This window comes from Lathyrus oleraceus, chromosome 1 (assembly GCF_024323335.1).
Source record: "Lathyrus oleraceus cultivar Zhongwan6 chromosome 1, CAAS_Psat_ZW6_1.0, whole genome shotgun sequence".
NCBI classification, from domain to species: Eukaryota; Viridiplantae; Streptophyta; class Magnoliopsida; order Fabales; family Fabaceae; genus Lathyrus; species Lathyrus oleraceus.
In genome coordinates this window covers 116,275,489-116,347,577 of record NC_066579.1, presented here as the reverse complement: position 1 = coordinate 116,347,577, position 72,089 = coordinate 116,275,489, and the positions used below count along the sequence as shown (strand labels likewise).

The window sequence follows — 72,089 nt, the reverse complement described above, 5'->3', positions numbered from 1 at the left end:
AACCAGTTGTAACTAGTATCCTTTTAAAGTCTGGTTGTCACCAGTATCCGTCAAGTCCAGTTGTAACTGGCGTCCTGTTTCTAAATTTAGTTGTGACTGGTTTCTTTTAAAGTCTGGTTGTAACCAGCATTGTTTACAAGTCCAATCATTATTGGCATTACTTGTTAAGTCCAGTTGTAACTGGCACTCACATGATAAAATCCAGTTGTAACTGGTATCTCTTTAAAGTCTGGTTGTCACTAGCATCTTGTCTCAAATCCAATCATAATTGGTACCTCAAGCACAGTTGTAACTGGAACTTTGATAAAATCCATTTGTCAATGGTATGATAAGTCTGGATGTAACCAACATTTGTGTTAACTCCAACTGTTATTGGCATTATATGTTAAGTCCAATTGCAAATGGCGCACAAATTTTGAAATCCAGTTGTAACTGGTATCCTTTTAAAGTCCGGTTATCACGAGCATATGTCAAATCCAGTTGTAACTGATATCCTTTTAAAGTCTGGTTGTCACCAGCATCTGTCAAATCCAGTTGTAACTGATATCCTTTTAAAGTCTGGTTGTCACCAGCATCTGTCAAATCCAGTTGTAACTAGTATCCTTTTAAAGTCTGGTTGTCACCAGCATCCGTCAAATCCATCTGTAAATGGTATCTTTAAGTTTGGTCGTCACCAGCACCCTTTAAGTCCAGGTGTAACTGGCACTAATCCGTTGGAGGTTGGTTGTGATATATGTTTATGGTATAAGCCCATTTGTTGTTGGCACCTACAAAGGGTTTTCTATCCTTTTGGCCTTGGTGCTTCCTAGAAAGTTATCGTTTTGACTTTTTCAGTGACAGTATTTTCCAAAAATTTTGATCGGATGTTTTCTTGTGAGAAATCTCCGAATTTGTCAAGAATGTTCAAATTGTCATCAGGTTATGTATGAACCTGTTGATATACTCTCTGATTTTTCCAATATTGACAAGTCATGTATGAACCTGCTGTCAAAACTCTTTTAATATTCCCCAACATTGTCAGGTCATGTATTGGACCTGTCGCTGAACCATTTATTCTAGTATTATCGGGTCATGTCTGAACTTATATTTTTGAATAACCTTTTTCTTTGATTATTCCAGTGTTGTCAAGTCATGTATGAACTTGTTGTGGGAATTTTCGTAGAAAATATTCAAATTATCCTCAGGTCGTGTCTGGACCCGCTGTCGAAATCTCTTGTACTCCAAGTGTCGTTTGTCAATTTTTCGCTTTGAGTACTCCCCAGTGTGTGTCTGACTCTCCAGCAAGATTGTTATCCCCAGCGGTTTGTTATACCCTATTTTCTCTGTGGGCCATCAGTATTCCCCACAGATTGGTCTGTTTGGTAACATCTCCTATTAAGGGTCACCATATCCTGACAGACAAATTCAGGAATAAAAGAGTCTTTCACCCATGCATATCGTCATATCATAGGATCCGCATTTTTCAGGATTAAAATTTGGGTCTCCATGATATTTAACCATCCCCCATTGCGATCAATGAAGAGGTGCCGCTTCATATCATCTGGTTGAGGATGTTTAAATAGGGGCAACTGTCATACCCTGATTTTGGTCCTGAAATTTTTCCCAATCGATCACTTAATTGCATTCTTTTTTATCATGACCATTTCATCTGGTCATGATGTTATCCACTCAAACCTTATTTGTTAGGCTTGCTACCATGGTCATTCCATTTTATTTTTGGGGTTTCCTTTTGTTTTGATGCAAGATAGTTAATATAGTTAAGCAAGCTTGGGAACATGTCTTCAATTGGTGGAATCAGGTGGAACCTCATGACTTTATTTCTTGTGCCCCATTTCAACCCATTAAAAATCTTCTATTTGGCTTGCATCAATCTCAAGTCTCTGACACAGGGTAAACAGGTTCATATTATCTCAATGGGTACTGATGAAAATCCTATCTTGGTTTCTAAGCTTATTCATTTCTATGCAAGTTTTAATTTACTTGTTGATGCTCAAATTGTTACTGAGAGTTCAAATAATTTGGATCCTTTGCATTGGAATATGGTTATCTCTTTGTATGTTAGAAATATTTTCTTTGAGGAGGCCATTCCTGTTTATAAGGAAATGTTGAGTAAGAATGTTCAACCAGCTGATTTTACCTATCCATCTGTTATCAAGGCTTGTGGGGAGTTATTAGATTGTGATACCGGGGTGGAGGTTCATAAGTCTATTCGAGATAGTTCCATTAAGTGGAGTTTGGTTTGTTGCATAATGCGTTGGTATTTACATATGGTGGCTTTGGGAAGCTTGATGTTGCTCGTCACTTGTTTGATAATATGTCTGTCAGAGATGATGTTTCTTGGAACACTATAATAAGTCGTTATGCCGCTAGGGGTATATGGGAGGAAACATTTCGGCTTGGATGCATTCCTTCCTAAGGCATTGGAATCAAAAGTGGTTCTAGATGTTCATAGTATAGCTTGTGGCTATAAACATGTTGTTCTAGTTACCAAACAGGGATGAAAGTTCTAGAACACAAAGAAATATTTTTGTCTCGCTACAAAATACCATTTTCTTTTTCATTCACATCACATATACGAGTTTGGAAATGTTACAATGGATGTGAAAGTTGAATACTTTCTCTAATGTGTCTACGAGCGACTTTGAACGATGTTTCCCATAAAAACAAAAAACAGCTTTGAGCTTCAATATATTAGATCACAAGCAGGAAAATCAGATGTACGGTATCTTCATCCTCATGCAGCAATTGATCCCAGTTTTGGCCTGAACCCAACCCCACAATTAGAGCTTTCAGTTGCGGTTAAAATGCAAGGGTGTTTCTATGTGTGCCGATGTTGGATTCAATACGGACTCTGCTTCATTCTCAAAATACTATTGGGATTACTTTCAACAAAGCAGATTTCTCTGCAACACTTATTCTGGCAGATAGAGGAGAGGCAAATGTTGAGGGATGAAAATAGAGGGCTTTAGGCTCAATTGAAATATACTGCAGAAGCAGTGCAAGCTCCAGGTGAACTGCTTTTCAGGCTTAAAGAAGACGAAGAATTTGTTATTAATGCGCAGAAATGGGTTGTGGGGGCAGATCAGGAAGCTGCCAAGGCCTACGAACAAATTGATAAGTTGAAGAAGAAACATGAGAAAGAGATTGGCTCACTCAACGAGCTTGTTGCAGAAGCACATTTGTTGTAGAAGGAATCAGTATCAGTTGTGCATTCTTCTATAAGCAACAGAAGAGTTATGCAGATACCGTACCTTGCCACCAGTTTAATCCTCCGTATTGATCCGATGGGATGGGCTTATAAGCAAAAGGTTACGCCTGCAAGAGGATTGGAGGAGTTAGTGACACACTACCAGATTGGATATGATAAACTGTCATGCCAAGGTTAAACTGAAACAACAACAAGTAAGGTCAAACTTCTGCACAATCTCACATCAAAGCCAGCTTAATGCATAAACGGGCCATACTCCTTGCAAGCATCACCCCCAAACTCATAACTATACAATGTATTTCCCTGTAAAAATGTTTCATTTCAAGTTAGCAAAAGCAACACAATCACAAGAAAACACATATTTTGCTTGGTTCAAATAAATTTATGATGGTAAATAACCAGTTTCTAACAGTAAAAGTTTAAGCTGGGAGTGGAAGAGGGACCACAAGGCAGACAAAGACAAAAAATTCCAAAGATTCCCGTACACACTCTCACCACCACTAAAAATAGGATTCTTTGAATCAGGGCTTGAGGACAAACCACTATCAGGAGATTGATTTAAAAAACCCACTCACATTTTCTTTTGAACCTGTTATCCTCACTTTTCACATATATAAAAGGACACCAACCCTAATTGTAAAAGGGTGAACGTTACTATTCACTAACAAAAAAGGAAGAATTCTACAAAATGAAAGGGCCGACACAACACATCATTCAGATTGATTCTTTGAGAACCTGAGTGAAGCTATAAACGAGCGGTGAGTCCAAAGGAGAAGGAAGAGAAGTGGTCACACACCTGTTCATCCGCTCCAAAGTACCCCGATCCGGTAAATTTCTTGCCTCTTCGGCGTTTTATTCCCAGATTCATGAGTGTATGCGTAGTCTCCTTTCTACGCTTGATTCATTTCTCTGTAAATGTTTGTTCTTCTTCGTTCGTTGGTGTTTAGGGTGGATTGTTGTTGTTTAGGTTTCATGAAATTGGTAATATCGATTGTTGTTGTGTTTCCTAAATGCTAAAGTTTGGATTGTGTTAGAAGAAATGGTTTGGGTATCTCTGTGAGCAATTTTGGGTGTTTTGAGTGAGAGAAAAGGGATTGAACGTTTCAAGCAGAGAGAGGAAGAGTTTGAGGCGGAGGTGAATGCCTTGGTTCCACCACTTTGCTGTTGTTTAGCTTGTTCTTGTCTTAAGTAGGGTTTTAAGGCCATTAATGATAACACGTTTTCCACTGAACAAGGCTAGCCACCAAGTTGGTTTGTCCCTATGCGCTGTTAGTATTTTCCTCGGTTACTTTGAGATCGTTGGAATTGGGGAGTCCCGTTTTCCCACCTGCCTTCTTGCGGAAGGTGAAGGTTTTGCTGGACCCGACCGCTGGATCCGGATAATCCGGTTTGGGTAGTCCAACAATGTGCCCTCTTCTTCCAGCTTGCTACGCCATAATGGGCCTTGTGGGTCTTCAGGGCCCATCCCTTTGTGAAGCCCCTTTTTCTTCTTTTTTTGTTTATTATTATTTATTTATTTTGTTGTTTATTGTTTGCTGATTGATTTTTCTTCTTTCTTTTTTTAAAAAAATCAAAAAAATCAAATCACAATTCTATTTGATTTAGGTGAAGCTTATTTATCAAATAAATCTTTATTATCATTATTACTACTAACTTGTATTTAATTATGTAGTTTTACCATTTAATTAATTAATATGTTTCTCTTGTCATTTATTTTCTTTTATAACTTAGTCAATTATTCATTTTTTTGGATTTTATGTGGATTATTATATTTGGGCATGTTTATTCATTTGTACAAATTATTGATTTTATGTAAGGTATGTTACAATCATGATGAATCATTTTAATTGCATTGATAAAAAAGACCATTCAAATAAAAAAATAATAATAAATCGCCTAATTCTCGATTGGACGTTGAGTCCCCATCTCCACACCCTTGTAAGTCGATTGCCTTTAAGCATCGTCGTCAACCTCACATAGCTTACTCTTGGGCCTTCTTACAATGAGACCGTTCTCTTGCACCTACACTCATGCATTGTTTATTCGTTGATTGAGCCCGAGTTAATTATTTCAATATCTTGAGTCCCCATTCGACAAAATATACCCCCACTCCCATGACGTGTAATAATATTACTGTTTTATTTCTTTATTTTCTTGACTGTTTAGCTAGTTACTAACACAAGAATAAAATCAACTTCTTTTTTGAAAGATATCAAAAATAATGACTCGATCCAACGTCGAGTATTTTTTCTCAATAAATAAACCCATCCATTTCTATTTATCCATTTCTACCCATTCCCTTTCTTTCAAACCTTCATTTGAATCTCTCTTAAAACGTCCATCAAATGCTTGATCCAACGTCAAGTCATTTTCATAATAAAACTCAAAATACTTAATTCCTATTTAACACTTTTTCAATAAAGATGGAAATGGAACATGGTGGATACCATGCACTCCTGAGATTAAGATTCGAGGTGGATGCCTCGCTTATTTTAGCTCTCGCCGTCATCCAAAATTGTCAACGCGGTTTCTTCAAACCCTTTCTCAATTAAATTCGAAAAACACTTAATTCTTATTAAATACTTTCGCAAATAAGATGGAAATGGAACGTGGTGGATACCACGCACTCCTGAGACTAGGATTCGAGATGGATATCTCGCCTATCCAATTTGTCGCCATTACTCAAAACACATTCAAACCAATCAAATCTTTTCTCGCCGATGTGCGATTGACCCTTCTAACCCTTTCTCAAACGAAAAGTACTTTGTTTCAAGATGATGCAAAGCAATGTTTCTCCACCTATTTTGGGTAGTCCAACAATGTTTTCGTCTATTTGACACAAAGTAGCTTTCGCTAAAATCGACGAACAAACAAACATTTTTCTACCCAGAACTACGTAAGCCTTGATTTCTCTATTGAGATACGTAGGAGCAGGATTTGTAAATCTTGTCAGGCCCACTAATAAAAAACTTAGGTTTAGTCCTTCGTTGAAAACCCAAAAACATTCTTCTCTCTTCTATTCCTTCTTTCTCACCTAACAACTCGAGAAGCCTAACATTTTAAACTAACACTAACACGCACAACTAACCTAACGGTTCCTGTTGAGTATAATGGATGTGAGGGGTGCTAATACCTTCCCCTTACGTAATCGACTCCCAAACCCTGATTTGGTTGCGACGACCATAATCATTGTCGTTCTTTCTTGGGTTTTATCGATATTTTCCCTTTCCTTTTTAGGAATAAATAAAGTTCGATGGCGACTCTGTTCAGTCCATCATTGCGAGTGTGCGATTGCACTTCACTAGGTCGTATCTCTCATTTCTTTTCCGAGGTACGACACTTACGGAATGCATTACGCTCCTTTGGACTTTCAGTCTCTCCAGATTCTTTTCCTTTGTGCCAATATATTCCCCATAAAAATGATTTTAACATTCATATCATATGCATCAAGAGGTCTCTTAGGGACCAAAATTTGTTTCTTAATGTTGTTATTTAAGTCCATTCTACTGAGTTGATACGAAGATTTTAACCTTCATATCCTCAGTTAGAATGTCCTTAAATATGGGCAGCTGTAAGACCCCAACTTTGACCCTAAGATCCCCCATGTTATCTCATCATTTGCATTGGCTTTGGGATTACACATTGGCATCCTCCTTACCCCTCATTCATTGGGTTTGCATTGGGAGAGATCACCAAGCACATTTTATTGTATTATACTTTCTTTTTCTTTGTTTACTAACCAAAATACCAAAAATATGTCCATGTATAACTTTGTTTCTTTTGTAGGTAGTGTGTGCATCCACATGTGCCCTATCAAGCTCACAACTAGGGTTTGAGACCTTTATGACAAGAGACTAATCAAGTAATGGTTCACAATGGTTCTAAGCATCATATATGGATCCCAATTATCTTTATTTATCATTTTGATCAAGAATTCAGCAAGAGTTTGAAGCTTATTTGCCTTGGAAGCCTTAATTCATCTAGCTATCTTGTGTGACTTCCTCAGCGAGTTTCTTCAACATTTGGTCAAATATATCAAGGGATAATTCATCATACATAACATTATGCATATATGATCCTCCATGAGTCCAAAATATAAAGAGAACTTCAAGTTTGCAAGTTGGTTCAAGGTGGTTGACAAGAGAAAGTCAATTGGTCAAAATTGGGGTTCCATAGACCCTATCTCCTACAATTATTGTCATATGAAAATTATTCCAATATAAAAGTTACTACTTATGACATTCCAAACAAATTTCATGTTTACATCAAGAGCTATTTTTTCTTGGAAAGACACTTTTTATGGTGAAACATTAAAGGTCATTTTGTTTGTGCCCTAGTTAGGAGGTCAACTTCCATGGATCATAACTTGTTAAATTTTTATGATATGAAGTTCATCCAAGTTTAATGATCAATTTCAATATGTCCTCTAAAACTTTGATTCTTTGAAAAATGTCAAATTCAACTTTTAAGGACATGTGCCAAGAGGAAACATTATAGATCATTTTGGGCCATTACCATTGAACAAGCAATTTTCCTCAATTTCTAAAATGCATAACTCCATCATGCCAGATCCAAATAAGGTCACATTTGTGACCAAATTTAAGAGGTATGAAATATATACGACTTTGGTAAAGAAACCATTTCCATTTGAAGCTCATAGAAAAATTTATTCAAGATAGAAGAAGTGGTCATTTGACTTGGTACTTAGAAAATTTTCAATTAGGTTTGATTTCTCAAACTCCCACCTCAAACTTCATCGTGATCCAAGCCTCAAATGGAAACGTCTTCAACATAAAATTTGTTCCCCTTGATGTCACCTTTCTAAAAAGTCCAAGATCACTTCATTTGGACAAGATTTGAGGGACTTGTGCATGGTTCCTTTCATAGGTTTATTTTGGCAAGATTTGAATTTAATTGACCATTTACTTTTGCATGCTTACATGTTACTACTTCAGGATCCATTGTGCATGAATTGGAGTGAGATCACATCATGAATTGGGCCCAAATTATTGCCCATGCATCCATGCACCAAAAATGCTAAAATTGGCAAAATTCCAAAGTGTGTGAAAAGCAACTTGCTATGCTATATATACATGACCATTGTGATCAGAATGAGGATCCCTTTTTTCCCAAGCTTTGAACCCTTGCATCCCTAGCCTCCATTAAAGGATAAATTTGAAGATTTCACTTGAAATCGAGTTTCAATTCTCCTTCTGTTTTGAGATTGAAACTCCAAGAATCCAAGCCTCTCATTGATCCATTTCACTTCCTGCAAGCTTCTAGAGTCGAGCCAAGGAAAATTGGAAGCAAGATCAAGCTGAATTGAAGCTACCCGAAGGTCATTTTTCTCAAACTTCTCTTCTTCAATTCTCCTTCATTTCTAAACTATTTTGGTTGATTATTGGTTGTCTGAAGTCCTACCAATGTAGACAACAAGATTGAGTTGCTTTTAGGTCAAATTGAAGCAACTCAGATCATGAACCTCAAATTTAAAATCCATGTATCTTTCAATATACTTGGAATTGGATGAAATGGAGGTCAGATTCTAGCTCCTGAGCATTTTTCCTTTAAAATCATGTCCACATTTTTTATTTTGGTGAAGGTTGGTGGTGGACCAGTCCGGTGAGGTCCATTAGCTCCGGTGGTACGTTGACACTCTCTCAACCTTCTGATTCATTTAAAATGTTTTAATCTTGATTGATCCTTATTATTGTCATCCATATGACGCGTTGACTGAGGTGTATGGTGTGAAGCGCGCACTTGGCCATCAGATCTTCCACCTCAATTAATGAGGGAGATCTAATGACCCTTGTTTTTTTGTATTTTCTGAATTTTCATTTAATTCACTTATTTTATTTAATTCATAGAAATTTCATTTTTAATCCAAAAAATATGGGACTTTCACCAAAAATCTTTAAATATTTTTCCCTTCCAAATTTTGAATTAAAATTATTTTTTGGATTATTTTTGGTAGTTTTCATGAATTAAATGTTTTTGTGCATATTTTTAATTATTTTGAAATACTTATGACTTTCTAAAAATTGTGAAATTTTTTGTCTAAGGTCCTTTGACCTTGTTTGACCTAGGATAAATCCCTTGGCCATTTATTTGGTGTTTTGCAAGGGATTTGAGGTTTTGTCCAAATTAAAACACATTTTAATTCATTTTTAATGTGATTTTTAATTGATTAGATGTTTAAAAATTATGTTGAGCCATTTTTACGGTCTTGTGATGTTTGACTTTCTGTGTGGGCATTGGTCATGGTTGATTTGACTTTTGTTTGATCAAAACCATTGGATTTAAGGGATTGATGAAATGTACATTTCATCTCCCAAAATGAATGGATGGTATTGATCAGATGAAATTCCTCTCATGATCAATTTGTGTTTCTATTTCCCCTTCCCTCTTTATATTCATCAATGACCTTGTGTTAAATGAATCAATACAAGTCTGACTGAGATAGGTCATTTCCATTTTCTTTTAGTGTGTGGTATGTTTTAGGAGTTTGGTTCATTGTATTAAATCTCTAACATGAATTAACACCTCAGATAGTTGTGACTTCTACATAAGTCCAATTATGATTGCTTAACATAGAGCTAAATTTGATCAAGAAGGCATATCATTCTAGTAAGTGAGATTGTAAGTCTCCCATTCTTCATGGAATTATGTGGAAACTTGACCTTTTTCCTTTCATGAGAGCTAGTGTCATACTTGTTGAATTATCCAAGTTGGAGCCCTTCTCATGGAAGATGTCTTGGTTTAAGGATTCATACTTGTGAATGAATGATTGAGTGTTCTCCAAAGAATGACTTAATCAATTAAAACTATCCACAAACATTTGACTAACACTTAACTAACTCTTATTCATTATGCTTTTACTTTTAAGTCATTTACTTTATACAATTTGAATTTCAGTCATTTACCATTCATTTGCCATTTACATTTCATGCAAATTGTTTATGTTTCAAGTCATTTTCACTTTGCTCACTTGAGCCATATCTTGTGATTGTATATATATTTATTTGTGTGTTTTGATTTTGTTTGTGGTCTTAGGACCCTAAAATACATAATAACAACAAAAACCCTAAAAAACATGTTGGTGGACTGTTGGGACTTGATCTGAACTTTTGGACTTAGAACTAGGGAACACTCCATATGCTAAAGGACTTGGCCAATGCCAACATCTGAGAATGAACTATCTTTGACAGTGACTTTCATATGATGCAAGACCTTGATCTCTTTGATTCATCTGCTACTTTGTCTTTGTATTTATTTATTTATTTATTTTGTTATTATTGTCTATGTCTGATGTTTTGTTTTGAGTTGATCAAGGAATGTTTCATCTGTTACATGGGAAGACACTGAAAACTGCTAGCTATTGGAGTGCTTGCTTGGATATGGATATCTTTATTTAATGTCCTGGTCTTCATATGATGCTTCGATATTGCTCATTGCTTATTGCTTGTTGCTTGCTAAAGTCCAAAGGAAAATGGGTTTCTATATGACATTCTTGTCTGTTGGAATGCATCCCATTGGTAAGATCTTTTCAACTCTTAACTTTTAAACTTTGCTTAAGATAGTCCCTTCATCTCCTCCCACTTCTTAAATTTTAAGATCACTTGATCGCGTGACCTAGTAAGTCTATGGGATTCGTGACTGCAAATGCACAGTCTTATCGCGTAGTTTTAAAGATTATCGAACCCAAAGGACTAATAATCGAACGTATCGTTATCTAATGTTACTATGTAAATCTAAGGTTGAGGATCTTTCTAAGAGTGGAGGGACCAAGAGAAATAACTATAACGAGAACAAAATATTAATAAAGATATTTAATATCCGGATATTGGTATGTAACACATCAAACTTCGAGGATTCGATAGATAGTTGGTGTAATATTAAAGATCAAAATATTCTTCAATAGAAATTATTTATTTAATAGACTTTGTCTCACACTCTCGTTTTTATTGACTCTGACCATACTCTTAAACCAGAATACTTGGCTCTCGCGGTCTCATTTGAATTTAAAAGTAATTTTTGAAAATAGATAAAGTCTAATTAATCCTAAATCCCTCTCGTTGTGTTTAGGATTAACGCCTAGTTTCAGCTATCCGATTAAAATCTCAAACTCTTGTTCTTATTGACTGTAACCTTTGTGTGCTTTGTACTCTAGTACGAAAAATAGTTTTGAATTTAAAATAAGAAACTAAAACCGGAAGATAATATTTTATAAAAGCCAACACCAATTATTTACGAATCTCGTCGTTTCGAAGGTCTTTACATACCCATACCTATTGGTTTAGCCAAACATGGATCCGGGAATAGACATGATATTCATATACTCAAGCATACGATAAGGCATAAGCAATAAAAAATGCAATAAAAATAAAACTTGGAATATAAACCGAGAACTTAGAATGAATACTGATTCTTTAAATTAAACAATGCTAGCATGTTTTGGCAATCGGGTACAGCGTTACAATCAAATTCAGTTGCTTAAACAATAATTGCAATAGTCCCTGATGTGGAGAATCTATTGCTTTTACAAGGTAGGAATGTGCCTAAGAAAATATAACAACAAGAATCTGACTGGAAAAATGCACACCCGTCCGTGAAGACTCACTTCTCCTTATATACTCCCCATTTTCCTTAAAAGTAGCCTTGGATATCTACTAGTAGGGAGTGGTTGGTTGAAAAAGTAAGAAACGGTCGTGGCGAAAAGTGTGGAGAAAAAAAGGAGGATCAGGTTGGTGGCGGCTGCCGCAACCCTAATCTGGTCCTCGTGGCTGGCGCCACTTCATGTGAGGTGGGCGCCACCTTCATGTAGTGTGGTGGGCGCCACCTAAATGTAGTGTGGTGGGATCCACTACTTCCTAAAACCTTGTGGTGGGCTCCACTCTTCCAATTGTGGTGGGCGCCACCCTTCCAAGTGTGGTGGGTGCCACTATTCCTATTTTGCTCCATTTTCTTCTCTTTTTTCTTTCCTTTTTGTTATTTTCCTCTTCGCTTGTCTAGACATCTCTTATTCGATAAATACCTGAAATAAACATAAAATACGGTGTAATACTATGGAAAATCAAGTAAAAAGCAATACATGTTACGTCAAATATACGATATGTTTTTGCATTATCAAACTCCCCCATACTTAAACCTTTGCTTGTCCTCAAGCAAATGCTGCGTACATGAATAAAAGAGTTTTGTAAAATTCTGCAGCATACAGTATCAAGACTAGTGAAAAACACAGTTGCATTCGGATACTCATTCTAGCCTACAAATTCTACTTCGGTTAGGAATTGCGTCAACAGGTACTAACATCCACACTAAGGGTATCGTTGGAACACATAGTCGCAATCGTACAATCATAAGTCTCCCTCTTATACAAACCAATCTGAATCATGTCATCATGCTTAAGCCTACCTTACTAATCCTTCTTTTTATCCTTTTTCATTATAGTGCAATCACATTAAGCCCGTTATCCTTTCACATTCATAGCAAGATAATTAGTTAGTGATTATGATCTCATCATTATTTATTTATCTCTTTTTCTCACTTTGGCTCAAATAACAGTTAAAGATGGTTATATCGTTGGGTTAAATGACCGGGTGAAGGTCACCTAACATAGAAGGAACAACATTTTTCATACATTTTGTCAATCTTTTTCTCTTTTAAGCCTGAGATCACACACTTATTTGCATCGACTTCTTGCGTAGTGTTTGCTTAGGATGGTGTTGACTACTAGATAAACTACTTAAGTAATGTTAAGGGATAGAATTTAGGGCTATGGCATGACAAGTACTCAAATCAATCTTATACTTGGGAGATTTAAGGTGTTAAAACGGTACCGATCTTGTAAAGTTTTTTTAAATCTCTACAATTCAACCTAAGTTTTATTTATAGTTTAAAATTTTCAAAAGATGTACTATGTTTCTAAGTCAAGATTTTTGCAAAAAATTGGTATGGCTTAAGCAAATGGGAGAATCAGTAAACAACGGAAACCACGCATAAAGACACGACAGTGCAATGATATTTGACGTAACTAACACTTAACAATTTAATAAATAAAATAACAAAAGGAAATAATTTAAATCTACCTAGAAAGCGATAAATAAAAGCGGTAAAGCTTCCTCCCCCATACTTAAACCGAGCATTATCCCCAATACAACGACATAATATAGGAAAGAAAGGTAGAACCTGGGTAGCCTGCTACTGGCGCCGTCTGCCCCGTGTTTGTCCATGTCCACCATTTCCAGGTTGGTGAGGTGGTGTACCCACATAATAGGCATATTCTTGTAGATCCTCCACACGCACTGTCAATGCTGCCATTTCATCAATCAGACCAGACATGTTTTGTTCAGTCCTGAAAGCATAATCATGTTGGTCATGCTGCACCTGGCGAAACATTTGCATCATTTTTGTTTGCTGAGCTTCCATGTTTTGAAATTGTTGGTCGCGTTGAGCGTCTAATTCGCTACGCCGCAACAGTTTAGCATAGATGTCATCCAGGGTGGCAAGTGCCCCATTTCTTCTTCTGGGTCTTTGGCTGGATGATGTACCTGCAACATTTTCAGAAGACATATGTGTGGTGTGCGGGTGTGTGTCAGTAGTGGGAGCAGCTTGCTCCTGAATATAATCATCATCGGTGTCCCCGCCAGCAGCTACATTCTCAAGAATGTGTGCGGGGACTTAGTTAGGGACCGGATCATGAATATAGCAATAATTTTCCGGGTTGCGCACATCTGTGCGAATTGGGTTTGAGCGGATGAAATCTTGAAAAACATTATTTGCAACCATTAGGTGAAACTTACCGTCTTTCCTCCGTTTTACCAATTTCATGCTCCTCGTCATGTCAATGTCAATGGCACGAGGCGGTAGCGGAGTTAGTCGGGAGAATTTATCTTCGAGTCCTAGGACTCTGGCTATTCAGGTTATTAAACCTCCAAAAATAATTGGCCCTCTCCTCGCATTGACAATAGCTTGCATGTGAGAGAACATGAAAGGGACGGTATTTACCTTTTGTGGCACAAAAGTGGCGAACAGATAAAAGAGTTCTTTTTCGTTCACCTTGTTAGAGTTGGATCGGCCAAAAATGGTGCATGCCAATATTTTGCGGAAATCACGAATAATTGGATTATGAATTAAAGTGGCTTTGTTTCCCTCAAAATTGTGGGTTACTGTACCTGTTATTACCCTCCAAAATGGTTGGAAGGCATGCTGCCAACCTTCAGTATCTGGGACCTCACTGACTACGTCATCCCCATGGGGGAATTGTAGCAGGTCCGCTAGTTGGGCAAAGGTAAAAGCATACTCTATATTGAACAAGCGAAACTGGACAGTCCCACTGGAATAGTTTGTGTTGGGTGCGGGACTAAAAATTAGCGAACTAAGGAATTCTAGTGTTAACTGGGCATGTACCAGGTCTTTAAAAGATAGGAAATAATTTAAACTTAAAGTATTTAGCATATGATTAACACTATCGAGAATTACTAAGGCTATTAAGCAGGGTTCATCGACGTACCTTATTGATTTGATTTCTCTTGCGCTTAGAGCCGTGTAAATTTCTTCCTGCAATTCATCTGGGTCGTCGTTTCTGAGTAATACTTTGTATTCTCTCATTTGTGCCATGACTGAAATTCCCACTACTCGTGTAGTAAGAATGTAGCAAGAAAGAGGAGAATTACGTTTATGAGAGGTATGCTTTTGTGAGGTTATATTGGTGGTTTATATAGGGGTGATGGTGGTTGGAAATTAATTAATGAAATTGAATGGATTTCAATGCCTCGGTCAAAGAATTTGAAAGTGGTTGAAGAAGTTTTATTACAATGTCTAGCATGCATGGGACAAGGAAATTAAGGAATTAATTGCACAACAGCACATCAGCGTGAGCATAAGGATTGAAGGAGTGGCTGGCACCACTTTGTGTGTGTATGGAGGGCGCCCCTATGAGGGTGAGGCGGGAGCCATAGTGTGCAAATGGGTGCCATAGCCTGTGTGTGGCAGGCGCCACATGCAGTGTTGTGTGTTCCCATGTATTCCCTTTTTGACCCTGCATACTTTTCTTTGACCACAGCTTTTGCATGTGAATTTTAATTGACCAGCATTTAATAGTTATTGTATAATTAAGTGAAAGAAAAACAAGATACATAGAAGTGATAAGTAAGGATTAAATAGGATATGGTAGAATGAAATTAAAACATAAAATCGAAAAAGAAAAGAATGAGGAAGATAGGAAAGAATAATATAATTCGTCTACTAGATAAGAATGAAATAATTAAAAATTCCCAATGTGTAAAAACAACAATAAAATTCCAAACATGAAAATAAAATCTAAAATCAATGTCAGTAAATCAGTAATATTCATATGAATTAGCCATTACGGCGACTGCTGGCACGAGGAGCAAACAAGTAGAAGTGTTGGTAAATGTGATTCAGGTTCTCTGTCACTACATCCAAAAAGTCGCGGAGGTCCACGCGCAAAGTGCTCAGCTCGCCTCTCAGATTGGCGATGTCGGTCTGGACAACATCGATGGCAGCAACATGATTGGTAGGAGGTGCAACAGGTATAACAGGGGCGCGTGATTCAGCGCCAGAGAGATAGGTATCATAATGGTCATAGATTTGGGGTGTCTCTAGAGGAGAGGGTGGTACATCTGGTGGTCCATCCAAATCAAAGAGCAAGTTATTCCTATCATGTACACTCGTCCTATGGTCTGGCAGGGTAAAGAGGTGTACTACTTGGCGATTAATCAGAAATTCAAACACATTCGGTACCAGGTTTCTAATGATACCAGTGTTGAAACAGAATTGGATGTTCATTGGTCGTATTCCACCTAGAGGGTTAAGTCTGATAAGTGGTTGTCTCAGTCCAATGGCATTTGCGATCATTGTCACTAAGCCCCCTACTAAGATTGGTACATGGTTATCTTGCATTATACGGTCTAAGTTAGCTATCATAAATGTAACGACGTTAACAGGACGGGCATGTGATGCACAATACATTATAAAGAGCTCGTCTTTGGACACGGAGGTTATGTTTTGTTCCTTTCCAAATCGGGTGTGAGCTAGGATCTTATGAAAGTAACGAATGGCAAGGTTGTTGATGTTCTCGGAATGCATGAGATCCGGCTCGGGATGGTTGTTTCCTGTAATGCTACCCCAAAGGTAATCTAATTCAAGGTCTACAAGCCTGTCTTCCTGGGTGATGGTAAAGGTATCAGGACCATTAGGGCATCCTAGGAGTTTAGCTATTTCTCTATGAGTGTAGCGATACTCAATATCGAACATCCTAAAGGTGATGAGGCCTTTGTTAAATCCCATACCATGGTTTGGCAGGTAAACTAGGGAGCTTAGGAATTCTAAGGTTAACCTACGGTAGGAACTAAGTTTTCTTTTGATAGCAAAGGTATCCCAGCCAATTTGGTTAATCAGGAACATAATAATGTCTCTTATACCTAACTTGATCATGGTATGTCCATCGAGGTATATGGTTAGTGCCATTTCTCTCTGAGCTAGGGACTCAAAGCATCTCCTTTGACCTTTGCCTCTAAAGACTATGTTCATGTAATCTACTTGTTGCATCGTGATGGTCAGTAGCTAGATAAATTTAAGTAGATAATAGCATTCGGTTAGTAATGGTTAACAATAAAGAAAAATACTGATTGACTTTATGAAAAATAAGAAATAAAAGTGGATAGATAAAAAAATGGCATTAATAAAACAAGAAATATTCGCTATGTTTTACCTCAATATCGCGGCGAATCGGGAGTGTAAGTACTCATGGTGGTTCTTTCGAGGATGAATCCTCGGTCAAACTTTTAATTATCCTCAATTTACATGGCCACTTATCAAGCCATCTCTCATATCCATCACCTTTTCTTCTTTTTCTTCTGCGAGGTAGTTTATCCTTATGAACTTGTGGTGATGGTTCTGGCTCTATCCTGAGAGCTAGCTTTTCAGGTTTGGGTTCAATTTTTTCATCCACCATCTCAAAGTCTAACTTGCCCCTTTTAATACTAATGAGTTCCCTAGTTTCACGGTCTTCTAATTTTCTCTTCTTATTCAGGATCTCAAATAAAGGTGCATTGGTATGGATATTTTCCAATAACTCCTCATACCTTTCGGATTTGGGGTCTACCTTAACTTCCACAGACCTTCGCGAGAAAGGAATTGGTGATTTATAGGGAGGAGGAACAACACATAGTGCTTCCTTCTCTACCTCTTCGACAACCTCCCTTTCGAGTGGTGTCGGTGGATCTTTCTCAATCTCTACTCTTTTCTCACCTGAACCCTCCTCATTATCACTCTCCTTAGGATTTTCGATAGATTTTTCACTCACAAATGTTACAACATCTGCATGTTTCTCAGGGAAGGGTCCTAGAGGTGTCTGCGCAAGTAGGGAGATTTGAGTCTCCAATGCCTCGTTGTGGGTTACGAGGGACTCAACCATAGTGTTCAGTTGCCTAAGGGTTTCATTGGTATAGAGACTTTGTTTTCTAAATTCTTCATTCTAAAGAGTTTGTGTAGCCACAAAGAGTTCCATCATAAATTCTATCCTAGAGTGAGTTTGTGTCGCAATGAAATCCTCCATTAATATTTCCAGGTTGGATTTATAGGAATCTTGCGATTCCTCAAAATACTGGGAGTGATAATTGTAGAGAAAATTTGGGTGATACATAGTAATAGAGAAAAGAGTGCCTTAGTCTATACTGGGTAACACTGGAGCTACGATATCGACTAAATTAGTCCCAAGCAACGACGCCAAAAACTTGATCGCGTGACTTAGTAAGTCTATGGGATTCGTGACTGCAAGTGCACAGTCTTATCGCATAGTTTTAAAGATTATCGAACCCAAAGGACTAATAATCGAATGTACCGTTATCTAATGTTACTATGTAAATCTAAGGCTGAGGATCTTTCTAAGAGTGGAGGGACAAAGAGAAATAACTATAACGAGAACAGAATATTAATAAAGATATTTAATATCGGGATATCGGTATGTAACACATCAAACTTAGGGGATTCGATAGATAGTTGGTGTAATCTTAAAGATCAAAATATTCTCCAGTAGAAATTATTTATTTAAAAGACTTTGTCTCACACTCTCGTTTTTATTGATTCTGACCATACTCTTAAGCCAGAATGCTTGGCTTTCGCGGTCTCATTTGAATTTAAAAGTAATTTTTGAAAATAGATAAAGTCTAATTAATCCTAAAGCGCTCTCGCTGTGTTTAGGATTAATGACTAGTTTCAGCTATCCGGTTAAAATCTCAAACTCTCGTTCTTATTGACCGTAACGTTTGTTTGCTTTGTAATCTCGTATGAAAAACAATTTTGAATTTAAAACAAGAAACTAAAACCAAAAAATAATATTTTATAAAAGCCAACACCAATTATTTATGAATCCCGTCGTTTCGACGGTCTTTACATACTGATACCTTTTGGTTTAGCCGGACATGGATCCGGGAACAGACATGATATTTAGATACTCGAGCATACGATAAGGCATAAGCAATAAAAAATGCAATAAAAATAAAACCTAGAATATAAATCGAGAACTTAGAATGAATACTGATTCTTCAAATTAAACAATGTCGGCATGCTTTGGCAATCGGGTACACCGTTACAATCAAATTCAGTTGCTTAAACAATAATTGCAATAGTCCCTGATGTGGAGAATCTATTGCTTTTACAAGGTAGGAATCTGCCTAAGAAAATCTAACAACAAGAATCTGACTGGAAAAATGCACACTCGTCCGTGAAGACTCACTTCTCCTTATATACTCCCCACTCTCCTTAAAAGTAGCCTTGGATATCTATTGGTGGGGAGCGGTTGGTTGAAAAAGTAAGAAACGGTCATGGAAAAAAGTGTGGAGAAAAACAAGGAGGATCGGGTTGGTGGTGGCTGCCATAACCCTAATATGGTCCTCGTGGCGGGCGCCACTTCGTGTGAGGTGGGCGCCACCTTCATGTAGTATGGTGGGTGCCACCTAAATGTAGTGTGGTGGGCGCCACCACTTCTTAAAACCTTGTGGAGGGCGCCACTCTTCCAATTGTGATGGGTGCCACCCTTCCAAGTGTGGTGGGCGCCACTATTCCTATTTTGATCCATTTTCTTCTCTTTTTTCTTTCCTTTTTTCTATTTTCCTCTTCGCTTGCCTATACATCTCTTATTTGATAAATACCTGAAATAAACACAAAATACGGCGTAATACTATGGAAAATCAAGTAAAAAGCAATGCATGTTACGTCAAATATACGATACATTTTTGCATTATCATCTCTCCCTCCTTTCAAAAACCTTCTTTGCTTGTGATTTCAAACTTAGACATGTTTCAGTGATTAGAAGCTTTGGCTTTATGCCATTGAATTTTTGAACTTCTTTTCTTAAATCAAATTTGTAAATAAACTTAACCATGTTGACTTAAATTTCAAAAGACAAAAAGAACTAACAACCCCATTCAAACCTTTAGCCTTTTGTGCCTTTTCATTTAAACTTTTTATTAAAATCAATTCACTAACTTCTTTGAAGTTTTTACCACGAACTACAGGGTTTTTATCCCTCAATTTTTATGTTGGTACGTAGGCATAAGACCGAATGTCTTGTCAAACACAAAATATAATCAATGAATTATTTTCTCATCCCCACACTCTATATTTTATCAAACATCATTTATACCAAAAAACATATGCACACAAAAAAGGGCTCTCTAGGAGTACCTAGGACACTTTGGATGCTAACACCTTCCCTCTGTGTAACCATCCCCCTTACCTGTAATCTTTGGCATTTTCTTAGTTTTGATTTGAAAACTTCTTATCTTTGGGTTTTGTTCGTACTTTTCCCTTTTCCTTTGGAAACAATAAAAGTGCGGTGGTGACTATGGTTTTATTGACAACAAGTTTATCCATAGCTTAATGGTCATGAATTTACCGCTATAGCAGCTACAAAATTAGGCACATAAATCTAGTGAGACTTTTAAAGAGTATGCTCAACATTGGCGTGAAATGTCTTCTAGGGTCAGACCAGCTTTGTCAGATAATGAACTCGTCGGCATCTTCATGGATACTCTTCAGGGGATGTATTTTGAGAAAATGATCGATAGTTCTTCCACTAATTTCACAGACACAGTGACTATTGGTGAACATGTCGAAAATGGGTTGAAATCATGAAAGGTCGTAGGTACTACCGCTCAACAGACTATGAATCTGAAGCCGCATTGGGGCTTTATGAAAAAGAAAGAAGGGGAGATAAGTGTTGTAACGGCAAGTGTCCACCCTCAATATCAATTTCCTACGACTCCCATGTCATATTATCTGTATCCTTATGTGGCCATCGCTCGGTATCAACAACCTTCGTGTCAGTATCAACCACATAACCGCAATCAGCAACCAACACTGGCTCAGAACACTCAGAATCAATATAATACTTGTGATAACAGGGGCCGAGGTCGAGGCCAGAATAACATGAATAACTTTGGCAAACGTCCCCATCTTGATCATCTTGAATTGGTGCCATATTTGATCCATGTATGGGCTATTATGCCAAGGGAAATCCCACTAGTCATTCCTCCATACCATCTAAAACACAATCCTAATGCCTCATGCGCCTTTCACGCGGGGTACATAGGACATTCTACAGAAGACTGTTGGACCCTCAAAAACAAAATCCAAGAATTGATTAATTAGAAGGTTTTGTCTTTCTCATAAGAAAATCCTAATGTGAAAACAAACCCTCTGCCTAATCATGGTGGCCTAGCAATCAGTGTTGTGATCAAAGAGGAAATCGCATAATCTGTTAAGAGGGTTGACGATATGAAGACTCTAATGTCAGTAGTGTTGAAAAAGCTTGAACCGTTTGAGTTTCTAGTTGGTAATCATGAAGACTACGTTGTGCGTAAATCTGATTTAGATAATTGTAATGACCTGAAGGGCTGTGTGCAACAGTTGATGAATCAAAGGCTGATACAGTTTTCTAGATCTAAGGCAGTTGAAGAGATTGCAGTGATTGGGCCTATAACCATTTTGTACAGGAAGAAGAAGGTTGAAGCTCCTCCCAAGAGAATTCATTTGATTCATATCCGTGTTCCTAGTCCGCTCCTGTATCAGAACACCAAGGCGGTGCCTTAGAAGTATGAAACGAAGACGTATATGGGCGGAAAAGAGATCCAAATCACTGACACTGAAATTGTTAATATAACTGGAGCGGGAGGCATGACTCGTAGTGGCTATGTATTCGCTCCAAAATACACTCTTAGGGTGTCTCTATCACCCACAGTTGTCCCGCCTAAGGAGAATGTCATTCCCACTCCTCCTCCGCAAGCAGGGGCATCTGTACCCGCCACTCCGACCATGACAAATGTTCCAGTACCAACAAAGGTTATTGCCAATAAGGTTGCAGAATCTGAGACTTCTAAGGGTAAGGGGCCGATGGTTGAAGACAAACATGTTGAAGGTCACAAGAAAAGTATCACTTTTGAATAAGCCCAAGAATTCCTCAAATTGATCAAGAAGAGTGACTTCAAGATTGTTGATCAATTGGGTCAGACTCCCTCCAAAATCTCCATTTTGTCTTTACTTTGAGTTCTGAGTCTCACTGTAAAGCATTATTGAAAGTCCTGAATATTGCTCATGTGATGCAAGATATCACGGTCGATCAATTTGATGACGTGATTGCAAATATCACCGCTAGCAAGTACTTAGGATTTAATGAAGCAGAATTACCTCATGAGAGAAATGCTCACAATAAAACATTACATATTTCAGTCATGTGTACAGAATCCTTACTATCTCGAGTTCTCGTCGATATTGGTTTTTCACTTAATGTAATGCCAAAATCTACATTAAGTCAATTATAGTTTAAGGGGCACGAGATGAGGACTAGTTCACTGATTGTTCGAGCTTTTGATGGCTCCAGAAGACAAGTCATTGGGGAAGTGGATCTACCCATTTGTGTTGGACCTCACCAATTCAGTATCACCTTTCAAGTCACGGACATTAACCTGGCCTACAGTTGTTTGCTGGGTAGACTGTGGATTTATGTTGTTGGGGCAGTCACTTCTACACTGCACCAAAGGTTGAAATTCTTAATTGATGACAAGTTGGTTATAGTATATGCGAAGAATACTTGTTGGTTAGTGAACTTTCTTTGTTTAGATATGTCGAGACAGATGAAGGGATTGTTGAGATTCCACTCCATTATTTAGAGTTTGAAGAGGTCAGTTCAACTACTGCTAATCATGATCAGTCATCTACTACCATTCTTTCTTCAGTCAAAAGCGCCAAGCAGACTCTGGAAAAAGGTCCATTATCCAGTTGGGGTAAAGTCGTTAATGTGGCAGAGAAGCGCGACAAATTCGGTATTGGCTATCATCCGTCAGCATGCAAAGCAAGCCCGGAGAAGAAACAATTCAACTCGATCAAACTCAGCAGTGCAGGCTTCCAAAGAGATCACACCGTGGCAGTCATCGAAGAATCTAGTGGCAGCAAACCTAAGACTCCCAGTCTTGTACGCAGATGTCCTCCAGGATTCAAGCTCACCAACTGGACAACTTCCATTATTCCTATAGTGTATTCAGAGAAAACGTAATGCATTTTGTTTTCTCAATCCCTTGTCTTTTCCCGAGACAAAATGATATCTTGTAAGGGCCCCCATGTTTAAAAGTATTATGTGATTCAATAAAGAAAGTACTTTTTGTATGCAAAATTTGTGTTCCTTTTCTTTCAGTTATTTTTACTTTTTCACAAAAATGAAATGGCAAAAGTTTCTTTTTCTTTTTCCACTTTATTAAAAATCATACTAAAAATAAGCTCATAACATGCAGAGCAAATAAAACCATTGATAAAAACATGGCAAGAATCAACTGTAAGTCTGGATTTCCAATTAACCAAGATGAAGATGACAGTGAGGAAGATTGTGAATTACCGGCTGAACTAGCACGGCTCCTTGAGCACGAAGAAAAAGAGATTCAATCATACAAAAAACAAGTGGATGTCATTAATTTGGGTCTGAAACTAATAAAAAAGAAGATTGGGGCATCTCTTGTCAAGCATGTACACTCTGAGTTGGTCAAGTTATTACATTAATATGTTGACGTCTTTGCTTGGTCATATCAAGATATGCCAAGATTATACACCAACACTTTGAACATCACTTTCCACTCAAGCCTGAATGTCCTCCAGTCAAGCAGAAGCTCAGAAGGACCAGACCCGACATGGCACTCAAGATTAGGGAAGAGTTTAATAAGCAGTTTGACGCTGGCTTTTTAGCTATTTCTGAGTATTCACAGTCGGTTGCTAATATCGTTCCAGTTCTGAAGAAAGACAACAAAGTCAGAATATGTGTAGATTACCGATACCTTAATAAAGCTAACCCCAAGGATGATTTCCCTTTGCCTCATATTGATGTTTTGGTTGATAATACAACTCAGTTTTCCATCTTTTACTTCACGGATGGTTTCTCAGGGTATAATCAGATAAAGATGTCGCTAAATGATATGGAGAAGACAACTTTCATCACACCTTGGGGAACTTACTGCTACAAAGTAATGTCGTTTGGCTTGAAGAATGCAGGGGCAACATATCAATGTGCCATGGTAACCCTCTTTCACGACATGATTCATGAAGAGATCGAGGTTTATGTAGACGACATGATTTCCAAATCCAGAACTGAAGATGATCATTTAGAAAACCTGAGGAAGTTGTTTTCCAGGCTTCAGAAGTTCAAGTTGCATTTGAATCCAATAAAATTGCAATTTTGGGGTCTGATCTAGTAAGCTATTAGGTTTCATAGTCAGTCAGAAAGGTATTGAGGTTGATCCCGACAAAGTTATATCCATCCAAGATATGCCACCTACCCAAACAGAAAAAGAAGTTTGAGGTTTCCTTGGTTGACTAAATTATATTCCCAGATTCATATCACATTTAACGGCTACCTGTGAACTGATATTCAAATTATTAAGGAAGAATCAATCGATTGTATGGAATGATGATTTTCAAATGGCATTCGACAAAATAAAAAAGTACTTGTAAGAACCACCAATCCTCATATCGTCGGTTCCGGGTAGGCCTCTTATTATGTACCTCACAATACTCGATGAATCAATGGGTTGTGTTTTGGGTCAGCATGATGACACGGGAAAGAAAGAACATGCGATATACTACCTCAACAAGAAATTCACTGAATGTGAGACCAGATACTCACTTTTAGAGAATACTTATTGTGCTTGGGTTGCTCGACGCTTGATACAATACATGGTGTGCCATACTACTTTATTGATATAAAAAATGGATCAGATAAAGTATATATTTGAAAAGCCTGCTGTTACTGGTAGAATTGCTTGGTGGAAAATGTTGTTAACCAAATATGATATCCAGTATGTGACTCAGAAAGCAATAAAGGGGAGTGTTTTGTATGACTACCTCGCTCATTTACTTGTGGAAGGTTATCAACCGTTGAGGTTTGGCTTTCTAGATGAAGACATCATGTTTATCAGAGATTTTACTATTCCAGGTCACGAGGTAAACCTCGAGGAAGTCCCGGAACCAGGATCGCGATGGATGCTCGTGTTTGATGGTGCTTCCAATGCTCATGGTCATGGGATAAGTGCAGTTATTACTTCTTCAACTGGTTTCCATCTTCCATTCACCATTAGATTATGCTTTGACTGCACCAACAATATGACAGAATACGAGGCATGTATCTATGGTATGGACGCGACCATCGACTTAAGGATCAAGATTCTTGAAGTATACGAAGATTCAGCTTTGGTAATAAGTCAGGTAAAAGGTGATTGGGAAACTCAGGATAACAAGTTGATACCTTATAAGGAGCATATCAGAAAACTCATACCCTACTTTGATGAAGTCTCTTTTCATCATATTCCTAGGGAAGAGAATCAGTTAGCAGATACTCTAGCTACGTTGGCATCTATGTTTAAAGTCAAATGGAAGAATGAAGCATCTACTATCCATATCAACCACTTAGATGAACCAGCACATTGTCTAAAAATTGAGGCAGATCCTGATGATAAACCCTGGTTCTACGACATAAAGACATTTCTGGAGAAACAAGAATATCCCAAGGGTTTATCCATTACTGATAAGAAGGCCTTGAGGAGACTCTCTTCCAAGTTCTTCTTAAATGGTGATGTGTTATACAAGAGAAAATATGATTTCGTGCTGCTCAGATGCGTGGATAGACATGAAGCTAGCACAATCATAAAATCTATACATGAAGGTTGCGAGGGTGCACATGTGAAAGGTCCCGCTATGGCCAAGAAGATCCTTTGGACGGGGTATTACTGGACGATAATTGAGGTTGACTGTTACAACTTTGTTAGAAGATGCCACAAATGTCAAATATATGGTGACAAGATATTTGTGCCACCAACTCCGTTGAATGTTCTCACGTCTCCATGGACCTTCTCTATGTGGGGTATTGATATGATTGGGATGATAGAACCTAAAACTTCCAATGGTCATCGATTCATCCTAGTCGCTATCGATTACTTCACGAAATGGGTCGAAGCTGCTTCATATGGAAATGTCACTCGACAGGTGGTTACTCAGTTTATTAAGAAAGAGATAACCTACCGCTATGGAATTCCTAGCAATATCATCACTGACAATGCCAATAATCTCAACAACAATATAATGAAGGAGTTGTGCAAAAAATTTAAGATCGAGCACCACAACTCTTCACATACCAGCCCAAGATGAATGGAGCCATAGAAGCAGCTAATAAGAACATCAAGAGAATCATCCTGAAAATGGTAAATACGTATAAGGATTGGCATGAAATGCTACCTTTTGCTCAGCACGGTTATAGGACCTTAGTTCGCATATCCACTGGGCCAACTCCGTACTCATTAGCATATGGGATGGAAGTTGTTCTACCAATTCAAGTCGAGATTCCTTCACTCAAGGTCATCATGGAAGCTGACTTGATGAAGCTGAATGGGTTCAATCTCTGTATGACCAGCTGAATCTGATTGAAGAAAAGTGTTTGACAACTGTTCGCCATGCTCAGTTGAACCAAAGACGCCTCAAACGAGCTTTTGATAAGAAAGTTATCCCTCGTGAGTATCACACATGAGAACTTGTGCTCAAAAGGTATTCTGTTATTCACTCAGATCCTCGGGGCAAATGGACTCCCAACTATGAAGGACATTTTGTCATTAAGAAGGCTTTCTCAGGTGGAGCTCTAATCCTCACCATAATGGATGGGGAATATTTGCCATCTCCGGTGAACGCAAACATAGTCAAAAAATAATGTGCCTAAAAAGAAATGATGATAAAAGCCCGCTAGATTAATTCTCACAAAATTAATCTAGAAAAAAATGGTTATCCCGATGGACCAAAAAATGAATTGTCCATGCAAAAGTTAGAGAACAAATAAAAATATAAAGCTCGCTAAGTCAAAAAATCGAAAGGGCAACTTAGGCAAAAAGGAGCATGTCGGTGGACGAAAAGAATAGAAAATGTCCACGAAAAAGTTAGGGATAAAGGCATTGACTATGATCCTGGAGCCTACTACACTACAAGCTAGATCTCAGGCGGTCAAAGATCAATTCAATCATCGTCAATCAAAGCAAGATCTTGGGATTCAGACCCTACAGTGGATAACATCCAATGTTGTAATCAATGGAAAAATACAAAAATATTTCCCATTGCCATTTCTTTGATTCTTCAATTTTTGTGATGTCCTCTTTAAGGATGTTTGCATATTTGTACACACCATATGTACAGTTTTGTTCATGATCAATAAAATTCAGTTCCTTTTATCAATGGTTTTTGCTGCTCCTGCATTTTGTTTGTGAAATAACTGATTTATTTTAATCACATAATGTTTCAAAATCTTGGGGAATAATAAAAGCTACATTAAAAGAAAACTTTAGGCATTGCTGTAAACTCCCGAAAAGCTTAAAAAATGACCGGTAGTTTGAAAGTTTTGCTTAAACGCATGCAGTCGTCTTGATGATTCCCCGGTTAGATCATATATCCTTATATTCCTCAACAAGGTCAAGTGGATCCTCAGCAGTAGTGTTAACCCTTTGACTTCACAACATCAGTTCCTTTGGTATAATTGATGACAAGTCGAAGTTCCCTCCATACCAAAGAACTATACCCCGTGAATGACATCCATCTGACTATATAAACACTCATACATCATGAAAATAAAGCATACATCATGCAACATACATATCATACTCTCCGTCCACAATTTCCCCAAAGAATATCAAAAAGATATATGTACCTCAGCAGTATGACCATTCTCAACGGGCAAATTTTTGGATACGTTAGTATTTAATCCTCTTCTACCTAGAATATCCGAAAGGCTATCGCAATTTGACCATTCAGGTTCAAGAAGATTAAATAAGGGCAGTTATTGTACCCCAAATTTGCCCTCCCCTTTTCATCTTTTCATTCAACCTTTGACTTGGGAATTATATGTATACATTCATGCTTCATTCATATGCATCATTCATCCATTAGTGGATCATTAGAGATTCAAAGCTCTTGGCTTGCAAATCTAGGGTTTGTGTTTGGATTAGACCTTCAAGGCATGTCATTGAGTATTAATCAAAACATATGGGATGTAAAATCCTAAATGTATGATCTTGGAGTTGTAGGTTCAACCAGACCTTAATCAAGGCACTCCCTAGGGCCTTCAAACCCTAATTCTTGATGATATGGTTATGAGGACTTTTGGAGTTTCTCTGGATCTTGTCTTGGTTATCAAAACCCTAACTGGGGAGTTTATCCATTGAATATTTGTCTGTGAAGCATCATGATTGATTCAAAGACCTTGGTTGAAGGGCATGTTTCATGTAACCCCAATCAAGGAGGATTTGGTCATGAGGCTTGACTTTTCATCTGGATAGCCCCAAACCCTAGTTCCATCCATTTCTTCACCCATTGTGTGTTTGGTACCCTTGCTTGATCATTGTCCCCCAATAACCTCTTGTTTTTGGTTCAATCACGTTGATTATTTGGTTTGGTTCCATTCATTTGTGCCTAAGTCCATTGGTCCTAGCTCAAGCCTTTGGTCCTATAACTTCCATTCTTTGATTCTATCCCGTGATATTTCATTCGGACATTTCAAGTGCCTAGTCCATTATTTTCTTGGTTTCATTTGGTAAAGATCATCCAAGTCCATTTCATGGCATTCTTAATGCTTGGTGTTTGGTCCATGGATCTTTGATTCATGTTTATCGTTGTCCATTCAAGTTTTCTAAAGCCTAATATGATTCATCCAAGTCATGTCCATCGATTCATGTTAATGGTTCATTCACTTCAATACCTTTCATCATAAGTCATGTTCAAGCCATTTTCAATCCTTTTCATACTTGTTCAAACAATGGTTCATGATATGTTCAAGTTCATTCAAGATCATACATGTATAAGATCCAATTCCAAAACAAATCAATTTCATTCAAAGAGTCACTACAATCCATTACACTGATCATTACATGAAAAATTAGAAATTTGGGCAACTTTGACCAAGTGTTGACTTTGGTCAACATTTGACTTTTTGGTCAACTTTGACCAAAGCCAACTCACATCTTCCCTAAACCTAATCCTACTTGCTTCATTCTAATCTTCCATTTCAATCCCATGATTCATTGTTGCTTCATGAACAAGCCAGATGACATGGCCATGCTTTTGAAGAAAGCAAGTTAGAATTCTAAAACCATGAACTTGCAATGCAGCAATGAACACACCAAGTCAGAAATGTAAGCCATTCACCTGCTGCAGAATGAATGATGACCAGTTCCACATCAACATTGCTCAATGTATTGCTTCAAGCTGATCCAGGTCAGAACCCACAAATAAAAACAAAGTCCAGGCAAAATTTATCCAATTGAGTGCATTGTTCAACCTATTTATCACCACCAATATTGAACATGATTGATGAAAGAAATGCAACCATAAGGATCATTGAATCAGTCTGCAAACTAGGAATAAATCTTGCAACATATCAGAACCAATCAAAACCATTATAATAACAAGCCAAAGTCAAAATCAGGGCAGGATCATTACCATAAGACAAGCCACAAATTTGCTACCTAAAACCAACTGTTGCAGAACCATGCTATGATGCACAAATATACACATGAAGGGGTTCCTAGTTGCACTGCATTCCTAAGTCTAAATCATGTGTTGCAGACATGTTGCAAAATATGTTATGAATGAGAATACAACCCTTCACAAGCATGTCAAGACAGAGTCAACAATGCATATTGACCTGCTGCACACAACCAGGATTCAACAATGCATACTGAACTTCAGTAACAAAACTAACAAACGCAATACCTTGCTACAAACTCAGACATGCAATGAGAAAAATCCAGCATGATCAAGTCAATTCAAGCAACCACAATAGCAATGCATTCAGTCAATTCACCTAGGGGAAAAACCATGAGCTCACAAGCTAGTAAAACAATACAACAAGCTTGCAACAAACCTTGCAATTAATCATCCAAACCACATTGCCCATACCTGCACACAACCTGGACACTAAGACTGCATTATTATATACACCAAGGCATGAATGCACTTGCAGGATGAATGCACAAAACAACTTGCAATCAGAACCCCAGACCAAACCAGGAAAAAACCTGCAAGTCAGTACAAAATAAGTAACACATGCCAATTGGGCATACACCAACATTCAAACAATTCAGTCTTGCTACAAGCTATAAAGGCATCTAATGAAATACTGCCATCATGAAATGATCCACAACACTCCCTAGAACTAATTGAACCACCCACATAACTAGCTAACCACCTTTATCTTGGGATCAACCAGAATCAAAATAGAATAGAAGAATTAACCTACATTTGCAAGTCATATTTGAGCTTACTTGTTCACCTTGCAACAACTAAACAACATGTCATCACCCAAAATTGTAACCTGTAGTGCCAGTCAGAAGCAAACTCGGAATTAAACTCATTACACTCAATCCCCTAAAGAATTGAGTTCGAAATTCACTAACTAATTGAGTTGTCAGTTAACTCAGTGAGTTAATCATAACAAACTCCAAGCCTGAGTTCTAAACCTACACCTAATCCGAACATGATCTCTATTTAAACACCATCATCATCATCATCATTTCAGCATTTTTGGATCATCACCTTCAAGCTCTCAAATTCTCTATGAGTCCTCTCCCTCTCACACTCAAAGCTCAATTCCAAACTCCATTGAAGTTTCACATTGAAGATTCAATAAGAGAGAGCTTAGAACCTAATCAATCTCAATTCAATCATATCACAAAAAGTTTGGAAGAAGAAGTGAAAGCAAAAGAAGAAACATACATCGAGAAGGATCCAAGATCGTACCTAATCAAGTGATTTTTTATCGCCTACTTCATCTTCTCCGATTAAAACTCGTCAGAGCAAGTCTAAGCTTCAGAGGTAGGTTCCTTTTCATCATGTCACTGCAATTAAGTTACCATGTGGTACCTTACATCAAGCCGATGTAAAGCCTTAACATGTGGAGCTTTGAATCTTGTTCATGATTGTGTAATTTGTGATTGAAATTTTAGGGTTGTGATAGGTTTGATTCGGTTAAGAGGTTAGATGTGAAATCTTGAGGAATTAGTAATGGATTCATGATCTAGAATATAAGACAATGCTAATGGTAGGTTTTATTTTCATTTCTGGTGGCCACCACCGCTAAAAGCGATTTCCGGCGCGGTGACCCACGGTGGAGGGTGCTTAAAGTGGTGACCTGAGCTTAATCATATATGGCGCGCATGATTTTTCATTTAAACTCAATTTTAATTTCAATTTGAGCCATTTCCCAGTGACCACATGTTCTTGCCGAGTCCATGTCATTTTCCACGTGCTGAAATTCGTGGCCTTGGTTGATCATGGGCTCAGTAGGTTGGGCCTAAGCTGGATTTCCTCACCATCATCCCTGTTATGCCCAGACACCCCAAGACCGAAGTCACATATCAGTGGGCCTTGAACCTTGAAGGCACATGCACCAGATCATTTCTTCACCTCTATTTTCAGGGCTACCCCTTTGGCCCATTTCTTTTAATTGCCTTTAATTTTGTTTTTAACTTTGTTTTGTTACTTTGTTAATTGTTTTTTTAGCCTTTTAATTTTTGTTAATTAGGTTAATTAGGATATTTTAATTAGGATTTAACTTGATTAGAATTTAGAAATAATTAAATTTAGGTTAGTTTCTAATTAGAAATTAATTAGAAATATTAACATGTTAGATTTAATTATAATTAGGATTAAAATAGTTAAATTAGAACTAATTGTTTTAATTAGAAGTAATTATGATGATTAATTTTTAATTAGGTTTAATCCTAGTTTTAATTCTCAAATTGAACATACCATGTAAAATGATCATTTTACCCCTTTAGGATTTATTTTGTTATTTTTGACCATAAATGCATGATCCCCTAGGATTAATCTTGACTTAGGATTTTAATCAACTTTGAACCAAGTTTTGATTAACAATTGCATGTTCCCCTAGGTGTAGCCTTTGAATTTAATTTTAACCATTTGATTAGGATTAACCATAGATCTCAAATTAATCCAAACCATCAATTCAAGTTGATCAAAAACAATTTTGATCAATTAAATCTTTTGATCTTGTATAATCCCATAGTCTAATTTGAGTGACCAAAAGACTCTTGGTCACTTAATAAGACTTTTTTTGTAATCTGTGGAGCTCGAAGCCTCAAGTCAGACTCTCAATCAAGGCATCCTTAGTCATATCAAGCAGCGAATTATACAAGACACATCAAAGGTGGTTCTTCAAAAGGTTGTTGATCAAAGTTATAATCGTGTGACACGGGCCTTAATCAATAGAGAATGATTGAGAGTGGAGAATTCCATTAACTCATTCTGAGTATCTTTGGGTATGAGACGCTTGACCCAACTGCTCATCATACTCACCTCTATTCATAGACTTTAGCACAATTCAAATCATATGATTAGAAAGTATCTCCCTTCACAAAGCAGCAGTACAACAAACAAAGGACTACACCAACAACTTATCAATCATGATTCAAGTTGTACGACACAAGCCTTAAGCAATAAAGAATGAATGAGAGTGAAGGATTCCATTAACTCATTCTGAATATCTTTGGGTACGGAACACTTGAACCAGTTGCTCGTCATATTTACCTCTATTCATAGACTTTAGTGTAATTCGAATCAAATGATTTATAAGGTCTTCATCATTACAAGAAGCAACAAAGATTCTTCTCCAACAACTTGGAAGTTAGAATGAGAACTACATGGCACGAGCCTTAAGTAGTAAAAAAGGGATGAGAATGGAGAATTCCTACCCTCATTCTGGATATCTTTGGGTACGGGACACTTGACCCAGTTGCTCACTGTATCCACCTTTACTCATAAACTTTAGTATGGTTCTTACCAAATAACTATCAAGTCTCTTCCATATTCATTCAATCATCTTTTGCCTCAATCACCTTGCTTTCAACCCTAGTGGACTGAACTATGAAAGCTCTGACTTTCTCATTGCACAATGAGAATACGTCGACAGAAGAATTCAGATTCTTCGCGAGCTACCCTATTTATTAATCAAGCATTCGTCATTCATCAATGAATACCATCTTTTTGAGATCAAATATACTTCTCCTTGGACTCCTTGTATATCCTTTTAGGATGATATAACATCAGTCCACCTCATGGATCAAGAGTTGTTTGGATCTCCCCCAAACATTTAATTCATTCTTTTTTGGCTAAGATGCCGGTTTACTCTTTGATTCAGAGTCTATATCCTTCATGGATCCAAGATACAGTTCTTCTTTAATCTTGAACTCTTTGTTCCCTAATCAGTGATACATTATTCCCTTGTACCATATAATACTACAATCATTCCTTGAAGTGGTGTTTGTCTTGTAACGCCCTGTTGCTTAAATAAATACCTCTTGATACCATTCTGTTGGTACAAGTTACACTTTTCATCACTTTCAATCTTTCCTTTATTTTCGTGGTTCCACAAATTACGATTGCTCTGATTTTCTCATTGCAGAGTGATAATACATAGGCACGAGGATGTGAATCCTTGGCGAGCATACTTCTAATTATTCCTTCTTCTGCCTTAGGACATCACTCATATCTTTCACGACCCATTGTCTACCTTCGATCATTGAACCTCTCACCCCAATGACATATTATTTCTTTGAATCAGATACACTTCCTTGGGAATTCCATATATATCCTTTTAGGATGATATAGTGGCAGTCTGCATTTGCACCAAGAGTTGTTTGGCTCATACCCAGACATTTTATTCCTTCTTTTTTGGCTAAGACGTTGTTTCACTATATGGTACAAATCTCATTTCTCCTATGGATTCCAATATATCTTTACCTTTGGTTTCAAACTATACCTCTTCAGTCACTTGTTACCAAATATTCAATTCTTTGACTTTGGTCATTCATTCCATTCATCTCCACGATGCATTCATATTCTACCTTCATTCACTCCATGTGATATACATGTTATCTTTGAGCCAAATACACTACCTCTTTGTGCTTCATCTTGTGTCGCCTTGTGAACCAAGAGTTGTTTGGCTCGTACACAAACACTTAATTCTCCTTGTTTTCGGCTATGCCATATAGTGGCAGCCCGACTAGTCCACCTATCGGTCAACGCCAGTTTTACTCTTGGGTTCATATTTCACCCCTTGTTGGAGTTCAAATCATATAATTCTTTGGTTCAGACCGTACCTTTATCACATTCTTTTCATCTCCCACCATTAGTTCTATGAACTACGGAGCTGTGAATTTCTTATTGCACTATAAGGATACGTAGGCATGATAGCCACAATCCTCACCGAACACTTTATCTATTTCTAATCATTTTCCTCTCATTCTTTTGTGAGTAATCTTTAGATATCACACTCATTCGAGCGAGAACAATCAAAATGGTTCCCATGGAGTACCATGGATGTATGGGGTGCTAATAACCCCCCCTTGCATAATCAACCTCCTTACCCATCATATCTTTTTCCCCCGGGTTTTATCAATGTTTTCCCTTTCCTTCTAGAATAAATAAAGTTCGATAGCGACTTTGTTGTATGTTCGAGCATGCGATACGTTCGGGTATATTTCCGCTAGCTTCAGGTACCCATAATCTTATGGGTCCTTGGGGGTTAGTTCTGATAGGCTTCTTCTTACTTTGTACCTTAGCTCTCATATATTAAGTTTTAAAATTATTCAAGACTTTTGATTTAAAAGTTTGATGTCTTGAATGTATATTGGCATTGGGTTATGAACCTTTCAGAACCTTATATCCTGATGTCTTAGGTTATAGTTTCTTCAAAACCTTTGACTTTAGAGTCTTAGGTTCCGGTTTCTTCAGAACCTTTGACTTTAGAGTCTCAGGTTCTGGTTTCCTCATCATTTGAATCTTCTTCAGAACCTTCTACATGAGAAGTTTCTTCAGACTCCCAGACTTGAGGAGCCTTAACAGATTTAGCAATAGATTTCAAAGCAAGAAACTTTGACTTCTTGGTAGATTCATCTCCGTTGAACTCCGTCTAATGGCTCTGGAGGTTTCCTATAAGGCTTTCAAGACTTCATGTGTTTAATTATTTGGCTTCCTAGATAGCAAACACCTTAGGTTTGTATCTGACAGGAAGACTCCTAAGAATCTTCTTGACATGATCAGAATTAGTATAGCTCTTCTTCAGAACCTGAAGTCCAGATACAGGAACTTGAAACCTTGAGAACATGGTTTCAATGTCTTCATCTTCTTTCATTCTGAACAACTCATACTGTTGAACTAGAAGGTTGACCTTTTGTTTCCTTAACCTGTTGATTTCCCACATACATAGCACATAAGGATTAAAAAAATGGTTTTAGCAGTAGATTTGTCAATAATCTTGATGTACTCAGAGTGAGGTAGAGCATATACCAAAATTCCCTAACTCTATGATGTTTTCTATAAGTCTTCTTCTGAGAAGGTGTGAGACTTTTTATGTCAGTTACCGTTCTTACTCCATTAACTGAAATATCAATGCCATCTTCAAGAATATCCCACAGCTCATCATCAAAACCTATGATATGAGTGTACATATTTATCTTCCACCATTAAAATTATGTAGAGTCTCCACTGAAAGTTGGATGTCTATCAATATAGTTATTCTTTTTAGAATTACTATAATCACGATTTTTAGTAGAATGGGGGTAGGAGTACCACTACCAATCCCAGATATTTCAGACATGATTTAATATGTTTTTCGCAGGATCTTTTATGTACCACTGTTAAGTGTCTACCACAAACCGCGCTTTGATACTCACTGAAGGTGAGAAAAACACAAGAAGGGGGTTGAATTGTGTTAGAATGTTTTTCAAACTCTTAGTCAGATTGTAAACACAAAGTCTATAGTCTGAATCAGCGGTGCGTAATAAGCATATAATATATAGTGAAGGAAAGAAAGAGACACACAAATTTATCATGGTTCCTCTTAGAAATTAAGAGTAGTCCAGTCCCCTTGTACTTACAAGAGATTTTCACTATCACAAGATTACAATTTTTTCAAGTACACAAGCAAGAGACTTCCAATGCTCAAACACTAAGTAAGAGACTTCTGTGCTTAAGCACACAAGCAAGATACTTCTAATTCTCAAGCGCACAATCAAGAGACTTCTATGCTCAAGCACACAAGCAAGAGACTTCGAATTCTCAAACACTAAGTAAGAGACTTCTAACAATCTTCCTAACAGATAAACGGTTATTTAGGGTAATACACTTGATATACTATCAGAGGTGTAGACAAAATATAATACAAGAAGACTCTTTAAGACTTAAGTATTTCTAAGATATACAAGGATAAGAAATCCTAAGTCAAACTTGTGCTTATGTTTTTGACAGATCAACTGCTCTTTGAATGTCAATAGTTCATTATGGATCTTCAATTCTTAAACTCCTTAAATAGAGAAGGAAAAGAGTCATTGGAGAGTTTGCACAAGAGAGTCTTTGAGAAGCTTGATCTTATATCATTGAGATATTTCTTGATATGGTTAATGTCGTTGAAAGCTCATTTGAAATCCCTTTACTTCAAATGGAATTGTCTTTTGCATCTTAGTTGTCTTATCAGATTTTACTTAAGTCTTCAAGTGATCAGAAGAAGACAAACTAGCCACAAAGTCTAACAATGACCTATCAAAGTCACCTTGATCTTTGCGCTTTGACTGGCTTCAGGTTCTAACCTTCAGAAGTAGACTTCTTCAAAGTCTGGTCTTTAGAGGCTGACTTCTTCAGGGCCTGGTCTTCAGACAATGACCTCTTTAGAGTCTGGTCTTTAGAAGCTGACCTCTTCAGAGTCTGATATTCAGAAGTAGAATTCTTCAGAGTGTGGTCTTCAAATTCTGATCTTTAAGCTTCTCTTTAGATGTTCACTAACATAACCAATACTTAGATTATTTCTGAAATTTCAGTTTATGGTCCTGCACACTTGAACAAATATTAGTATACCCAATTGTTCTTTAAATACTTTTTTTATAATCAAAACCTAAGAGATATGGTATAAACCAATTTGTTCTAACATAAACTCGATAATAAATGGTGTTAAAAGGCGGTGAAAGGTAACATGAAGCCATAATCTCGAAAGGTAACATCATACATAGGAAACTGACATAGAAGATAACACTAAAAAATTTAATCATCCATATTGGGGAGGATTACAACCCATTATTTTGGTTCACCAAAAATCGTCTTGGCATCTAAGTGTCGAAATTCGCAAGGGTCATAGTAGATGGACCAACAACCCAAATAAAGTTGAATAACATAATTTTCCATAAATGTCATTCTCGTAGGAACTATGAGCCCGCCACGAGGATACCATATAAAGTCACCATATATATCTTCTTAGAAGGGGGATGTTAGAAAGGAAACCATCACCACCACCAGAAGAAAGAGGTGAGGTCACTACCCGAATTCACTATCACGGTCCCAACCAATAACCTACCCCCTCCATACAAAAAAATCAAACCTTTTAATCAAAGACTACCAAAATTATAAGAGAAAGTCAAGAAATAGACACTGAGAAAACTATCCATAATGCTAAACGCAATAATAAAAAGAAACAAAGAGACTCACCCATAATATCCTCACTGGTGCCACATGCAATCCACCCAACAAAAAAATATGAGTGAAGGAAACTCCAAGAAATTTGAACTTTAGTACAAAGTTACAGGAACATAAAAACCTAAATGAACAAAGAAAATTCTATTTTTAGAGAAACTTCAAAGTAGAAGATCAGTTACGAGAGGACATCTGAACATAAACAGATCATTACAACTACATTTTCTTTCGTAATAATTATCACTCTAAGCGTAGAGGGAAATATACACATTAATTATGCATTTTACCTTGAATCCTTAAGGGCAACCCTAGTGAGACAAGTTGCGCCAAGCAAAATTCTAAGATCCATAAATGGAATAATCTAAAATAACCCTAGCCAACAGAAAGATCACGCTTCAAAAAAGATATTGGCTCCAAGATGAAAATGAAGTCACAACTCACAAGTCTCAGTCTCATTATAACTATTTAGTAAAATCCTCATCTCACACATCAGGAACAATAAATATGAGGGTGAAAACTGTAAAATTTGAAGGGTCTTTCTAACTCTTGGAAAATGGGAGGAGATAAATCAAAGATCAAATGAATAAGTTATTACCGTTGAAGTCCACTAAATTCTAAAGGTATAAAGACTAAATAGGTGCAGATAAAGACTATCTATGATCACAAGCCACACCCCATATACATTAGACTTGGTTTGAGGGACAACTGTTTCTGTATGGGCCAAATGTGTATTTAGCAGCCCAAGAATGTGACTGACGCATGATGAATCTGTCAGGCCTATTAGATACCGCGAAGAATTAGGGCCTTCTGATCAAATAGAAAATTGTACCAATCACATCAAACCGATGACACCACAAAAGGGGGTGTTATTCTTCCAAATATCAAAGAAGGCCCTAAGATCTCGAAAACAAACATGTACATTCCCAAGAGAAATACTTGATCCATGTAAGTAATTAAAGAAAAATCGTCAGATAAGAAAACAAATTATACTCTGACACTTGTTCCACCATATAACTATTACACATAAGAAGATTCTAGACCCTCAAAACTTTGATGCTAACTATAAAAAAGAAGATAAACATCAAATTTAAGTAGATATTTTTTCCTAAAATACCTCATGTTACCTTCAATATCCAATAACTTAGAAGTTGGAGTATATGGAGACACCACCTCTCCAAATATCAGACCGAATTCAAGAACATGCTACACACTTCCGAAAAACCACCAAACTTAATTAAACATATTTTTGCAAACAAAAATATTTTAAAAATTTAACTTTATTTTATATATAATATAAAAACATAAATTGTATTTAATTAATATTTAATCAATATAAAATTAATTCTTTTTTATTAATAATAACAATTGGATGGACTCCTTTATAGTATGATTAATTTTTTAATAAATAAAAATACTCTTAGGAAGTATGAAGTCGGTGGAATATCAAAATCCACAATTAGTGTAATCTTCTCCAACCCATTAAATTTGTGGGTTAGAAATCATAGAACAAAAATCAAAAACACAAAATAAAAGTCAAAAAAGAAAACAAAACCATGAATAAACAAAGCAAATTACCAATCAATAGAGCTAGCTTAGTGTGAATGTGATGTGATGGACCCCATAACCGTTCTTCGATTCAGAATCATTAACTAGCCCACTTTCAATTAATTCTAATTCTACTGCATTCAATTCAATTTCATACTCTTATCTGAATTCTGAATCCTCCATTTTGTTCAATCAATTCAATTCAACAACAACCACAACAAACACTGAAGAAAAATCACTTTTTTACAGAGTTTTTTTTTTCTCTGTTCTTGGATCTGACACTAATGGCGGTTTCTTCTAGAGGAACCAGAGGTGGATCTAACCTCCGTGGCTTCTTCTCTTACCGGATCTTTATCTCTGCTATGTTTTCTCTCCTTTTCATTGCAACTCTTTCGGTTCTCTTCACCACAAATCCATCTACCGAGAATGATAACTCTGTAAGTCCCTTCCTCTGTTTTTTTATTTACCCTTTTTGTGTTTCTGTAGAAAGTTTTGATTTTTATTGAAACCCATTTTCAATTTGGTAAATTTGAAACAACCCTTTATTTTAGATTCGGTTTTAAGCATAACCCCTATGTTAATTTCATTAATTTGATGAATGAATGAACTAATGAACCTTGTGGTGTAATGAATTAGGTTTTTTTTTTTTAATCTTTTTGTTGTTGACAGGATCTTCCTACTACTGGTAATGCATACGTGCATAGAACTTTTTTGGCATTGAAATCTGACCCTCTTAGGACAAGAGTTGATTTGATACATCAGCAAGCTAAGGATCATATTTCATTAGTGAATGCTTATGCTGCTTATGCTAGGAAGCTTAAGCTTGATATTTCTAGGCAGTTGAAGATGTTTGATGAATTGGCTGGGAATTTTTCGGATATTTCATTGAAACCGACTTACAGAGCGTCGCTGTTTGAGTCGGATAGTCTGATTGAAGAGGATGTGTTGAAACAGTTTGAGAAGGAGGTTAAGGATAGAGTGAAGATTGCGAGGATGATGATTGTTGAGGCGAAAGAGAATTATGATACTCAGTTGAAGATTCAGAAGTTGAAGGATACTATATTTGCTGTTAATGAGTCGCTTGCTAAGGCAAAGAAGAACGGTGCGTTGGCTAGCTTGATTTCTGCGAAGTCGGTTCCTAAGAGTTTGCATTGTTTGGCGATGAGGCTGATGGGTGAGAAGATTTCGAATCCGGAGAAGTATAGAGATGAGAATCCTATGCCGGAGTTTGAAGATCCAAGTTTGTATCATTATGCAATATTCTCTGACAACGTGATAGCTGTGTCGGTGGTGGTGAGATCTGTTGTGAAGAATGCAGTTGAGCCATGGAAGCATGTTTTTCATGTTGTTACAAACAGGATGAATGTTGCTGCAATGAAAGTTTGGTTTAAAATGAGGCCAGTTGAAGGGGGTGCGTTTTTAGAGATAAAGTCGGTAGACGAATTCACGTTTTTGAATTCATCGTATGTACCGGTGTTGAGGCAAGTTGAGTCAGCAAAAATACACCAGCATTACATTGAGAATCAACATGATAAGGTCGCAAATGACGCACGTGACTTGAAACTTAGAAATGCCAAGTACCTGTCGATGTTGGATTACCTTCAGTTTTATTTGCCAGAGATGTACCCTAAATTGCGCACTATCTTACTTTTAGACGATGATGTTGTGGTGCAAAAAGACTTGACAGGTTTGTGGAAGATTGATTTGGAAGGAAAGGTGAACGGTGCTGTTGAGATTTGTTTCGGTTCTTTCCACCGATATTCACAGTACGTGAATTTCTCTCACCCGTTAATCAAGGAGACCTTCAATCCGAAAGCTTGTGCTTGGACTTATGGCATGAATATATTTGATCTTGATGCTTGGAGGCGTGAAAAATGCACAGAACATTACCATTACTGGCAGAACAAGGTAAATTTCTTCTGCTTGTAGTTATGAGTATGAAGCACGGACACCGGAAACACGACACTGCCACGTCGACACCTGTAATAATTTGAAAAAAATGAATAAATTAAACATAATCACAAGTGTTGGTGTCGGTTTCGGACACCGACACTGACACTGACACCGACACACCTTTTTTCAGAGGTGCCGGTGCTACATAGCTTATAACTCTTTGTTATGCTTTTGCGCAAGCAATTGAAACAGTTTACCAAAACTAGAGATTCTTATCAATTAAGTTCAGTTTAGTATCAAATAGATATACAATTCGCATGTATTGTAAGATGCTGATAACCATCCTTGCTTGAATAATGCTCAATGTGTTCCTTTGCACAAATGTTAAATGGAACTCGCTAATTCTTGTTTCTGTACTGATTTGTTATCAGAATGAAGATCAGTCTATATGGAAATTAGGGACATCAGGGACGCTTCCACCGGGTTTGATTACCTTTTACTCCACAACCAAGTCACTAGACAAATCATGGCACGTTCTTGGATTAGGATACAATCCTAGTATCAGCATGGACGAAATCAACAACGCTGCAGTAATTCATTACAACGGAAACATGAAACCTTGGCTCGACATTGCTCTGAATCAATACAAAAATCTCTGGACCAAATACGTGGACAGTGATATGGAGTTTGTCCAGATGTGCAATTTTGGCTTATAGTTGAGATCAACAAGCGATCGATTTCATAGTCATAATCTCGATATGAAGCCTCCAATGTGGCTTACCATATTCTTACAGTACTGAGAAAATCAAATCTCATGTTAAATGTTGCTTGTCACAGGAAAGTTCTGCATCGTCGTTAAAGTATCGTCTATGCTGCGAATGCATTCTGAGAATTCATTGTTGATAATTTTCAGATGCTAGGCAATAAGTTTTATGAGCTGAATTTTGAAATATACACAATATAGTTTTTGTGCTTCGAATCGTTCTCTATAGTTTGGAGTATATTTATCATTTATTGATTTGCCAATAGTATTGTCATGACTTTAATTAATGAATAATGAGAAAGCACTAGTTTATTTATTTATATAACTTCCTACATATAGTATTTTGTATGTTTACGGTCTTTGAGGGCGTTCAAAGCGGATCTATGGATCTGACCTAATATTGAGTTAAATTACCAAACTTCAAACATGCAGTGTAAAGTTCTGATGTGAAAGTTCATTTGTACAAAGCAACTGTTTCTCTTTCCAAATATGGAAGATGCTTGACATTTTTTCATCATCTCAAAGAACCTCTTAAGTTATAAGGTAATTAGAATTGACAGATACCAACCTTCCATTCTTTTGGCACTCTTATGCAAAACAAGCTATATAACTTGCCTCATTACATTTACACAAGCATGTTAATAGAGGAAACACTATATAACTTTGTTTACATTATCTTTGATCAACCTTTTGTAGAACTACCATGATATATAAAAGGGTATATAGTACTTTCCGTTTCTGAAAAAGAAAAACAGTAGAACACATGTAATTTAAAAAAAAAATTAGATAACCATTAAATTTATACAGTAAAGTATAACCAATTGCTCATTCATCAAAAAAAATTCTATTCATTGTAAATGTGTATGAGATAAATATTTTGGATTGTTATGTTTATGTTTTTGCTGTCAATATTCTGTGGCCTAACATAAACTAACTGTGTCACCTTAAGGTGCATTTAATATATTTTTAGTTGTTACTTGGTAATCTTTTGATACTTGTTTATAGGAGATACTAATTTTAAAAAAATAGTAATATTTATGATGTTTTTAACTATTAAAAAAAAAGGGTCTAGGGCACAAAATTACATATAGAGAGTTACAGTAAGAGTTACACACATTATATTTACATTAGATACATATTTTTTTAAATCAACTTTTGAATTAATCAATTTTTGAATTAAAAGATATTATCATAGTTATAAACTTTGATATTAATCTATGGTCATTTCATATGTCATCAAGATACACGAAAATATTCGCTAAAAGTACAAATGCGTAACAATCCCTAATAAATAAGGGTTGTCAGAGGTTTTAGGGTTGTTATGGTATTGGGAGCTAACTCACGTCAGGTGAGTAGGTAGTATATATTTTTGTGTTTTTTATGTTGTAATTAAGTTATATTGAGGTATTCATAATCCCTTAGACTTGAATCCAATCTCCTTAGGATACCACAGCCACTTCGGAAATGTGTGGTTGATTCTCTGAAATCCATGGAACGTAGTTGAATCCCACGACGCTCATGTAACGTCCGTTGACCCATTATATGTCTCACGCACGATCTCGCGTTGCGGATAGAGACAGTGGGGATTTAGGCGGTGTATTTGGATAAGGGGCGTTCGAACTAATAAATGGGTGACTTGGAAATAACGATTGACTAAGCATAAACCTTCGTCTCGTCCCTACGATCTCTTCTAATTATACCATTACATAGTCCCTCGAACACGAGGGTTAGCAGATGCCAAAATGTTTCAACCCCTTACACATATTCGGAATTCCCATGGGAGCCTAGTCAAAGTTTTATTCTTGCCCTCAAGTTTCTAAGCTCTAGGTGATTCTCTTAGATGAGGTTTAATTAAGACTTTTTAGTAAGACTTAGTTGAGTCCCTCAAGCGATATTTAGTTGAGTCCCCAGACGAGACTTAGTTGAGTCCCTTAGGTGAGACTTCAAATACATGATTCGACTATGTGTGGTTGGACCTAGGATATGTCCAAGGTGTCAGTTACGTAATCCACGCGTCAGCTATGGAAATTTTGAACGTCAATCAACCAAATAAAATTAAATGCGAGTTAGCTAAGACAGATTGCATCACTAATTTGGTGAAATGTGCATTGCATTAAATGCAATTAATGAAGATCTTTCTTGGGAAGCCAAGTTTAGCGTTACCCCTTATACGTGTATCAGATGCAAGGGATCTTTCCCCTTTCTTGCAATTGTTGAGACGCTCAAACGATGGTAGGTTGCCCCATACAACTGGATTTCCTACTTTATGAAAAGCTTGCACGTTTTTCCTCTAACCTTTTTCCAGCTCAAGCTTTCATTCATACATTAAAGAGTTCATCCTGGTGCAAGCGCGTTTTCCTTAGTTTTTGGTTATAGTCATTGGTAAGACTTCATTCTTTCATTCCATTCTTGATTTTTCTTTAGGAATCCCTCAAAGGGAAATAACACCTTTAATATTTGTAGGTCGGGACTTGGGAGATGAAGGCATGTACAATCTTTAATAGTAACTTTTTTGTTTTTCTTATTTTTATCAAGAATCAGTGGGAAGGATGGATAAACGCATTAGTGTGAACGACTTTGCGTCTCTGTACTTTGATGAAGAAATGGTAGTGGCCTTTCAGCAGCAGATTGGGCTTTCCAGTACTGGCCACGGAGAAGAAGTGATCTTGGAGCCTTGTTTTGAAAGGGAGAGAGCTAATACAACAGTCGTAGATGATTCACTTCTTCCCTACTTCTACTTTCATCTTCCTGTTATTTATGATTTCAGGTTCTTAATCCATTTCAGATTGCTCAAGACTGAATTCTTGGAGATCACTAATGTTTCCCCTTCTGAAATAATGCCTAATATTTGGGGCATCATCAGGGCCTTCAAGATTTTGTGCCATCTTCTAGAGGTTTCTCCCACTGTTGGGGTGTTCTTTTCTTTCTATAGTGTCTAACCTGTAACACCTCATTTGAATTATCTAATTCTATAGAGTAATTTAATTGTATTGTATGTGTTTTGAATGGTTGAGGAAGTATGAGAGCCTTGGGTATGAGGTAGTGTCCCTAGAATATTAAAATTTTAAGTGAGGGATGTGGTTGTAATTAACGAGAAGTAGGGGGTGTTGGACACAATGAGATTAATAGTATTACTATTAGATTTAATTAAATTAATTTAGTAGTAATAATAAATAAGTTAATATTTATTTAAAATAACAGTAATAATATAGAGATAATATTACTTTTATTATTGTTTTATTGGATAGTTGGCCTTATGATATGATTTAGAAAATATTATATATATATATATATATATATATATATATATATAATATATATATATATATATATATATATATATATATATATATATATATATTTAATTTTTTTAGTTTGATTTAATATAATAATAATAATAATAATAGGATTTAAAAATAAATTAAAAATAAGGGATTTAGTTGATCTATTTAAAAGAAGGTGAGGAGATAATAGAGAGTGGGGAACATATGTGAAAGAATTGGAAAAGAGAGAGCTAGGGCAAGAGGCAATGGTAGGAAGAAGAAAAAGATCACCATTGTAGAAGAGCTCAGAGCTTAAAATTTTAAGGTAGGGGGAGAACTATTTCTATAAGGGTGTCTAATCACGAGAGGGTAGTGAGTGATCCTTACCCTCTTAGGTTGGTCTTGTGCCATGTTATTATTGTTGTTGATTTGTGATCATGATTGTGAGAAATAAATTATAAATATTGTGGCTATAGAAATTGATATTTGTTGATGATGAATTTTGAATTGTTGCTGAATTTTATGTTTGTGGTATGTTTAGGGTTTGAGATGATGATTATGATGATGGTGGAGTATGAAATTGTGAATTTATTGACGTGATTATATGAATATAAGTAGTAATTGATATTGATATGTTTATGATTGAGTTTAAAAACATGAAACATTTTTTGTGATAATTTCATGGACGTTTGGGGTTAGAGTAGATGAAAATCGTGCTGAAAATTTCAGAAAAACAACAACTTTTTGATAACGCATTCGTGCACGGTTTTCATCATAACTTTCAACTCATAAATTATTTTGGGACGGGGTTTAAAGAGTTAGGTAGCTGAAACAGAGGGCTATAACTTCGTTTCAGGGATAAATTATTTTTGGTGATGATTTCATGGGCATTTTGGGGTTGGAGAAGACGAAAATCGTGTTGGAAATTTCAGAAAAATAACAGGTTTTTGATAACGCCTTCTTATACGGTTTTGATCATAACTTTCAACTCATAAATCCTTTTGGGACGGAGTTTAAAGTGATGGGTAGTTAAAAAAGAGGTCTATAACTTTGTTTCAAGGATAAAATGTTTTTAATGATTTTATCAGATGTCGGTAGTAGGTGGAAAAGAAGTGTATGATGTGACGAAAATGGACGAGGTCCTTATTGACAAATTATTTGATGTGTTGTAAATGATTGGGAGGGTGTGTTTAATTATATTGATGGTAGTCCAGAATGATGAATTACGTTATGCATGGTTGCAATTGTATGATCGATTATGGATCACTAAATATTATTATAATTTTTGTGTTAATTGCATTATTACCATGTCATGCATTCATTGTTGATATGTTGAAGGAGATAAGTCATAGGTCCGAAGGGGGACGAAAGACCTATCCGAAACTCAGAAGGGGAAGTTCGGGATTCCGAAGGAAGAATCAGGTTCGTATGATGAACCATTAATGAGAATTGGTACCATATGCATCGTTGTAATGTTGTCGGATCTCATTGCATTATGATTATGTTATGTTGTGCAGTTGTTGTGGTGAGAATGTGATTGTGAATGAATGTGATTGTGTGTGTAAATACTAACCTATTAATTATTATACACAGATTATTATATGAATTAATTTCTCAACTCTTTTGTGTTTGTTGTGTCTTTACTCCCTTGGAGTACATACAATCAGGTATTTGAGTAGTTGGAGATGTACCTCATGTTGCTATCGACTGAGTATACTAGTGGAGTTGCTTTGATACGTAAACCGGGGAATGGTCTATTTTATTTATGTTATTCTATTACATATCTTTTAATTATGATTATGTTATGTTGTGCAGTTGTTGTGGTGAGAATGTGATTGTGAATGAATGTGATTGTGTGTGTAAATACTAACCTATTAATTATTATACACAGATTATTATATGAATTAATTTCTCAACTCTTTTGTGTTTGTTGTATCTTTACTCCCTTGGAGTACATACAATCAGGTATTTGAGTAGTTGGAGATGTACCTCATGTTGCTATCGACTGAGTATACTAGTGGAGTTGCTTTGATACGTAAACCGGGGAATGGTCTATTTTATTTATGTTATTCTATTACATATCTTTTAATTTAAAGTAATTATTGAACCACATTTGGCGTGGATGATTTGTTGAGGCTATGGATACCATACTTTTGTTTAATTCCGTTGTTTGGATTATATTTTTGATTAAATGAAGTAACATTCAGACTTCTTAGATTATGAAGTGACATCCGACTTAGATAGAATTATATTTTATTTATTAATTATTGAGTCGGGAAGTAGGGTATTACATAGTGGTCTCAGATCAGGTCGGTCAGTCTGACCAGGTGTTATAGTGTGTCAGTAGTGTACGACTAATGCGTAAACACGGTCGGGTCAAGTGTCTTCTAATCTTTATTTGTTGATGTTGTTCAGAATATGCCTGGGAGAAATGATGGTGTTATTGCTGCTGCTTTGCAAGCAGTGGCTCAAGCTGTGCAGAACAATCTGAATAGAGTGAATTATGAGTTTCGCAACTTGTGAAATTTCCAGAGGAATAACCCGCCTACCTCCAAAGGTAGGTATGATTCAGATTGAGCGCCTGCTTGGCTGAAGGAAATTGAAAAGATTTTCAAGGTTATGTAGTGTACTGAAGCACATAAGGTGCAATTTGGTACGCATACGTTGGAAGAAGAAACTGATGATTGATAGAACAATACACGTCAGAGACTAGAGCTTGTAGGCGATGGAATCACTTGGGATGTATTCAGAGGAGAATTTATGGAATGGTGCTTTCCAGAAGATGTGCGTGGGAAGAAAGAGATCAAGTTTATAGAGTTGGAACAAGGGAATTCTACTGTTGTTGAGTATGCTACGAGGTTCGAGGAACTTGTGAAATTATGTCCACATTATAATGGTGCAACCGCAAAGGCTTCTAAATGAATTAAGATCGAAAGTGGGTTGCATCCTGAGATCAAGCAAGACATTATTTATCAACAGATTCGTCGGTTTCTGTAATTGGTGAACAAATGTAGGATTTCTGATGAGGACAGTAAGGCTCGGTCTGCTCATAATAAAAGTTTGAGTGAGAAGAGGGGAAAGCATTTGAATAGTGGTAAACCGTATATGCTCCAGTTGACAAAGGGAAACATAAGGTTTCAGAGGGTAAGAAGCCAAATGGGGGAGGGACTCCCGCTACTATCTAATGCTACGGGTGTGGTGGTGCATGACATCCCGCCAATGAATGCAAGAGTGATGAAAAGAAATGCTTCAAATATGGAAAGCCAGGACACCTTATTGCCGATTGCAGGACTAATGTGCCAACTTGTTACTACTGTGGGGAACCTGATCACATCAGCACCAACTGTCAAAAGCAAAAGAAAGCTCAGTCTATAGGGAAAGTGTTTGCACTGGCAGGATCTCAGACTACCAGTTCTGACAGGTTGATTCGAAGTACATGTTACATTCACAACATTCCTTTGATTACCATTATTGGTACGAGTGCGACACACTCATTTATTTCTGTTGACTCTATGAAAATATTGAGTCTTGTAGTGTCTACTTTGAGTAGTGGACTAGTTATCGATACTCCAACAATGGGTCAGTGACTACTTATTTAATCTTCTTGAATTTTCCTCCGTCAATCTATGGTAGAGACTTTGGCGTGGACTTAATTTATCTACCACTAAGTGATCTTGATGTCATTATGGGGATGAACTGGTTAGAATTCAACCATGTTCATGTCAATTGCTACAACAAGCCAATACGATTTCTTGCTCCTGATGATGAAGAAGAAGCTAGTTTCATATCTGCTAGTCAATTGGAAGAGTTGTTGAAAGATGAAGCTAAAGTGTTTACAATGTTTGCTTCCTTGTCCGTTGAGAGTCAAACAGTAGTTGAAGGGTTACCAGTGGTATGTGAACTTCTAGAGGCGTTTCCAGATGATATTTTAGATTAATCGTCGGAGAGAGGTGGAGTTTGCTATTGATCTTATTCCTGGTACTAAACATGTTTCTATAGCACCATACATAATGTCAACATTAGAGTTGGGAGAACTGAAGAATCAGTTGGGAGAGTTACTTGCAAAGAAATTTATCATACCAAGTGTGTCACCTTGGGGAGCTCCAGTGTTATTGGTAAAGAAGAAGGATGGTAGTATGCGACTATGTGTTAATTATCGATAGTTGAATAAAATGACGATTAAGAACAAGTATTCACTTCCGAGAATCGAAGATTTGATGGACCAGCTGGTAGGGTCTTGTATGTTTAGCAAAATTGATTTGAGGTCAGGTTACATCAGATCCGAGTTAAGGATGAAGATATTCAACAGACGGTGTTTAGAACTTGAAACAATCATTATGAATATTCGGTGATGCCTTTCGGAGTGTCAAATGCACCTGGTGTATTTATGGAGTATATGAATCACATTTTTCATCATTATCTTGATCATTTTGTCGTAGTCTTTATCGATGATATTCTAATTTATTCTAAATCGAATGAAGAGCATACAAAGCATTTCAGGATTGTATTATAGGTGTTAAAAGAGAATAAGTTGTTTGTGAAGTTATCAAAGTGTGAGTTCTGGTTTCAAGATGTGAGTTTCCTCGAGCATGTTATTTATGGTAATGGCATTGCAGTGGATCCATCCAAAGTAGACGCAGTGCTACATTGGGAGGCTCCTAAATTGGTTACAAAGATCAGAAGTTTCCTGGGGTTGGCAGGTTATTATCGCGTGTTTATCGAAGGGTTCTCAAATTTAGCCCTTCTGTTAACTCAGTTGACTCGAAAGGGTCAAGCCCATGTGTGGAATATTCATTGTGAAGAAAGCTTCAGAGAGTTAAAGAAGAAGTTGACTACAACTCCAATTTTGGTTTTTCCAGATCCTCGTGAACCGTTTGTAGTATATTATGATGCTTCTAAAATGGGTTTGGGTGGTGTATTGATGCAAGATGGTAAAGTGGTGGCTTATGCTTCATGACGATTGAGGGTACATGAGAAGAACTATACTTCTCATGATCTAGAGTTGGAAGTTGTGGTATTTATGTTGGAAATTTGAAGGCACTATCTTTATGGTTCAAGATTCAAAATGTTTAGCGACCATAAGAGTTTAAAGTATTTGTTTGACCAAAAGAAGTTGAATATGAGGCAGAAAAGATGGTTGGAATTTTTGAAGGACTACGATTTTGGCTTAAATTATTATCCAGGTAAACGTAATGTAGTGCTGATGCTTTGAGTTAAAAGTATCTACATATGTCGACGTTGATGATTAGAGAGTTAGATCTCATTGAACAATTTAGAAATTTGAGTATGGTTTGTGAACTGACACCAGTAAGTGTGATGTTGGGTATGTTGAAGGGGAATAATGAATTACTTAATGAAATTAGGGAGAATCAAAATCTAGATGTGAAGCTGGTAGATTTATTATCTTCAGTGAACCCAAACGAAGAAAGTGACTCTAAAGTGGATGAGCACGGAGCGCTGAGGTTTCGAGGTAGAGTATGCATTCCTAACAGTTATGAGCTGAAGAAGCTGATTTTAGAGGAAAGTCATAGAAGCAGTTAGAGTATTCATCTTGGAGCTACTAAAATGTATCAGGACCTCAAGAAAATGTTTTGGTGGCTAGGAATGAAGCGAGATATGGCGCAATTTATGTATGAATGTTTGGCTTGCTAGAAGTCAAAGGTAGAGCAACATAAACCTTCGGGTTTGATACAACCATTGGATATTTTCATAGTGAAAATGGGATAGTATTTCAATGGATATGCATGATTGTTGATAGACTAAAAAAATAAGCCTATTTTATTTCGATTAATATCAGTTTCCCATTACAGAAGTTGGATGAGATTTATATCAGGGTAACCGTGAAGTTACATTGTGTCTCGTCGAGTATAGTTTCTGATAGAGGCCTATGGATTATATCCAGATTTTGGGGAAGTTTACAGGAAGCTTTGGGTATTAAGCTGAGGTCGAGTTCTGCTTATCATCTGCAGAACGATGGTCAAACATAAAGAACCATTCAGTCATTGGAGGACTCGTGTACTCGAACAATGAGGTACTCAGGATGGTCATCTACCATTGATCGAGTTCACTATAATAACAGTTTTCATTCTAGCATCGGAATGGCGCCGTTTGAAGCATTGTACCATCAAAGGTGTAAGACACCTCTGTGTTGGTATGAGTTTGGTGAAAGTGTAGTACTTGGACCGAAAATTACCTAGCAGACTACTGAAAAGGTGAAGTTGATCCATGATAAGAGGAGGAGATATATGGAATTTAGGGAAGGTGATCATGTGTTCCTAAGAGGCAATCATGTGACTGGTGTTGGGCGTGCACTTAAATTAAAGAAACTTACTCCTAAGTTTATCGATCTGTATCCGATTTCTCATAGAATTGGAATCGTGGCTTATAGAGTGGCCTTGCCACCCAATCTTTCAAATTTGCATGACATGTTCCATGTGTCGCAACTTCGGAAATATATTCCTGATCCGTATCATATGATTCAGATGAATGATGTGCAAGTGAGAGACAACCTTACGGTAGAAGCATTTCTCGTGAGTGTAGCAGGGTATTCGTTACCATTAGAAATATTGACTAAATCCAAGGTAAATCATACAAGTCGAGTCGCCACCGCACTTCTATTTATCCAAAGGAATGGTTAGAAAGCGAACAAAAACCTAAAAGTTTTAACAAAAACTAGTAAAAGAAATAGAGATCTGGGTAAGGGGGTTGGTTATGTAATGGGAAGGTGTTAGGCACCCAAAACATCCTAGGTACTCATAGGGAGCCCTTTTCACATTTGTTGTAAGGTTGGTATTTTGTGAAAATTTATTTGTGCAAACATGATTGAAGGGATGAGAGAAGAATATACAAATTTATTTACATTTTGTGTTTGAATGGATAAACCCATTGCCTACGTACCATCTTAAAAAAGATTAGGATCAAAACCTCGTAGTTCGGGATAAAAATTTCAAAATGAGTTGGTGAATTGATTGGTCCAAAAGCCTTAAGGTCTTTTGTTATCAAAGGGAGAAAACTCAACCCAAAACCACAAGTCCACCATGTGAGGATAACTTCAATATGCTAGTGAGGGGTTAACCCTATAATAAGCATGGAAGGCTCATTGTCCATCACTAAGGACAAAGGTGAGTATTACATCTACCACAAAGATAACTCAAACCTAATAACTAAAGGTTATGGAAATATTTGATTAAGAAGTGGCCATTGAAACCACAAAAGAAAATTTGAATGGGTTATATTTACCAATTAGAAGTATATACAAAAAATGGTCAAAGTGGATTAAAAGGTTCAATTCAAAATAAGTATTATGAAGAGGAGGTTTGAAAATCAAAAGCATAAGGCTTAGGTTTCTAATGTTGAAAACAAATGAAATGTTTGCGCAAAAGGTTTTGGCTTGGGTTAGAGTGGAGAGAAGAAGAAGAATGGCTAAGTCCTAAGGAAAATAAAAGGTGAGGGATAAGAAAATGAACCACACTAGGAGTTCCTCTCTTGAGACCATATTGATGATCCAAGTAGCTCCCATCCTTTGGAATAAAGCAACCACAAAGTATAAGCAAACAAACAAGTCTCATATGAGATCCTCAATGCATCTTGTATCTTCCACTTTGGATGAACATGGCAATGGTCCTCCAATTAAGCTCAAATGGAAACTCCTAGCACAAAAGCACACACATCAAAAGTTCCATGAAGTAAAATAAGAATGGACAAGAGAAGGTTTAGAGATTTGGTCCTTCTAATCCATCATCATTAAGATCCTTTTTTACTCCAATTTTGCATAAGGAAAGGTCCTAGAATCTAAGTCCAATTCTCCATTTCTTTGCATAGGGAAGGTCCTAGAAACTAAGTCCATTTCTTTGCACTTTGGTCCACAACAAACAAAACAAAACACAAGCACAATAATATATACACAACTATGTGCTCAAGTGAGCAAAAGGCAAATGATATTAACATAAACATGTGCTCAAATGAGCAAAGGAAAAACAAATGGATAATATGTGCAAGAATAGTAAGTTGCCTTAAAGTAAATTGCATAAAGTAAATTTCATTAAGTAAATGTTAAATGTTAATTGTCAATAGTTAGTGTTAGTAGTTAGTGTGCCATAAGGCAAATTTAGCGCTATGTTAAGCAATCGTAATTGGACTTATGTAGAAGTCACAACTATCTGAGGCCGGTCAATAATAATGTAGGCAACAAACACAGGTTAGGAGTCTTGATTAGTGAACCAAGTCCCAACAACTTGCCATGCCAAAAAGAAGAGAATTGATCTTGTATTGGTTTAAGCCCTTTGCATGATTTAAAAGACAGCCTATCCTTAATGCAAAGCCATTCACTTGATCAATTGATCAAGATGAATTAGATTTGAATCAAGGAAGGTTAAATCCTTCTAATAAATGCTAACTTATCAACCTTCAATTCATTGATCAAAGAAATAAAAAGAAGAAGAAGAAGAAGGAGATGAAGATGAATAATGGAGAATGGAAATGACAAAATAAAATGCATTAAATGGAATAAAATGTATCAATCCTCATATGTTGACCAATAATATTGAAAGTCAAGGTCAAACAATCCAAAACAGAAGTGAGATGAAGATTGGAAGTCAAGAAAAGAATAAAATATTTTTTGGCATTTTTAATATTAAAAATAAACTTGAATTAAAATATTAAAGAAAGGTCAAACTTCAAAATCACTTCAAATCAACCTTGAAAGGTCCAAGTGATTTATCCTAAGTTCAACAAGGTCAAACAAATATTGACAAAAAATTTCAGCATTTTTAAAAGTCAGAAACTATTTTTAATCAATTAAAAACGAATAAAAATAACCTAATTGAACTAAAATCTCAAATAAATCTCAAATCAATTCAAGAATTGATGAGAATATTTTTCATAGATCCATCATAATTCAAATAGGTTAGGAAAATATTTTTGTATTTTTTGAATATCAGAAACTATTTAAAATGAATTAAAAATAACCAGAAAAGAGAAAATTCATAAAAAATATCAAATGATAAAATAAAAAATATTAAAAATCAGAAATAGAAACTAGAATTTATTTGGGAAATAGTGCAATTGGTCCCATATTTTTTGGAATTAAAATGAGAGAGATATGATTTTTTGAAATAAATAGAAATAAACAAAATAAAAACAGAAATTGAAATAATGCAAAAAAACGAGAGCCCTTGGATCTGAGCTCATTAATTGAGCTGACAGATCCAAGGATCCAGAGGCGCGCGCTCATGAAACACCACAGTCAATGCCACCACATGGGAAAGAATAAAAGGTCATAATAAGCAATGGCTATGATTGAATCTGGAGATCACATCCAACGGTCCAGATTCAAACTGGACATGATGAAGCCACCGGAGCCTTCATCTTCTCCGGCAAGCTTCCCAGATTCTGGCCAAGTTGCAGAAAATAAAAAGGCAACCAAAACGTGCGATCTATATATCAATCGAAAGAGGAAGTGATGTACATCACTCCTATGCCATGCACTTCCACTCTAGATCCCTATAAATGGAGAAATCAGAGCTGGAAGTATGATGGTGTTCATCATGAACTTCATGTTTTTGCAAAATTGAAAGCACAAATCAAACGCCTCTATTGAGAGGACTTCAGCCAACATTAGATCCAAGCAAAAAGGTCCATGGATGAAGAGAATCGAGGAAATTACCAGTTGGAGTGCAAGCTTGAGTTCTGGTGAATTGAGCAGGATACCTTTCTTGCTTTATCAAAACAGAAGTTCAATGGATCAAGGTGAAGAGGTCTAGGAACTTTTAGATCTAAGAAAACAGTCGAGGAAACTGAATTCTAGATCTGAAATTTTTAGAGAAAAGAGAGAGTTTCTTTGAGTATGGTTGAGGTTTCAATTCAGCAGAGGTTCAGGCGCCTTCAGGTTAGTGAAATGAAGCTCATATGCAATGTATTTATAGGCAAGGCAATGCTGAATGCATGATTTGAAATTTGCATGAATGGAAAGGGCCTCCATGCATGGGCCTGTACAGACGCATGGAGGGCCCAATTCCACTTGGTTTTGGAAGCTGATCAACATCATGTACAAATTGGACGTGCAGATTGTGTATTAATGGATCATTCATGGCAATTGAAATGATTTTCACAAAATGCACTATTACATTAAAGCCTTCGAAAATGCCATGTCCAAAATCAAAATGCAAGCTTATGAGTAATGGTTGGAAAGCTTATTGCATAAGGAACAAATGTCATGTTGGTCAAAACTTCATTTGGGCCTTGGAAATTAGTGAAATTTGAGCTTGAAGGGTGATGTGCAAAACATGTCAAGGCAAGGTTTCTAAAATTGGCCAACTTTCAAGCCTCTCTATTTTGATGATGCAAGCTCCAAATGGAAAAACCTCCAACATCAAAGTTATAGATCTTTTCAAGACAATCAAAATGGACTTAAATTTTGCATCATTAGTATTTTTGATGAAAGAGTTATAGGCACTTGAAGTTGGACTTTTTTGACTTTTAATGCCTTTGGTCAAAAAGGACCTATAATGTATTGCATTATCACATGTATTTTCTTTGAGATTTTGAAATTTTGTCCAACATAACATTTAAAGTAGACATCTTAAGCTTTCCAATGAATTTGATATCACCTCAAAATCATAAAAAATGAGTGAGTTATGTCCTTGGGAAGTTGACCCAAAATTAGGGTTTCAGTCAAAATGACCTATAATGTATTGGAGTGGAAAATGGTCTTTAAAGCTTCAAATCAATTTTTGATGAACATGAAAGTTGTTCATATTGTCCTTAAGAACATGTTTGATTTTGGAACCATCTCCATTTGACCAACACATAAAAAGTTAGGTCTCAGTACATTTCAAAATAGTTAGATGAATTGACTGATCAACTTCTCAAGTCCATGACTCATACCTTGATGAATTTATGATTGAGTACACTCAAACAAGTTCAAACATGTATGAAATGATGAATTAAATAACTTCCCTTGATTATATTTGACCATGGGCTGAGGTTGCTTCATGAGCAAGGCATTGTGATGCACATATGAATTAGGGTTTCTCTGAGGAACCAGCCTCAAATCCTTTGACTTGCTTTGATCAAACATGATGAATTGAGATACTAGGGAGGCATATTTTATGGATGAGAGCTTTGGGAACCATTACCATGCTTGCTTTCTCCTCCTCTTGACCATGTCTTTGTACCAATGACCTCCTAGAAGCTTTTGACCTTGTGGTTACTCAAGCTACAAACAAAAGATGTTAGTGACATATTTTTGTGCTTTTGGTTAGTGAATAAAATGAGAAAAGCAAGGATATACAATTCAAGCATGCTTGGTGATCTCAAACCACTCACAAATAGTCCCACCCAAAGGCAAGGGGAACCAAGATGCTTATGATCCTTGAGGCTATGCAAATGCAATGTTATGATGCCATGAGGGGTCTTAGGGACAAAATTAGGGTCTTACAGTGAGGATTTGGGACCGAGAGTTGAAGAAGCTGAGGGGTGAAGCTACACAAAATAAGCACCGAACGCAGTGCACACTCGAAGATACAACAGAGTCGCCACCAAACTTTATTTATCCCAAAAGAGGGAAGGGAAAATATCTATAAAACCCAAGTGAAAGAGAAATGGGTAAGGAAGTCAGTTATGCAAGGGGAAGGGATTAACACCCATCACATCCATGGTACTCTATGGGAACTGTTTTTAATGCTCTTTCTTAAATGGGTGTTTCTATCTTCATGTACCTGCAAAACCTAAAATATGTTAGGAAAAGAGTGCTCGAGGAGGATTGTGGCCCTTATGCCTACGTATTCTCATTGTGCAATGAGAAAGTCAGAGCCTCGTAGTTCGTGGAAGCAAAGAAAGAAAAGAGGGAAAGGAAAGAAAGCGGAGAAAGTACTCGCCAATGATTCTCATCCTCGTGCCTATGTATCCTTATAGTGAAATAAGGAAGTCAGAGCTCCATAGTTAGGAGGACATAGACTGAAAAAAGATGAGATTAAGGGTGGTGTTTAAGCCAAAGGAAAAGAAAAGGCTTACAAAGCACTAGGACTGACATGGTAAGTAAGGAAATCAGGAACTTGTCAAAGCACTAAGACTCACATGACAAGTATCTTACCAAAGCATTGGGTCTCATATGGTAAGGTAGAAGAAATTGAAGGTGAATAGCGATCCAAAACACAACGGAAGTTAAAAATTTCTCCTTTAGTGATCCTTACGAATGGGCATGATCAGTGATAGAATCGTTACCTCTTGTGGCGATTGAAACCTTTGATGCAAATTGAAGGAGTGATCACGAACGTTGAATGGTGACAATACCTCTACTTAGTCCATACGAACGGATTCCTTCAGTCTCAGTGCTAGCTGCTACGAATGAAAGCTTTGAGTGAGAGAGAGAGAGAAACAAAATTTTCATTTGAACAAATGCTTCTGCACAAGGGTTCTATTTATAGAACCATTTGTGTGGGTTGTAAGCTAAAAAGCCCACTTAAGTGTATGTGGCCCATATCTTATGATATACCAAAATCACTTAAGCACGTGGTACCTTACCATATTTCATATTCTACTTAAGTGCATCGTATCTTACGATGTTCTACAATTCACTTAAGTGCACCGTACCTCACGATGTTCCTTATTTACTCTATCTCTCATCAATCCGTCCTTTTTGTGTGTGACCCTTTAGGTTTTTGCGGCATTGGCAATTATATTAAATCACGCATTTAACATAATAAACAGTGAGCGGTATCTAGCAACACATCTCTGCTACCCAAGACACGAAAATTTCATGTGATCTTACAAATCCTTTTGTGATAATACTTATGTGTACAATTATCCTTTTGCCCTTATATGTCTATATTGAACACAAGGCATAAACCGTGTCATCCTTGTCCAATTCAATATTGGGCCCGTAGACATTTATCCTGTTATGCAGGATGGGCAAATTCCATCTAGGTCACTCATGCCCCTCAACATGCTTCGTGGAGTACACATCAACTATCTTTATGGTCATCCAGTTACGAACAACGTTTGATCAACAATAAGACACTCGACTCTACATCTAGGGTCCATAGTAGTTTCAGGTTGAAGGGTGGTATACACCATTATCACCATGAGAATAACTTATGACCCTTTGCATAACATTCTATATAGTATTGTCATAGCAGGTCAACCCAGTATAAATATTACTCCTAATAGTCATACCTATGTTTAAGACTTGATAACTCCTTATCCATGATCCATGAGATGTGATCATCAGTCTATATACATAATAATCTTAATGCTTTAGTATTATCCCACTTCACAACAAAGCTCGACTACAGATGCTTTAAGAATAATGTCCTTATGTTTAATGGGATCTCATGATTAAGTCACACTTGATACATTAAACGACCTAGCTATTCTAGGGATTTTATTAAACGAACATAATAAAGAAAAAACCTTTTATTACTAATAAATAATTCGATACAAGTACCAAAAGTATTGGTATCTAGGGCTTACACCAACAGAAATAGGAACTTGTCAAAACATAGGGACTCATTAGCAATGGTCTTACCAAAGCACTGGGTATCACATGGTAAGAGGATGGTGTTTAAACCATGAAAGGATATAGGGTTAACCATAAAGGTGTGTACCTGAATTATGGTGTCAAAACCAAGAAATAGGGGTTAACCAAAGAGGTGTGTTCCAAAGTTGTGGTTATCATAACCAAGAACAGAAAGGTAAAGGTGGTGTCAAAAATAAGAAAGGGGGTTAACCAAAGAGGTGTGTCCCAAAGGAGGTATATAACCATGACGATGTCAACCTGAATTGTGGTGTCATAGCCAAGAACATAAAGATAAAAGTGGTGTCAAAACCAAGAAAGGGGGTTAACCGTGAAGGTGTGTCCCTGAATTGTGGTGTTATAACCAAGAAATGAAAGATAAAAGTGGTGTCAAAACCAAGAACAAAAAGATAAAAGTGGTGTCAAAACCAAGAAAGAGGTGTATTACCATGAAGGTCTTAACCCAAAGTTGTGGTGTCAAAACCAAGGAATGAGGGTTAACCATGAAGGTGTGTCCCAAAGAAAAGGATAAGGGGTTAACCACAAAATGTGTGTCCCTTAATTGTGGTGTTAAAACCAAGAACAGAAAGATAAAAGTGTTGTCAAAACCAAGAAAGGGGTTTATAACCATGAATGTGTCAACGCAAAGTTGTGGTGTCATAACCAAGGAATGGAGGTTAACCATGAAGGTGTGTCCCAAAAGAAAAAGATAAGGGGTTAACCAAAGAAGGTGTGTCCCTAGCAGAGATTGCAATGATGTTTAAACCAAAAGGAAAGATAAAAGGAGCCATAGGGCCAATTGCAGACTTGACAGTGAATTGATTGGAATTGCACTAAAGTCTATTAACAGAGACAAATACTCTGAGCAACTGAGTCATTCATCCCGTACTTATATATATTATAGACAAGTGTAGGAAAGATTCCATATCATCATTCTATGTTTCTTAAGGCTCATGGCATACAAGCCTAGTCAATGTCTGACAAGTTGTTGAAGAAGATTCCCAAAGATGCTTGTGGGGATGAGTCAGATGAACTGAGATCTGCTGAGGAAATATGTAGTCCACTGTAAGTCTTGTACTTGTTGAGCGAATAAAGCTCCAAAGTGACAAAGACAAGTCCTATCAAGTGATCAAGGGACTTATGATCACTTGACAAAGACTAAGGGGAAGTGTAACAAATGAAAGGACCTAGTTGATCAAAGTGGAATTTGATCAAACCAAATCAAAGGAGTGAGATTGATGAACAAACAATATGCATGATCATACAAAAACTAGCATAAGGTCTCATTGTTAGGTAGCCCAAGAAAAATCCATGTGGGTGCAAAGTGTAATTTCCTATGTCTCATTGTTAGGTTGCCCAAGAGAAAGTCATGTGTGTGCAAAAGTGTGCTAAACCTAAGCAGATGAATGCAAAAAGCAAGAGGCATAAAATAGATGAACACAAATCACAAGTTCAAAAGTTACACAGGAGCAAAGGCAAGTCAAAGTGTCCACAAGGTCCATGGGTGCAAGGTCACTCCAAGTCAAGTAAAGGGTCTAAATACTAAGTCCAAGGTCCAAAGAGGTCATAAATACTACAAGTCAATCATAGGTTTAAGATCAAGTCAAAGTCACTTTATCATGTTTTGATTCATTAAGATTAACAAGCATATCAATCAAACAAGATAAGAAGCAACAGCTGAATAAGGCAAAATGAATAGAGTATGAAGTGAGATTATGATTAATGAGACATAAAAGTAAAGTGCATTAAGTAAATGACATAAACTAAATGACTTGAATTTAAAGGGCAATAATTAAATGGCAATAAAATGAAGTGCAATAAGTAATGTTAGGAGTTAGTGGTCAATTGATTGTGTCGGGACAATTTAGCGCTATGTTAAGGAATCATAAGTAGGCTTATCTAGAAGCCATACCTATCTGAGGTCGGTAAATAACAATGTATGTCAGATATGTTAGAGAATTAACACATGGATTGAATAAACAATGAGTATAACGAGTTAGGGTAGCTAGGGGGTGTGGAATCGGTGTTCGGTATGACCAATCTGATCGTCTGTGTGTAAAAGTATTTTTAATAAAATATTAATGTTTACTACTTATGCTAAAAAAAATTATAATATACACTGGTGTCAAGTCAATTGACATTTCCTTTGTCAATTTGTACACTGACGCCAATTGAAATGACAACACCATATGTAGTCGTCAATCCAATTGACACCTCTATTAGAAAATATAGAGTTGTCGCCGATTCGCATGACAACAACACTTCGTCCCAAATTTTTTTGTTTGAAAGTGGGATACTTTGGGATTTTTTTAAAAATCTGGATTATTATAGGAATAAATTTGAAAAAGTGGATTATTTGAATAAAAAAATCATCATTTATATATATATATATATATATATATATATATATATATATATATATATATATATATATATATATATATATATATATATATGTCAATGATAAATATTTGAAATGTATTTTTTATACATATTAGTAACAAATATGTGTTTAATAGTAATTAATGAAAGATATTTATTATAATAATCTATTAGAATATTAATTCCTTGTTGTGTTTAATATTAATCAATGAAAAATATTTGTCATATATTTTATTTTAATTAAATGAACACAATTGAGTGATGTTTATTTGTGTAAATCCATGTTGTGAAATACTCTATTTTTTAATTTATTAATATTTAAAAATATAGAATAATGTTTGAAAAAATAGAATTTATTGTAAGTTGTATATATAGAATAATGCCTTAAATATTCAGTAAAATGAGTTAGATATCACAATTAAAAAAGTGATGTAAAAGTGACCCGATCATGAAATGAATAACAATTTTGATAAATCTACATTATACTTAAATTATTATATTAAAATTGTTTTTATTTTTATTTAAAATATAAAAAATATATAATTTAATTAATTAATTGATTAATGATAAATATTTGTTCATTTTTTTTCCGTAGTGTTCAACACATAATCAATTAAATATTTCAGGCATGTAAAAATATGATGACTTAATTTCAAACTCTAGATTTCATGTAAAATGTCCTTAAATTTTTTTTATAATTTTTATTTTGACGATAATTTTTAAAAAAAATATTTTTTAATCACAAATATTTGTTTCATATAGAATTCTTATCTAATTAAAATTAGATTAAATTACAGTTTTAGTCCACAAAATTAATCTTACCATTATAATTCAAACAAATTTAATCTCCTTATTTATTTTGACGCTCTCAGCACTAATTACAGTTTTTGATGATATTTTTTATTTTTTAACTTATATTTTTATCTACAAAGTTCAATAATAAATTTATATTCAATTATTTGTCATGTTTTACAAGTAATTTGTCATTTAAAAAATTAAAACATCGTTAGTTTTAAGTATAAAAGTATGAGAGGGGATCAAAACTGTTTAAATTTAAAATAGGGGACCACAATTGTTTAAATTTAAAATCAAGAAAATATTTTCGTAAATCAAATAAAATAGAGAGAGGAAAACGGTAATTAAACCTTAAATTAAATATTTTATTGTTATTACTATTGTAATTTTAAATATATAAAATAAATTTTTAATTTAATTAATTAATTAATAACAATTAAATATGTGTCAAGTTAGTAAAATTGTATGTATTAACTACTTTTTGTTGACTCACTTTTTAAATTTAATGCAACATCAATAAAATGAAATATTCAAAATAAGACTTAACTGTAAAAAGATATAGCAAAATAAATATTTTAATATATATTTATTTAAGTTTTGAAGAAATTACAAATATATGCTTGAAAAAAGACTAGTGTCTTTCAATTGAATATATATATATATATATATATATATATATATATATATATATATATATATATATATATATATATATATATATATATATATATATATATATATATGGGTTTTTTAGTATTTTTGGTAGTAGTTTGTTGTGTAAAATTTATATAGAGATTAGGATCTAAAGAAGTGCAAAAACATTTATTTTTTTATCAAAAAAATATATTCAACTTATTATATAAATTCAAATTCTATTGTCCAAGACAAATCTAGTATCCTTAGAGAAAAAGTAATGAAACAAAAGAACGTATGCAATTGTTTGAGACAATCACATGGGCCCTCCTCTAATTTTGACAATGAAACAATTGACAGCTAGCTCAAATATCAACCGATGAAGAAACTTCCATATTATGAAAAAGAAACATTTGCCCATGATTAGATATATGCTTCACCACCACACGAAAGAATCAAACATCAACAATTGTTTGACAAATTGAAACTATATAACCAAAATTTTAAGAAAGGAATAAACAGAAATTTCTTCCACAATTCCACATGTAACTTCATAGATCATAGCACTTTCATTCATTGTGTTGCTTTAACATGCACTATAAATTAATTCTTTCTTGTTCTTTAATATCAAAACTTTAAACCAAAAACTAGAAGGAAGCAAGAAGAGAGATTAATAGAGGAAAATTTATCGTTCATTTTTGGAATATGGATGTAGCTGCTGGTGGCGGTTTCAAAACCGTTACTTCTCCTGTTCCTTACCTCTATAGTGGCATAGCTCTCATGCTTGCAATTGCAACGTTTGCATTAATTGTTCTAGCTTGTTCTTGTCATGATAATTCAACATCTACCACTTTAGCAAATGAAGAGAAAACTATCAAGAATGTGGAAAAGGTGATGGATTTAGAGCCTAAGATTGTTGTAATAATGGCTGGAGATAGTAATCCTACATACTTGGCTAAACCTGTTTCATCAACATGCCATACTGAAGAAATGGTTTAGACATAAGCATCTTTTCAAATTGTGATTGTGTTGTGGAAAATGCTGCTGATTCATTCAAACTTACAATTGTGATGGTTATGGAGAATTCTAGCCATGGTCATGATTGAAATCATCAGCACAATGGAGGGAAAATGAAGAAGAAAGAAAAATAGCTACTATTAATGTTTTCTTGTCCATTGATGCTTATTTGTACTATTTATTTAAACTCATGATAATTGTATGAGATGTGAAGTCTTAGAGTAGAAATGATATGAAGTATATATGGTTGTTTTAGATTTTGGAGGGATGATTTTGAAAGAATTTAGTTTGTATACAATTGAGAATTATATCTTCTGAGTAAAAATAAATAAAAGTTAAATTTTTTGGAATAGTAAAAGAGAATTGGTTTTACTGTGTAAAGAATATGTGTATTGATCAAGTATGAACATGAAATTGGTTTCAAATTTGATTTTAGAGAGTCCTAATAATCCGTAATTTGTTAATATTTTGGCCAGCGTTAAGGATGATACTTGAAAATATTCTGACGGACAAATCATTATTTGAATGAGGCAAAGTGAAGTATTTTAGATTTTAAAGAGAGTGAATATTGAATTTTATGTTTGTCCCTCTTTTATAAGTCAATTCTAGAGTTTTAATGGATCAAGGACCTTCGTGCGCAGGACTGGTGTCAAAATATTAGTTGTTATGTCATCTAACGGTCCTTATTGAATCACTTTTCCAAGGTCCCACAATCTTCTTTCTGGCGCACTTTTCTAAATAGTAGTTCGACCTAACCGTTCACAAGGTTATGTCGGGTCGGGCCATCTTTTTTATTGGCTCATACACTTGTTGGATTGTTATTGTCGTGGAGGTCACCATAGGTGGGAACAATTTCCCCCAAACCTGGTCGGACGAAGGCAAAGGGTTGTTTGTTATTTTAGTTTATTATGGTAGTAGTATTAATGGATCATCAACATGGCACATACCTTTTAATCTTTGTTATTATCTCTTTATTTTGTCAAGAAACAATATGATTTCTTGAGATTTGGTGTCTTCGCTATTTCCATAAGTTTATTTGCAATGCTTAAGGTGATGTCCTATCACTAGACATAGTGTGATTGTTATTTTTGAGAATCTTACTTGTAATTAGAATTTTGATGATTTTATATTTGATGATGCGGTACTTGTTTATTGGTGGATATATAGCCTTTCAATTCTATTGCCTTTAGATTGTTGGATCTCCACCTCCCAGACTCCTTCTTGAGAAAAATGTGCATAAATATTTAAATGTGTTATGTTTTTCCCTCTTTCTACCTCTGATTTCTTTGTGCAAGTTTCATTCATATTGAGAGCGTTGTTGCTTTCTTCCCTCTTGAGTGCTCTAATTTTTCCTTCAACTTTCTCAAAGCTCCTTTTTGCTAAGTTCTTATTATTAATTACTAGTTTTATATTTCTTCGAGGGCTATATCAAATAGTTTGATGAGGTATATTTAATTTCCCTTCTTTTATTCCATATTTTCTCCTTTGATTAAGGTTTTAGTTTAGGTGCTGGTGTTCGATTACTGGTACACACTATTTTTGTCGTCATTCCTTACATGGGAAAGAGAGGGATGAACATTATTTTCCTTTAATCTCACTCTTCGATCTACCTTATTAGGTATAATGATTCATGTCATCAAGTATTCTTATAAGTCTATAATTGATGAAGAGAAATGGTGTTCATGCTCTTGGGTAAATGAAGTTTACATGAGTACTCCTTTGATGTACCTCGATTCAATAGAATCGGAAAAATAAGAGGTAGTTAAAGAAGTGGGAGGCCCCTTTGATGCCTGAAGAGTTGTCGTCCAATTTTTTTTCAAGAGTTTCTTCACCCTTCCTTCTAGGTGTTTGAAGTTGTTTTCAATTAATTGAAGTTATTTCTCCCCTTTATTAACCTTTGAGCAAGAATTTATTTGTTACATGGTGGTGGGATCCTCACAATTGCACCCTAATTGTTGTACCTTTATTAGAGCTTTTCGAGAAGCGTCTCTGAAGGTTTTATTAAGTTTTTTTCTCTTATACGACATAATCCCTTTAAAGAAATCTCATAAGATGTTTGAAGTCTTTACAAAGTATTTGAAAAAAATTAAGTTTCACTACATTGTTGTAAAGTATCTTACAATCGAGACCCACGTGAATGTCTATTATTTATAGGAAGAAGTTGGCAAAATGATTTGTATACCTAAGTTTCCTTGATGCTGAAATGAAAACATTTTTGTCATTCAAAAGAAAACCTTGTTTTTAAGGTGTCACATCTCTCTATATTTGAGGGGGAATGTCTCTCAGCAATCCAAGGTTTTATTAAGGGTTTCAACCAGATCTTTTTTCTTTGACCGCAAGTCCAACGGGTAACATATGGAGTATCGACATATGTATACATTGTTTCTTGTTTATTCCCTTAACCGGGAGGATGCCAAGAGTCTACTAGGTGTGTTCGACTATCTTCTTAGTCGTGCTTTAACTTTTCTCCGTGGATTATTAACTTAATTTTATTTATTTATATAACATGGCAATAGATGAAAAACTTAAAGCTTATAAAAAGTCTCGAGCTCATGCTCTTGCCAAGGCTTCCCTTGTAAAAGTTGTTCATAATGCCCAAGTGATTTAGGAGGTGAGAAACCCTTCAATTTATGGTGGATGATATGACGGTGTCTCCTCACTATGTAATAGTGGATGACTATTCTCACTAGGTCTGGGCAATTTTCTTATCTCACAAAAGAGATGCATTTGTTGCCTTTTGCACATTGTTCCAACTTATCCAAAATGAAAAAGGCTTAAGCATGACGCCTATCCGAAGTGATCACATGGATGAATTTCAAAATATAGAAGTTAATGACTTTTGTAATGAAAATGGGATTGAGCACACCTTTTTCTACTCCACAAACTACCGAAGAAATGAGGTACTTGAATTAAAAAATATATCTATTGGAGAGATTGCGAGGATGATGTTCAATGAGACTAACCTTCCTAAGTATTTTGAGGTTGATGTAGTAAGCATTGCTTGCTATGTAATGAATCGTGTCTTGATAAGATCAATTATAAAGTTGATTCCCTATAAATTATACAACAGAAAGAAGCCCAATATTTCTCACCTCACTGTTTTCGGATGCAAATAATTTGTCCATAATAACAAGAAGGATAACCTTGGAAAATTAGATGCTAATATTGATGAAGGTTTATTCCTAGGATATTTCACTTCTAGTAAAGATTTTAGAATCTTTAATAAGATAATCGTGACTATAGAAGAATCATTCCATGTTACCTATAATGAAACTAAAACCAAGTTGGTAGAGGTATAAGTGTTTGATTGTGTAGGTATCATGATGAATACTCTTCTAGAAAACAAAGATCAAAACCAAAATAAAGATCAATATCAAGATACAATTAAATACCAAAATAAATATCAAGATAGAGAAAGACCAAGATCAAAATAATAATAGAACTAAAATTAATAAAAACAAAGAAACAATTAATGTTCATCGAGATCTACCTAAGGAGTGGAGGATAACAAAATACCATTCATTCCAAAATGTCATAGGATATATTTTCAAGGGAGTCACAAATCGGCACTCTCTTAACTAGGTATGTAACTTTATGGATTTTATTTATAAAGTTGAGGCAAATGATGTAAATGAACCTTTCATTGACGAGCATTAATCTCTTGCTATGCAATATGAGTAAAATCAATTTGAGAGAAATAATGTTTGGAAACTAGTTCATAAACGTTTGTCTAAACTTATGACAATAATAAGGGTACAATCAACACTAATGCATCATACTTACAACTACTCCTACCTTACAACGGTTGGTCAGGCGTGGTGGTATCCCTTTTCCCACAATTATGAAATGGCTTTTACGTAGTAATGGGGCTAATCGATTCAGTTTGGGATATTATGTTTTCCATCTTAATGGATTTCTTTATGGCCTTCAAGGGATAAAAAACCAAGTGAAAGTGTTCATTTGGAAGAAGCGTATGATGTTATGGCTAGTAGTTTTTTTCAATCGCTCTGCCTCGACCCACTTTGTTTACGTAATTGATGGATATAATCAAGAACTTCAGTTCTTATAGTGCTAAGGGGAAAAGTACTAGTATATCCATTCTCCACTAAGGGAATTTCCAAGTAAAGGATAGGCTGCTCATTTTTTCCATAGGGAGGTGTATATCACTATGTTTATGGAACTCACCAAATTTCTGGATGTGTATCTTGGCTTCTTTGTTCATGGCTGGCCAAAAATAACCGCCTCAAACGCTTTTATTTGCCATCATTTTTCCTTCTAGGTGTTCCCTTGTTGAGCCTTTATGAATATCTTCCAAAAAAATATTTTCATCCTTCTTTTGTAAGACACTTTAATAAGGGATTAGTAAATCCTTGTCGACAAAGACAATCTTTGACAAGAGAATATGAGCAATTTTTTCTTTATATACTTGATGCTCCTATTTTTGTCCTCGTCACTATGTATGGTAGCTCTTCGTCTTCCTCGATGATGTTTACCTCATAATTTATACTAGGGCTTATTGTTGGAAATTCCCCAAAATCTATGGAGAATTTCAATCAATCTTGATGAATAAGATTGTTATCACCCACACAATGACAATAAAAGAAAAGAACAATGGAGAAAGAAAGAGTGTAAAGAACGATGAAGGAGAAGAAGAATATAAATTCTGCAGAGTTTTCTCTGCCCACAAACTGTGGAAAACTTCTTATTCACTTTGCAACTGCAAAATACTGTGAATACAATGTTATGAATGCTCTATTCACTTTATTACAAAAATAAGGGTTACTCCCTATATTTGTAGATTTAGGTTAACTTGGACCTCAAGCCAAAGCCCAAAACTCTAAAAGCCCAAAATAGCTAACACTACTAAAATAGACCTAAGTCGAAATCCTGTGTGAAGCAACATGCTTCGACACTTCAACACACTAACACAACTCAACATACTAGGTGGTTTGACACTTCCTTGTTCTGTCGAGCAACCTGCTTCAAAACAAGGAATTACAATTCAACACACCACCTAATTCATTGTGTCTAAGGTATCTACATTCATCATAGCTCTTAGTCTTTTGAACACTTCGACCTGTACTCCCTTCGTCATGATGTTTGCGATCTGATTCTCAGTTCTGCACTGTTCCACATTCATCTTCCCATCTGCTACCTGCTCTCGAAGATAATTGAACCTCATTTCAATGTGCTTGCTTCGACCATGTGCTATCGGATTCTTTGCCAAATTGATATCTGACATGCTGTCGATCCTCATGGTAATTACTCCATGGCTCTTCATTGTTATCTCTTCGACCAGATTCACCATCTATGTTGCTTGACATGCACAAAGGGAAGCAACTATGTGTTCTTCTTCGCACGATGATAATGCCACTACTGGATCTTTATTCGAACTCCAAGCAACTGGTGCACCACCTAGCATAAACATATAGCCCACTGTGGATTTTTGATCCTCAGCATCACTACACTAACTTGATTCGGTGTATCCCACTAATTTGCATTCTTTTCCTTCATCACCTGCAGGAAACAAAATGCCATAGTCGAGAGTTCCTTTCAGATACCTTAGTATCCTCTTCGCCGCTGCTAGATGTGATACCTTTGGCTTCTGCATGAACCTACTCACCATACCTACATTGTATGCTAAGTCAGGCCTTGTATGACAAAGGTATCGAAGTGACCCAATAAGTCTTTTGTATTGGGTTTACATCATCTTCATTTAAATCTTTCGACAGTTGTAATCTGGGCTCAGCTAGAGTTGAAGTTGGGTTGCAATCTTGCATCTCAAATCTCTTGAGAATTTCGCCTGCATACCTTCTTTGATGCATCATAAAACCTCTACCACTCTTGTAGAATTCTATACCAAGGAAGTATGAAATGTCACCCATATATGACATTTCGAATTCCTTGTTGAGATCACCTTTGAAGTCTTCGATCTCCTTCTTGTAACTACCTGTTATCAACAGGTCATCGACATAGAGACATAATATAAGAAATTCACTCTTGTTTCTTCTTACATATATTCCATGTTCACTTGTTCACTTCATAAATTTCTTCTCCCTTAGAAAGCCATCTATCTTCTTGTTCCAAGCTCTTGGAGCTTGTTTAAGTCCGTACAAGGCTTTATGCAACTTGTACGCCTTTCTTTCTTCGTCGTGTTTCACAAACCCAACTGGTTGTGCAACATAAACTTTTTATTCTAAGGGACAATTAAGGAATGCACATTTCACATCCATCTGACAAATATGCTAGTTGTTCATATTTGCTAGACCAACAACCAACCTGATTGTTTCGATCCTAGCAACAGGTGCAAAAAAATTCATCAAAGTCGATTCCTTCTTTCTGAAGAAATCCTTTCGCCATAAGTCTCGCCTTATGTCGAGTCACTTCTCCTTCGGGATTCAACTTCACCTTGTACACCCACTTCACATTGATTGCCTTCTTGTCTTGGGGAAATTTGACAAGTGACCAAGTGTTGTTGACTTCGATTGACATCAACTCTTCATCCATTGCTTTCATCCATTTTGAATCTTTCAATGCCTCAGCTGCATTGACAGGTTCGACATTTGCGTTGAAAGCATAATGTACCAGCTCACCTTCTTCATTGACCACATCATCTGATGTAATCACACATTCTTGCAACTTTGCAGGCATATGTCTTGTTTTCTGAGGTCTGCTTGGGCCTGCTTCACCTTTGACTTCTTCTTGTCGAACTTCTCTTTCGACTTCACTAGCTGGTTCATCACAAAATATTCTTACTGAATCTTTCTTGACATTCTCAGTCCAATCCCACTCCTTAAGCTCATCTATGATCACGTCCCTACTGATCACTACTTGCTTATTCAATGGGTCGAACAACTTGTATCTTCCAGTCAAATGATATCTTATCAGGATCATCTGATTCGACTTGTCATCAAGTTTTCTTCTTAACTGACCTGGCACATGTCTATGTGCTATTGATCCAAATACCTTCAGATGAATCAAGCTAGGCTTGACACCATACCAACATTCTTCTTGCGTGATTCCTTCTAGCTTCTTCGTCGGACATCTGTTCAGGATATATGTCGCAAGTGCCACAGCTTCTCCCCATAATTCTTTAGGTAGATGCTTGCCTTTCAACATACTTCTAACCATTTTCATAATGGTTCTATTCTTCCTTTTTGCGACTCCATTCTGCTGTGGAGTGTAGGGTGGCACCACCTCATGCACAATCCCTTCTTTCACACATAATGCGTCGAAGTCTTTCGACACATATTCTCCAACACCACCAGTCCTCAAAATCTTGATCTTTTGACCGCTCTGTTTTTCGACCATAGATTTAAACTTGGCAAATACCTCGATCACTTCACGTTTCTTCTTGATCAGGTAAGACCATAGTTTTCAACTGAAATCTTCTATGAATGTAACAAAGTATTTGTTACCTCCAATCGAATCCACCTGGAGAGGACCACATACATCAGAGTATACGACTTCAAGAATTTCCTTCGACCTACTTCCTGCATCCTTACTGAAGATGTTCTTATGTTGATTTTCCTGCACACATTCTTCACACACTTCATTTGGAATGTCGATTTCTGGTAATCCTGAAACCATATTTCTTCTCTTCAAATCTCTGATGTCTTTGAAATTGAGATGGCTAAGTCTGTAATGCCATATCCATTAATCTTTGCTGGCTGCTATTGCAAGGCACTTATGCTCCATCACATTTAGTTCAATCTTGAAGGTTTTATTCTGAGACATTGGAGCCTTCAAGATCAACCTTACATTTGAATCAAGAACTCTCATCATCTTGTCTTCGATCGAAACCTTTTAGTTCTTTTTGACTAACTGTCATATGCTGAGCAAATTGCTCTTCATGCCTAGTATGTACAACACATTTGAAATTACTGACCTCTTTGTTGGTGTAAGCCCTAAAGGCCAATACTTTCTGTACTTGTATCAAATTGTTTATTAATAATAAAAGGATTTTTCTTTATTATGTTTGTTTAATAAAGTCCCTAGAATAGATAGTCCGTTTAATGTATCAAGTGTGACTTAATCATGAGATCACATTAAACATAAGGACTTTATTCTTAAAGTATCCGTAGTCGAGCTTTATTGTGAAGTGAGATAACATTAAAGCATTAAGACTATTATGTATATAGACTGATGATCACATCTCATGGATCATGGATAAAGAGTTATCAAGTCTTAAACATAGGTATGAATATTAAGAGTAATATTTATACTGGATTGACCCGCTATGAGAATACTATATAGAATGTTATGCAAAGTGTCATAAGTTATTCTCATGGTGATAATGGTGTATACCACCCTTCGACCTGAAACCACTATGGACCCTAGATGTAGAGTCGAGTGCGTTATTGCTGATCAAACATTGTCCGTAATTGGATGACCATAAAGACAGTTGATGGGTACTCCACGAAGCATGCTAAGGGACATGAGTGACCTAGATGGAATTTGCCCATCCTGCGTAACAGGATAAATGTCTATGGGCCCAATATTGAACTAGACAAGGATGACACGGTCTATGCCTTGTGTTCAATATAGACATAAGGGCAAAAGGGTAATTGTACACATAAGTATTATCACAGAAGGATTTTTCGGATCACATGACATTTTCGTGTCTTGGGTAGCAGTGATGTGTTGCTAGATACCACTCACTGTTTATTATGTTAAATACGTGATTTAATATAATTACCAATGTCGCGAAAAACCTACAGGGTCACACACAAAAGGACAGATTGATGAGAGATAGAGTAACTAAGGAATACCGTAATGTACGGTGTCCTTAAGTGAATTGTAGAACATCGTAAGGTACGGTGTACTTAAACAAAATACGAAATATGGTAAGGTACCACGCGCTTAAGTGATTTTGGCATATTATAAGATATGGGCCACATACACATGAGTGGGCTTTTATCTTGCAGCCCACACAAGTGGTTCTATAAATAGACCCCTTGTGTAGAAGCATTTGAACAGTTGCAATTTCGGCTCTCTCTCTCTCTC

At 36.1% G+C, this 72,089-nt stretch overlaps 3 protein-coding genes across 3 annotated transcripts; all 3 read left to right on the top strand.

The window, feature by feature from the left end:
* The first annotated feature begins 24,481 nt into the window (after positions 1-24,481).
* LOC127094787 (uncharacterized) lies at positions 24,482-25,915 on the top strand. The gene has a single exon (XM_051033568.1). The coding sequence runs from the start codon at positions 24,482-24,484 to the stop codon at positions 25,913-25,915; it is 1,434 nt and encodes a 477-aa protein (XP_050889525.1).
* A 12,816-nt stretch (positions 25,916-38,731) lies between these two features.
* On the top strand, positions 38,732-41,796 carry LOC127120715 (probable galacturonosyltransferase 9). The gene is made up of 3 exons (XM_051051243.1): positions 38,732-39,261; positions 39,494-40,732; positions 41,149-41,796. Exons 1-3 carry the CDS (start codon positions 39,109-39,111, stop codon positions 41,431-41,433), a joined length of 1,677 nt encoding a protein of 558 aa, XP_050907200.1. The 5' UTR covers positions 38,732-39,108; the 3' UTR covers positions 41,434-41,796.
* A 20,756-nt stretch (positions 41,797-62,552) lies between these two features.
* Positions 62,553-63,338, top strand: LOC127115509 (protein GLUTAMINE DUMPER 5). Its single transcript, XM_051047039.1, has one exon. The coding sequence runs from the start codon at positions 62,772-62,774 to the stop codon at positions 63,063-63,065; it is 294 nt and encodes a 97-aa protein (XP_050902996.1). The 5' UTR covers positions 62,553-62,771; the 3' UTR covers positions 63,066-63,338.
* The last annotated feature ends 8,751 nt before the right edge of the window (positions 63,339-72,089 follow it).

Excerpts from the sequence above, each read along its gene's own strand:
- LOC127120715 (XM_051051243.1), top strand. The coding sequence starts at position 39,109 with ATGGCGGTTTCTTCTAGAGGAACCAGAGGTGGATCTAACCTCCGTGGC. Across the intron at positions 39,262-39,493 it reads CTACCGAGAATGATAACTCT|GATCTTCCTACTACTGGTAA; the intron begins GTAAGTCCCTTC and ends TGTTGTTGACAG. Across the intron at positions 40,733-41,148 it reads ACCATTACTGGCAGAACAAG|AATGAAGATCAGTCTATATG; the intron begins GTAAATTTCTTC and ends ATTTGTTATCAG.
- LOC127094787 (XM_051033568.1), top strand. The coding sequence starts at position 24,482 with ATGGATCAGATAAAGTATATATTTGAAAAGCCTGCTGTTACTGGTAGA.
- LOC127115509 (XM_051047039.1), top strand. The coding sequence starts at position 62,772 with ATGGATGTAGCTGCTGGTGGCGGTTTCAAAACCGTTACTTCTCCTGTT.